Source organism: Salvelinus alpinus, chromosome 4, assembly GCF_045679555.1.
Source record: "Salvelinus alpinus chromosome 4, SLU_Salpinus.1, whole genome shotgun sequence".
Classification (NCBI taxonomy): Eukaryota; Metazoa; Chordata; class Actinopteri; order Salmoniformes; family Salmonidae; genus Salvelinus; species Salvelinus alpinus.
In genome coordinates this window covers 33,928,999-33,999,189 of record NC_092089.1, presented here as the reverse complement: position 1 = coordinate 33,999,189, position 70,191 = coordinate 33,928,999, and the positions used below count along the sequence as shown (strand labels likewise).

Here is a 70,191-nt window from a genome sequence, read left to right as displayed (position 1 = left end):
AGAAATGATGGTCATGACATACAAATTGCTCTGAAAAACTGGAAAAATAGCATGTTTCAAATGTGTTACTACTGTGTTATTCAGTCTTCAGCCAAAACTAGCCACAGTGTTCTCAAGTAGCAAAACATTATGTACCACTACCTGTCTCTTTAGGGCTGCACCACACAAGGATCATTTGTCAAAAATAACAGCCGGACTAGCTTTCATCCTTTACTTTTGAAAGACCTCTTGTTTTTATAGATTGCCTCTCCTTCCTCTGTTCCTCTTCCTCTCCTTCCTCTCCTCCCTCTCTCTCTCTCTCTCTCTCCTCTCTGTCATGTTTTAGTTTTCATATGTTGCTTTTATTCTCTTCCTCATTTTCCCCTTGTGTAAAAAATGAAAGGCTGAAAACAGGATGAGTTACAACAAACACAGCAGCTAGCCGCAGTACATCAGTGAGATCGCTCTGACAGACAGCTACAGGCTACATCTAACAGTACAGCCCTGAATCAAACTCATATACATGATATTTAAAAAGCTCAATATTGATGTGCATGATATTTAAAAAGCTCAATATTTGATGTGCATGATATTTAAAAAGCTCAATATTGATGTGCATGATATTTAAAAAGCTCAATATTGCTGTGCATGATATTTAAAAAGCTCTATATTGCTGTGCATGATATTTAAAAAGCTCAATCATATTCATATGCATGGTATTCAAAGGCCTAGCCATCTCCAGATAAACAGGGATCATTTATGAATTAGTTTCAATTTACTGCATTAAATACATCCTACATATCATATCTTCAAAGCTAAGTAGGATTCATGCATGTTTGGAAATAGATTTTCTGCAGATCTGTCAAATCATATTGATATTCATGATAAAGACAAACATAAATCATTTAAAAACATGATATCTCCAAAACGCAATAGGATCTGTGCATTTGTGTTGGGAATTTGATAATCATACAAACACATTGGACTGTGACAGCTCAGCCAAAGCACCCAACAGAACTCTGACATCCTTTTCACCAATCCCTTTTCAGACGTTTAACACACAGGGAAAATGAAAGTGAGAGGCGTATGAATTGAACTGGATTTATTTTCCAGTCAGATATCCTTCCATGGTGTTGTCTATCCAGCATAGGTCCATCATGGACAGCATGCAGCCAGGGCATAGCAAACATGATTCTGCTTTACAGCCTAATCATAACCCTTCCCTCTACGCTGCCATGGCTATGATGGGGAAGGAGACGTCAGGGAAAAGGGAAGAAGGAGAGAGAGAGAAAGGAGACAGGCAGGGGAGAGAGGGAGAGGGAGAAATGGTGGGGAGGCAGAGAAATGGAGAGAAAGAGAGAGATGGAAAAAGGGCCTACTGAGAGGAAGGGTAGAGTAGTCTAGAAGCATTGGTTCCGTATAACAGACCTATTTCAGTCTGACAGACACATGTTGCCATTATAAGGAAACGGAATCCCAATTTCTCGCTTTAGGTCCAATATCTGCACCATACAAAGTAGGAGGATATGGGGAAATGATCCAGACTCAGTATTTGGCTCTCTCATCCCTCTCAGAAATATTTTCCCCTTAAGCGTCTTTCTCCGAAGCTCTTTTGTCTCAAGTCTTTCATTGCTTGCTTTACACAATGAAATGCTGCACTATTGAAACCATTGACAGGTTTTAAAAACAACATTCCATTTGATATGATAACCTATGACTGACAGAGCCATGGATCCCAGCGAATCAATTTAAAAAGAGCTGAGGTATATGTTTAAATCCAGTGTATTGTCACTAACCATAACCCTAACCCTTTTGAAGTGGCCATTTAGAAGATTTAATCCCAATGACACATCTCTTATGTTCACATAATTGATTATATAAAGGTAAGAACACTGTAATATCAATAGTTACGTATCTTTGTACCACAACAGAATCCAAACACAATAGAAAGCAACACTGGCCAACTGGAGAGACTGACGACTGCAGACAAATCACAGAAAATTTAACACATTCTACAAAATGGCTGCAGAGTCTAAAATGGGTGTGAGCTCGATATTTCCAGGCCAAGACAAAAACACTCTCCCCTAGCAGGTACACTGAAGAGAATGAGGTTCAGACTCTGGTAACAAACTCTGTAATAATTTATAAATGTTATAATTGGTTTGATTTAATTCACTTAAATAGCAACTGAGTCAATGGTGATTGTGGCATTTTGTCACAGCCTAACAGAGTAATATGAACTACACATAGAGAAACAGAAGAATACGAGAGGTAAGCAGCGGGTGAGAAGAGACCAAAACAGTATGGATGGATGATGACAAAGAAGAAAATAATGAAAGACTGAAAGGAGTAGACGGCAGAAGAGAGAGAAAGAAAAATAAAGAAATGTGGAAAAAATAGACAAATGAGTTTAGTACAGCAACATTAACTGCTGCTACACTACTAGTATAACTACCACAAAAAAACATCATGATAACATATATGCAGTACTTGTACTATCCAATCATCAGCATCACTATATCTGAAGTGTTTAAAAGGGGTTATACTGAGAGGTGGCATGTTTGGGAGTGATAGAGGAGGAGTAGAGAGAGGCAGAAGCAGAACAATTGAGAGAGGGGTAGTGAGAGAGATATATTTGGGATTAAGGAACAAGTGTGTGGAAAAGGACGAGGATTGGGGGAGTGAGAAAGAGAAGGACAACGTAAGAGGAGGAGTGAAGGAAGAGACAGACAAAGAGCTTTGACAGAGAGGGCAGGGATAAAAATAGGTATTTTTCTGCTTCATCTGTTTTCCTTCCTCTCCTCTGTGCTGCTCCCTCCCTCTTTACTCCCTTCCTCCTCTGTCTAACTGGGAAGATCGTTAGGAAACCTAACCGATCCAGACCACCTGCTCTCTACTGCCACTCACAGGTCAGAGGCCGGTACTGCACCATGTAATGACCGAGGGACCATTGGACTGTTTATCACACAGTGTAACCATCAGTCCAGCAGAAGACAATGAGGTTAGGAGACTGGACTGTACTGGGGTTGGAGCAAGGGCATATTGAACCCAGGGCTTGAGCAAGGGACGGGACTTGGTCTAGTGCTAGGAGTGAGTCTGGGGATGGGTTTGGGCTGGGGCTAGGGTTTGAGCTGGGGCTAGGGATGGGTCTGGGGCTAGGGATGGGTCTGGGGTTTGTTTGTGGGGGTGACAGCTGCTTTACCTCTCTGGTCATTGCGTGGAGATAAGATTATTATTTTATGGCCATTATGGTCTAAGGCAGTGACACTGAGATCTCTCAGGATTGTGACTGTGGGATTGGAAGGCAGGATCAGGGGTTGTGACTGTGGGATTAGAAGGCAGGATCAGGGGTTGTGACTGTGGGATTAGAAGGCAGGATCTGGGGTTGTGACTGTGGGATTGGAAGGCAGGATCAGGGGTTGTGACTGTGGGACTGGAAGGCAGGATCAGGGGTTGTGACTGTGGGATTGGAAGGCAGGATCAGGGGTTGTGACTGTGGGACTGGAAGGCAGGATCAGGGGTTGTGACTGTGGGATTGGAAGGCAGGATCTGGGGTTGTGACTGTGGGATTGGAAGGCAGGATCAGGGGTTGTGACTGTGGGATTGGAAGGCAGGATCAGGGGTTGTGACTGTGGGATTGGAAGGCAGGATCAGGGGTTGTGACTGTGGGATTGGAAGGCAGGATCTGGGGTTGTGACTGTGGGATTGGAAGGCAGGATCAGGGGTTGTGACTGTGGGATTAGAAGGCAGGATCAGGGATTGTGACTGTGGGATTGGAAGGCAGGATCAGGGGTTGTGACTGTGGGACTGGAAGGCAGGATCAGGGGTTGTGACTGTGGGATTGGAAGGCAGGATCAGGGGTTGTGACTGTGGGACTGGAAGGCAGGATCAGGGGTTGTGACTGTGGGATTGGAAGGCAGGATCTGGGGTTGTGACTGTGGGATTGGAAGGCAGGATCAGGGGTTGTGACTGTGGGATTGGAAGGCAGGATCAGGGGTTGTGACTGTGGGATTGGAAGGCAGGATCAGGGGTTGTGACTGTGGGATTGGAAGGCAGGATCTGGGGTTGTGACTGTGGGATTGGAAGGCAGGATCAGGGGTTGTGACTGTGGGATTAGAAGGCAGGATCAGGGATTGTGACTGTGGGATTGGAAGGCAGGATCAGGGGTTGTGACTGTGGGATTGGAAGGCAGGATCAGGGGTTGTGACTGTGGGATTAGAAGGCAGGATCAGGGGTTGTGACTGTGGGATTAGAAGGCAGGATCGGGGGTTGTGACTGTGGGATTGGAAGGCAGGATCAGGGGTTGTGACTGTGGGACTGGAAGGCAGGATCAGGGGTTGTGACTGTGGGATTGGAAGGCAGGATCAGGGGTTGTGACTGTGGGACTGGAAGGCAGGATCAGGGGTTGTGACTGTGGGATTGGAAGGCAGGATCGGGGGTTGTGACTGTGGGATTGGAAGGCAGGATCAGGGGTTGTGACTGTGGGATTGGAAGGCAGGATCAGGGGTTGTGACTGTGGGATTGGAAGGCAGGATCAGGGGTTGTGACTGTGGGATTGGAAGGCAGGATCAGGGGTTGTGACTGTGGGATTGGAAGGCAGGATCAGGGGTTGTGACTGTGGGATTAGAAGGCAGGATCAGGGGTTGTGACTGTGGGATTGGAAGGCAGGATCAGGGGTTGTGACTGTGGGATTGGAAGGCAGGATCAGGGGTTGTGACTGTGGGATTGGAAGGCAGGATCTGGGGTTGTGACTGTGGGATTGGAAGGCAGGATCAGGGGTTGTGACTGTGGGATTAGAAGGCAGGATCAGGGGTTGTGACTGTGGGATTGGAAGGCAGGATCTGGGGTTGTGACTGTGGGATTGGAAGGCAGGATCAGGGGTTGTGACTGTGGGATTGGAAGGCAGGATCAGGGGTTGTGACTGTGGGATTGGAAGGCAGGATCAGGGGTTGTGACTGTGGGATTGGAAGGCAGGATCAGGGGTTGTGACTGTGGGATTGGAAGGCAGGATCAGGGGTTGTGACTGTGGGATTGGAAGGCAGGATCTGGGGTTGTGACTGTGGGATTGGAAGGCAGGATCAGGGGTTGTGACTGTGGGATTGGAAGGCAGGATCTGGGGTTGTGACTGTGGGATTGGAAGGCAGGATCTGGGGTTGTGACTGTGGGATTGGAAGGCAGGATCTGGGGTTGTGTGTAAAGAGAACCATCCTCTCAATCCACTTCCTCATATATTCACTATATAATTCACTACATTGTGTGTGTGTGTGTGTGTGTGTGTGTGTGTGTGTTGTGTGTGTGTGTGTGTGTGTGTCCAGGCTAGATAACACACATTTGCTGCTGCTGCTGGGGGTAGCTGTGTGTAGCAGTGGGAAGGGGAGTGGGGTCAGAAGCCAGGGTCAGGTGTTAATTCACTGCATCTAGCAGCAGGAGCAGGAGGGACCACATCTAGACCAGACCGCTGCTGGAACATACATGGACAAACCAAGTTATATTCAATGATCATCCCTGTGGGTGGATCTGTCTCTCTCTCTCTCTCTCTCTCTCTCTCTCTCTCTCTCTCTCTCTCTCTCTCTCTCTCTCTCTCTCTCTCTCTCTCTCTCTCTCTCTCTCTCTCTCTCTCTCTCTCTCTCTCTCTCTCTCTCTCTCTCTCTCTCTCTCTCTCTCTCTCTCTCTCTCTCTCTCTCTCTCTCTCTCTCTCTCTCTCTCACACCTCTCCCCTTCAACTCCCCATCTCACTTCTTCCTCCCTCTCTCACCACCTTTCAGTCCCTAACTCACTGCTTCTTCCCCCCTCTCTCCTCATCTCCTTCACCCTGTCCCTCGGTCTCCTACCCTTTCCTCCTTCTCCTGTTCCTCTCTCCTTCCCCTGTCCGTCTCTCCTTCCCGGTTGTCCTCTCTCTCCTCCCCCACCCCAGTTTAAACGCAGAGGTCACTCTGTCTCCCAGGGTCCTGTCTGTCTGGGATGATCCTGAACTCTGACCCCAGGCTTGATCATATTCTAACCACACACAGACCACAGACACACTCACAGAAAGGGCATGTGTGTCCTCACAAGAGCCCGTTTCATTGTGGTCATTGTTGATCAATTTATCACTTCTTTCCTGTCACTTATTTAAAACCTATTGGCAGATAAAGCTGGTTTGGCAAGAAAGTCAACGCTTTTGCCAATGCGAAAATGTCGGGTGATTACAAGGATTTATCAAGCCAATCGATAGAGCAATGATCGTGATTTAGTCATGAATTTACTAGGAATCGGATACTATTCAATAGCAACCGACGCTGGAGGGTTCATGACATTTCTATCATGTGGTGTGGAGTGGAAAAATAACGAGCGATATGTTGAACAACCGCAGCATCAAAGTATCACAAAAACAAAAGCACCACGATCAATTACATTAACATATATTACAATAGGCATATAGCTTACATTCCCCCCAAAAATGTGCTTAATATTTCCACAGTTATTCCTTCATCCACTTTACCTATTTAATATTTCCCGAAAAATATTTCCAACTAAAAGCAATGATAGCCTACTGACTAGGGTATGTAGCAGCTTTTATAAAGGCATAGCCTACAACTTCTAACAAATATATATGCCTCTCTGCAGACATTTTATATTGCTAAATTACTTTATTGTAAAATATGGGCTCTTTATGTTAAATACAATCCAACAAAACGAATTGATTTAACCCATGTTATAATGTATTTTTAAGTCGAACAAAGAGAAGAAGTATGGTGGAAAAAACCCGTATAGCAATATGGCACATATCCCGAGGTCTAACGGTCAACACTAGTCCCTTCTTGTCGCAGAAAGGCTACGACGTGCAATTGCAATTTTTCCGCTTTAATTGAGGGACTGACCAAGCGGCCTTTGACCCGCGGGTCATTACTGCATTGTGCTCCGGGCCGCGGAGAGACCCAACACCATTTGCTGGGAGAATCGTGCGCAGAAAATTGATTCATTTTAGTACGGCCTATGGTGCTGATAATGATCGGAACTATAACGAAAAATCTATAGACAATGTATCCTCGTTTTATAAGTTATCTTAGCCTATAACTTGTAAAGTTGAGACACTGAAAATAGCTGGTGCAATAAACCTATGAGGATTTGTGAAGTACACCTGCCAACTGAGCTCTAATATAAGGTCCCAAGAAACGATTTAGGACTTGGTTTCAGATATTAGGCTACATTGCATAGCCCAATCATTTTAGCCTGTTCGGTTGCATAAAAATATCCTATATAGGCTACTCACCAACCATATCCACCGTTTTAGATCAATTGAGGGTTTAGTTTTGAAACATCAAAAATAGCTTACTATACAATTAAAAGACTGTTTTAAAAACATGTGTAACCTCTAACACAACAGGCTACGTTTACCCTATATTTGGATAGGTAGCCGAAGTATTCTCTGACATACAGTAAGACTATAGAACATATTTACAAAATAACAGTCCAGGAAAATAGATTAACAACAGTTTGTTTCACGTCAGTTTGATTGAATATTGCATGTCGTATGGTATGTATAACGACGTAGACTTGTAGGCTACACAGCTTTTGCTTATTGGAATTATAATATCGTAGTTCATTTAATTCTGATCATTAGTTCAAGTTCAAAGACATTTGGTCCGATAGCATCTATTGTAAATGACGTATCAACACATTTTAGTTCATGTTTGTGGTATATGTTTGTGGTATATATCTCAGAGATTTTTTTAGATCGATTGACTAGAGAATGAAGACTCTGACATTCCTTCAGAATTTGTATATATTTTTTAATATGCAAGTTTCGTTGCAAAGTGGTTAAAATTTGTCCCGTTATGCATGGTGTATATCTTAAAATTCGAGCAACAATAAATTAGTACAACCTGTGTAATTGTCTCCATGAATATTGCACTGGGAAATATAAAATGAAAGCATTTAAAATATATATATATATGTAGATTTGAATATTATGTATAAACAATTCTCCATTCATTCTCCAAAAATGTTTTCTCTGAAATATCTCTCCTGTGTCATTATGCTAAACTAATGCAGATCCCTTCCGACATGTTATAGGCTTTTTCACACGTTATAAGCTTTTTGCAGCATCTGGGCTTCATGCAATAATTTACGTCATGCAGGCTAAACTTTATAATTATAGGGTAGCCTATGTGAACAATCTGCTTTTTTAAGAGAAGTCCAATCTCTTTGAACGCGTGCGAAAGAATGCACACCAACAAATGGTGCAAAACACCTTCTTGCAGATAGTGTCAAAGTTACAAAACGCAAATGAATAAGCAGAATGAAACGTAATGTTGCCCTGTGCACAAGAACAAATACATATAAATATACAAAATGAATATAGGCCTACATAGCTAATGCTAACGAATATATATATTCATCTAACAGCAATAACATCGTTAAAGTCTTGTTTCATGGTTTTTAAATATTCCAGATATAGACATAAAAACACTGAATCTCAGAACAGCCATACTGTGGTTGGAATCACTCAGAACAGCCATACTGTGGTTGGAATCCCTCAGAACAGCCATACTGTGGTTGGAATCAGGGAATTGAATCACATTGCCTAAGCATTTGAAGACATGCTATGTGGAACATTTAGTGTTCCAGCGAAAAGGAGGGCTTTTTAAAGCGCAAATATCGTTCCATATTCACAGATACATGGGTATTTTACATGTCTGCATTAGGAAATACAGCCTATTATAAAAGCATGATAAGGAAATCCTAACGTTCTCTGGTTAAGGGTTAGTTCGTCATTTTAGAGAGGCCTACTTTGTTCCTATGACTTTCCTAAAACCACAATAATATGAACATTCTGAAAATTATCTCTGGAAGTTCTGGGGGTTCTTGAAACTATATTACATTCAATGACTTTCCTTGTCTTATCTCTCATTTGCGTTCAAACAGGCCTATTACATTTTGCATTCAAATATTATTATTATTATTATTTTTATAATAGGGTAGTGCAATTGTAAGACTTTTCTTTCTTTTTTTGTATTATCAACTGAATTTTGAATGCAAATATGCATATGCTATTACATAACCATATTCAGAAAATCGTGTTTAATTGTATTCCAGTGCACATATTCAGGTGCTTTAACACACACACACACACACACACACACACACACACACACACACACACACACACACACACACACACACACACACACACACACACACACACACACACACACACACCATCGTTTTTCACTTAACGTTTAAACTTGACATATTGTATTCTCACTAGTTAAAGAGAGATGTATAGCATAGTCAAACAACCAACCCTCAAATTATCATCGTTAGTCAATTGACTGGATTAAGAACAGAGCAGAGTGGGTTTCCCCTTTACCGAATTTAAAAGAGATTGGGGGAAAACGCTAACCAGACTTGCTTCATATGCTTACTGAATACATAGCCTATGTATCTGCAGGCTAACTGAATACTTTTAAAACTCATCACCATCACGACTTTGAGATGTAAAAAATGAGAGAGCTATACAGTATAGGCCTACTTTATGTGGAATGTATTAAATCACATTGGAATATTCTAGGTGCACACAATTCTTTCTCCATTTTTACCAAATAACTAATACGCACGGCACCACACACGAACATTCAATATTTTTTACACCACATTATTATATAATATTGTAGGCCTATGTAGGCAGATATAGAGATGTAAACCCATAATATTAAAATAGCCTACACTGGACTGTAGACCTGTGTATTGTGTGGACTTTACCGAAATATAGCCCATAGCAGCAAGACCGTTAATATTTAAACATTATATTCCAGCTAACAAACTATCACCCAATATCTGATTAAAAGTGTGTTTGCGTGGTTGACAATTAGGCCTATCCTAAAGCTTCTCTCTGTCTCAGCTCAAACCCTGTCTGAAACATCTATATCTGACCGCTGACCAGTGTCTGTTGCGCATTAACAAGTGGACTACGGTTTGGGGGGGCTTCCTGGGGCATCTGGGGAATATTTTGTGTATCATGTCTTCCTGTCTTTTTCTCTCGAACCTGTCTGTCTGTCCCTCCAAGTCCTTGGTCCCTCTATTTACACCGCAAGTTGTCCGTGAATCAACCACTGCACGTGGAGCCACATAATGACCTCTAAATGGCAATAGGTTCTCCGAATGTTAGCGGCTCAACACCAGTAATATATGGACACTTGCACATGCACGCACACACATAGCAACTGGGCAGCAGAGGTGTGGTGTGTGTTGTAGGCACACACTGCTGCCCAGTTGCTGTTATGTGTGAGAAGACTGTGTTTCAAATAGCAACGATTCCCAGGATGATGCAATTCTTAATATTACATTACATTACATAAAAACACAAAACATTACTAGCCTACGTGACAATCATCATTTCAACACAGTGATCAACACTGTATTTCATGAATAGATTTTGGTTAAAAGAGATAAGATCACACTGCCTTTGTTCTATTACATCACATGGAACGCTCAGTTTGCTAGAGTAAGGAGCGAAATGGAAGAGCAGAGCCGGGCGGACAGAGGATGAACCTCCGCCAGCCCTGCAGGCTGAGTGTGTCCGCCCGTCCCCAGCTCTCCTCTGCGGGTGCTCTGTCTCAGTGCTCGGCCTTATAAAGGCTCAATTCCCTCCTCTTAATTGATTTTCTCATAATTAACTCACTCTGTCCATCGATTTCCCTTCTGCGGTCTATCTGCCCTACAACCGCACTACCACTCTTACTGGCCGTGTAGGGGCCGTGTTATTGTGGTAGGTAGCCTATTATATGCGGCGATCGGGAAGCTGCCGAACAAATATCGACCACATTGATTAAAAATCCCACCCAATAACACTAAAATACACATAGTCTTTATACTGTCAGAGTCAAGGGCAAATAATAGCCTATTCGTGTCCATTGAGTGGGTGAACATATAGGCTTTTCTCTCATGGCAGACATTTGAAGACTATACACAATTAAACAACAAACGGCATCAAGGGATTCCACTGAATTCGGGTTGTAGCCTATTTCTAAAACGACTTTCAATAACCACTCACGGTTATGTAACGTTCCGGCTGGACATCTGAATCAAATGACTCCTCGCAAACCCCAGTCATGAAAGCAAAGATAAAATAACTCTTGCTATGTAAATAGACATTATAATCCCAACACACAGCATATCATATCAATAAACGATAAGAGGAAACATTCTGTGCGTAATGTTCGCATTCAACGAATGCAAGCACAGACAGACACATGATGCACGTGCATACATAATGTAGAGCGAACTCATATTCCAAATCAAATATTCGCGCGATTCACAACCAGAAATACAGCATGCAGAGCAGGTGAATGACAGCGCCATTTGCCCACCGAGAGAAGGAACGCGGGGGTATGAGAGGGACAGAGGGAAAGGGTTGCCCACATTAATTAATTTATTTTCTAATCAATAAAAAGAAAATCCCTGCCCGCGCAAGAAATCATTAAGGCCGTTATTTCTCTGTCCATCTCCTTCTCTCTCTCCCTCTCTATGACACAGGCAAGTTGGCCTCGAAATTGGACTAAAGTCTTTCTGGTTGTGGATTGAAACAGAAAAGCAATATACTTGAGAAGGTGGAGGGTTTAGAGAGGATGGGGAGAGGCAGAGGGGAAACATGGGAAGCAGAATGCAAAGATAAGTTATCACTATGCAAAGTTGAGCCCTTATATGAAATCTTTATCTTTTTTTGGAGGTGAAAATTTACCAGTGCTTCCATCGGTGAACGTCTCGATCCCCGCCATGCGAGCTGCCTGTCTGAACACGAGAGGGATGGAGTGCAAAGATGGGGAGAGGTGTGTGTATGGGGGGCCAGGGAAAAAGGGAGGAAGGAAGGGCATAAGGGGAACATAATCTGGGGTGGGGGCTGTGAATTAGAAATTGGGTGAAGGTTAGAGGTGAAGGGGGTTTAGCAGTGTTTTGGGGTGCGGGGGTTGGGAGCACGCGCGCCCGCCCCGTGTGGTAGGTAACACCCTAACCTTCCATGTCTCCCTTGCTGTCCTCATTGTGTCCCCCTCTCTCTCCTCTGCTCTCCTCTCTCGCTCTTTCTCCATCTATCCCCACAACTCGCGTTCCCCTTCCCATCTCTCACTCTCGACGTCTCTCAGCGGTTTCCATGGCGACGTGGTGTTTGTGGTGCTGCTGCTGAGGAGAAAGAGGCGCGTGCATGTGAGACCTGGAGAGCAAGAGGGATAGTGTGTGTGTGTGAGAGAGAGAGATGCAGAGATTGTCGTTTAAGAGAGTGTGATGACAGATTTCCAAATTTCTAAGAAATCTAATTCAAAATGAACATTTCATAATATTGTAATAACACACAGTAAAATCATCAGTGTTGGCTGTATTCTGTATTCTGCGGAATAGTATGATTTCATACAGTATAAAGACGGCATATAGAATAACAGGTATACGAAAAAGGTTTCCTGACATGCTTATGAGAGGTGACACATTTGTTGTCACAGATCATTTTGAAGGGCCAGTGGCGCTTAAAAGCTGGTTAATTAATAGACAATAACCTATTAATAGCATATCAATCAATTAATATTAAATTGTCAATATTCATGGTCCATCAATTCCTAAAACGCAATGACCTGGAACAGAAGTTAGATCCACAGTTCCTATACCGGACATATAGGCCTAACTCTCGATATTCAGTGAGGCTTTTTCTATATGCAGCTCTCTTCAAATGAACTATTCACCTCATGCTGCCATCTGCAGGCCAGCAACAACATTATTTAACAGAACAGAAAAATAATGAATGAGCACCTTGTTTTCGGTGGATTTACTTATTTTTGTGCAACAAATTCCTTGATAATAATGGTAGACATCTGTGTGCACGAACATAGACACAGCAGAATTTACCGCCCAACTGGATGGGAGACAGCCTAGCCTGCTTCAGGTGGACATACAGTAATCCCTTCCCGCGAGAGCTTCCTGCTCTATTATCTTTAGACCGTTGAAGCCCTAGCCCCCAACAATTGTGAGCGCGGTGTGAAAAAGCACATTAGGAACACCTGCTGTTTCCATGACATTACAGACCAAGTGAATCCAGGTGAAAGCTGTGATCCTTTACTGATGTCACCTGTTAAATCCAGAAGGATTTTTAAGCTTTGAGACAATTGAGACATGGATTGTGTATGTGTGCCATTCAGAGGGTGAATGGGCAAGACAAAAGATTTAAGTGTCATTGAACGGGGTATGGTAGTAGGTGCCAGGCGCACCGGTTTGTGTCAAGAACTGCAACGCCGCTGAGTTTTTCCCGCTCAACAGTTTCCCGTATCAAGAACGGTCCACCACCCAAAGGACATCCAGCCAACTTGACACAAGTTTGGCAAGCATTTGAGTCAACATGGTCCAGCATCTCTGTAGAATGCTTTAGACACCTTGTAGAGTCCATGCCCTGGAAAATTGAGGCTGTTATGAGGGCAAAAGGGGGTGCAACTCAATATTAGGAAGGTGTTCCTAATGTTTTGTACACTCAGTGTAAATCATACAGTATAAAAACACACAACAGATAGGAATGTAATAATGAAAACAAATACTGCTTTTTATTCATTGCTCTGTTTTGCTCGACATGCAAGAGAAGAAACAGCACCCTCCACTCCAGTAGCGTCCGGGCTTCTCCTTCTTCTTCTCATCCCCCTCTTCCTCTCTCACTGCATTCTCTGGCTGTTCCATCACCAGCTGGCAGCACGACGACTGGGGCGCCATGGTCATCAGGCTCTGAAGCTCCTCCGCCTCCTCTCCTTCCACCTCGGTCACCATGACAACCACCTCATTGACCCCGGTGACATGGATGTGGATCTGGCCGGCGTCCCTGGTGCTCATTGACAGAGGGCTGCTGGGCTGGGAGAGCAGAGTGGTGGTGTCAGTGGGTTCCATGGAGTCGGAGAGATGCACGGTGGTGGGAGCCTGGGGGGTAGCATCAAACTTCACCATCTGGGGCCAGAGGTGGGATGGGCTAAACCCTGGCTCAAAGATGGAGTCACGGCAGAGCTGAGAGCACTGAGCCTGTTCCACCTGTGGCAGGGCATGCTGGGATAGTAGCGGTGTTGTCAGGGCTGAGTTCGGGTCCAGACTGAGGTTGTTCATAGAGCCCCTGTTGGGTCCATCATCGCCCTGGGTGGATCCACAGGCTGGTGAGTAACCAGGAGGGGGTGTGCTGGTAGGCAGCAGCAGGTCAGTGCTACTTATACCACAGCCTGGTCCGAACACTTCAGGGAACATCTGTGGCTGGAAGAGCTCCTGAAGGGAAGGGGCAGTCTCAGCGGCCAGGTCCACAGGGAAGACAGTTGGCAGTTGGCTTGGAGAGCCAGGCTCAGGGGTGTTGGTCTCCAGGAGCATGGTGTTGGTCACAGCAGGCTGAGGTTCCTCCATGGTTGAACATGTTGCCCCAGAGTTCTCCAGGACTAGATCCCCTAACTCTTTGAAAAAATCATTTTTTAGAGAGACAGGGTCATCTTCACTGTTCAGAGCTGGACCATCGAAGCAGCCTTTCAGTTGACCGTCCAGTTCTCTGCAGAAGTCAGAGTTGGTGCGCATGAGCCTGGGTGTCCCTGGTTCCTGGCTTTGTGTTGAGAAGGACAGGCCTCCAAACATCTCTCTGTTCATCAAGGGATTCCTCTGGCAGTCTGGCTGGCCATCAAATAATACCTCCTCTGAGAAAGGCAATGAAGGCCCAATCAGATTTTTCTCTGGGGGTTGGTCCCCCTTGCTGTTCTCCATGTCTGCTGATCAAACTATGGAGACATTTGAAAATTCCTAGGCTTTATTAAGGGTGGGCGTGGTCAGAACGCAACATTATTACCCATAACATTGTTACATCAACGTTGTGATCCACACTAAAACAAGGTAGTCATCATAACTGTGAACCGCGAAACACGTAATAATGTGTTTCACGGTTCTAAGACTTTTACCGTCATGGCGGGAATGGAGAACAGGAAAATAATGAATTATGTTTTCACCGCTGCAGAACACACACAACATAGCCTACCTGTTACCCAAATTGCCAGAATATATGTTAATATGGTAGTCTAGGCTATTTTCGTAGCTTCACATTATAATAGCGCACAACTAAATGCTACTTTGGAACAGGCCCATAGAAAGGTGGTTTTAGGCAAAATGCGGAGCTTTGGGTCTCTATTTATATGTAACCAAATTTACACCACATATTTTTTGTACAGTAAGTTTACACACAAAATGGATGGATCTTCCTACCTTTTCAAATTCACTAGTCGCTCGCACAATGACCACAGGCCCACCTGGAATGATGGGTAGTTTATATTTGAACCTAGGTTGTTAATATTTGAACTGTGCATAATATAGATTTCAGTACCTTGAGTTAAGAATGCTGCAATATTATTTGAGTCTTTCTAACTTTAGATAGTAGCCTATGTTGAACATTAGAAACGCCGTGGAACTAATTGACCAATATCAATGAGTCAGCGCGCGGATTAATTGTATGGTTGTTGGACATCGGATATTATTCCTGCTGGCACCAGTCGAAAACCTAGACCCCTACAATTGTGAGCGCGGGCTGAAAAAGCCCACCTGTCCTTTCCGGAGATGAAAAGCGAGGACCAGAGTGGACAGACCATGCTTAATGTCCAGAATAAGACCAAGAGGTGAGTTATGAAATATACATATACATGTATGTTTAGCTTATCCTTTTTTATACATTGAAAACCTGTTAGCTCCAATTTGCATGCGTCTCGGCTCGGACCAAACATGCCTAGAACTGATTAAACAAAAGAGCAACGCCTCCGTTTCAGTTAAAGGTTGGGTATGAAATTAGAATTTATAAAATGGCAAGTTTGTAGGAAATTGCAGCCAACATTCATGTTTTAAGCACATCTGCTTTTTAAGAAGACGTTTGGACACAGGCGCTCTGGATCCTCTGACGATATCTCATCAAACAGTGGATGCCTTGGCACTAAAGAGTTTCTGTTTTAACTAAATGAGTTACGATTAAAGACCTTTACCTTTAGGTACAGTTGAAGTCGGAAGTTTTCATACACTTAGGTTGGAGTCATTAAAACTCGTTTCACAAATTTCTTGTTAACAAACTATAGTTTTGACAAGTCGGTTAGGACATCTACTTTGTGCATGACACAAGTCATTTTTCCAACAATTGTTTACGGACAGATTATTTCACTTATAATTCACTGTATCTCAATTCCAGTGGGTCAGCAGTTTACAAACACTAAATTGACTGTGCCTTTAAACAGCTTGGAAAATTCCAGAAAATAATGTTATGGCTTTAGAAGCTTCTGATAGGCTAATTGACATAATTTGAGTCAATTGGAGGTGTACCTGTGGATGTATTTCAAGGCCTACCTTCAAACTCAGTGCCTCTTTGCTTGACATCATGGGAAAATCAAAAGAAATCAGTCAAGACCTCATAAAAAAAATTGTAGACCTCCACAAGTCTGGTTCATCCTTGGGAGCAATTTCCAAATGCCTGAAGGTACCACATTCATCTGTACAAACAATAGTACACAAGTATAAACACCATGGGACCATGCAGCCGTCATACCGCTCAGGAAGGAGACACGTTCTGTCTCCTAGAGATGTACGTACTTTGGTGCGAAAAGTGCAAATCAATCCGAGAACAACAGCAAAGGACCTTGTGAAGATGCTGGAGGAAACAGGTACAAAAGTATCTATATCCACAGTAAAACGAGTCCTATATCGACATAACCTGAAAGGCCGCTTAGCAAGGAAGAAGCCACTGCTCCAAAACCGCCACAAAGAAGCCAGACAATGGTTTGCAACTTCACATGGGGACAAAGATCGTACTTTTTGGAAAAATGTGCTCTGGTCTGATGAAGCAAAAATAGAACTGTTTGGCCGTAATGACCATCGTTAAGTTTGGAGGATAAATGGGGAGGCTTGCAACCCGAAGAACATCATCCCAACCGTGAAGCACGGGGGTGACAGCATCATGTTGTGGGGGTGCTTTGCTGCAGGAGGGACTGGTGCACTTCACAAAATAGATGGCAACACAAGGAAGGAAAATTATGTGGATATATTGAAGCAACATCTCAAGACATCAGTCAGGAAGATAAAGCATGGTCGCAAATGTGTCTTCCAAATGGACAATGACCCCAAGCATACTTCCAAAGTTGAGGCAAAATGGCTTAAGGACAACAAAGGTTTTAGAATGGCCATCACAAGGCCCTGACCTCAACCCTATAGGAAATTTGTGGGCAGAACTGAAAAAGCGTGTGCGAGCAAGGAGGCCTACAAACTTGACTCAGTTACACCAGCTCTGTCAGGAGGAATGGGCCAAAATTCACCCAACATATTGTGGGAAGCTTGTGGAATGCTACCCGAAACGTTTGACCTAAGTTAAACAATTTAAAGGCAATGCTACCAAATACTAATTGAGTGTATGTAAACTTCTGACCCACTGGGAATGTGATGAAAGAAACAAATGCTGAAATAAATCTTTCTCTCTACTATCATTCTGACATTTCACATTCTTAAAATAAAGTGGTGATCCTATCTGACCTAAGACAGGGAATTTTTACTAGGATTAAATGTCAGGAATTGTGAAAAACCGAGTTTAAATGTATTTGGCTAAGGTGTATGTAAACCCCAGTCCCTCTCTGAGCCAGACCCAGTCCCTCTCTCTGAGTCAGACCCAGTCCCTCTCTCTGAGCCAGACCCAGTCCCTCTCTGAGCCAGACCCAGTCCCTCTCTCTGAGTCAGACCCAGTCCCTCTCTCTGAGTCAGACCCAGTCCCTCTCTCTGAGCCAGACCCAGTCCCTCTCTGAGCCAGACCCAGTTCCTCTCTGAGCCATACCCAGTCCCTCTCTCTGAGTCAGACCCGGTCCCTCTCTCTGAGCCAGATCCAGTCCCTCTCTCTGAGCCAGACCCAGTCCCTCTCTGAGCCAGACCCAGTCCCTCTCTGAGTCAGACCCAGTCCCTCTCTCTGAGCCAGATCCAGTCCCTCTCTCTGAGCCAGATCCAGTCCCTCTCTCTGAGCCAGACCCAGTCCCTCTCTGAGCCAGACCCAGTCCCTCTCTGAGTCAGACCCAGTCCCTCTCTCTGAGCCAGATCCAGTCCCTCTCTCTGAGCCAGATCCAGTCCCTCTCTCTGAGCCAGACCCAGTCCCTCTCTGAGCCAGACCCAGTCCCTCTCTGAGTCAGACCCAGTCCCTCTCTCTGAGTCAGACCCAGTCCCTCTCTCTGAGTCAGACCCAGTCCCTCTCTCTGAGCCAGATCCAGTCCCTCTCTCTGAGCCAGATCCAGTCACTCTCTCTTAAGACTAAGACTTATTCCACATGTTGTTGTTACAGCCTGAATTCTAAATGGATTACATCGATTCTTCTCACCCATCTACACACAATACCACATAAAGACGAAGGGAAAATGTTAAGACATTTTAGTGAATTTATTGGAAATTAAAAACATATCTCATGGGCTCCCGAGTGGCGCAGTTGTCTAAGGCACTGCATCTCAGTGTTAGAGGCGTCACTACAGACCCTGGTTCAGTGGTCTAAGGCACTGCATCTCAGTGTTAGAGGCGTCACTACAGACCCTGGTTCAGTGGTCTGAGGCATTGCATCTCAGTGTTAGAGGCATCACTACAGACCCTGGTTCAGTGGTCTGAGGCACTGCATCTCAGTGTTAGAGGCGTCACTACAGACCCTGGTTCAGTGGTCTGAGGCACTGCATCTCAGTGTTAGAGGCGTCACTACAGACCCTGGTTCAGTGGTCTGAGGCACTGCATCTCAGTGTTAGAGGCGTCACTACAGACCCTGGTTCAGTGGTCTAAGGCACTGCATCTCAGTGTTAGAGGCGTCACTACAGACCCTGGTTCAGTGGTCTGAGGCACTGCATCTCAGTGTTAGAGGCGTCACTACAGACCCTGGTTCAGTGGTCTGAGGCATTGCATCTCAGTGTTAGAGGCATCACTACAGACCCTGGTTCAGTGGTCTAAGGCACTGCATCTCAGTGTTAGAGGCGTCACTACAGACCCTGGTTCAGTGGTCTGAGGAACTGCATCTCAGTGTTAGAGGCGTCACTACAGACCCTGGTTCAGTGGTCTAAGGCATTGCATCTCAGTGTTAGAGGCGTCACTACAGACCCTGGTTCAGTGGTCTAAGGCACTGCATCTCAGTGTTAGAGGCATCACTACAGACCCTGGTTCAGTGGTCTAAGGCACTGCATCTCAGTGCTAGAGGCATCACTACAGACCCTGGTTCAACTTTGCACATGTGGATTGTACATTGTTTGCACATTATTCTTTAAAAAATTATTCAAGCTCTGTCAGGTTGATTGTTGATCATTGCTAGACAACCATTTAAGTCTTGCCATACATTTTTAAGCTGATTTAAGTTAACTAACTAGGCCACTCAGGACCATTCAATATCGTCTTGGTAAGCAACTCCAGTGTATATTTGGCCTTGTGTTTAAACTTATTGTCCTGCTGAAAGGTGAATTTGTCGCCCAGTGTCTGTTGGAAAGCAGACTGAACCAGATTTTCCTCTATCATTTTGCATGTGCTTCGCTCTATTCAGTTTATTTTTATAACAAAAAACTTGCTAGTCCTTCCTAATGACAAGCATGCCCATAACATGATGCAGCCACCACCATGCTTGAAAATATGATAAGTGGTACTCTGTGATGGGTTGGATTTTCCCCAAACATAACACTTTGTATTCATGACAAAGTTAATTTCGTTGCCACTTTTACTTTAGTGCCTTATTGCAAACAGGATGCATGTTTTGGAATATTTGTATTCTGTACATGCTTCCTTCTTTGCACTCTGTAATTAATGTTAGTATTGTGGAGTAACTACAATGTCCATACTCAGTTCTCCTATCCCAGCCATTAAACTCAGTAACTGTTTTAAAGTCACCATTGGCCTCATGGTAAAATCCCTGAGTAGCTTCCTTCCTCTCTGGCACCTGAGTTAGGAAGCATATTTGTAGTGACTGGGTGTATTGATACACCGTCCAAAGTGTAATTAATAATCATGCTCAAAGGGATATTCAATGTCTGCTTTTATTTTTATACCCATCTACCAATTGGAAAACCTCCCTGGTCTTTGTGGTTGAATCTCTGCTCGACTGAGGGACCTTACAGATAAATGTGTGTGTGATGCAGAGATGAGGTAGTCATTCAAAAGTCATGTTAAACACTATTATTGAATTATCCTTTTTTATTGTTTTACTCCTTAACTTATTTAGGTCTGCCATAATAAAGGGTTTGAATAGTTATGGACAAGACATTTCAGCTTTTCATTTTTAATACATTTGTAAAAACATTATCCCACTTGGACATTATGGGGTATTGTGTGTAGGCCAGTGACACATCTCAATTTAATACATTTAAAATTCAGGCTGTAACAACAAAATACGGAAAAGGTCAAGGGGTGTGAATATGTTCTGAAGACACGGTTACATCAGACGCAATAAACCTTTCATAAATCATTTATTTTTATTTGAAATAATTCCAACTTTCCACTAATATATTAAACTAATATACAGCACTTTTGCAGTGCCTAAATAAAAATATCCAGCTACTTAAACAAAAGTTCACCCTAAGTTAATGAACTAGAACACACAGTATTTTTGTTATTTTCTCTTATGGACAATACAAAGCTACACTAACGAATCCATATACCAAAACACGGAAAAAGCAAACACTACTAAGGTTTTCCTGAGTGCCTCCTTAGTCCTCCATCCCTGGTCCTATAGGGCTGTGTGAACCAGACACAGTGCTGTAGCAGACCAGGCAGCCTGGTTGCACCAGGAGACTTATCCTCCAGAGGATGAGGCTGAAAGGCAGGATGGAGGGGGGATCCTTCTCCCTCTTTCCCCTTCTCCTACCAGTCCTCTCTTTCCCCTTCTCCTACCGGTCCTCTCTTTTCCCTTCTCCTACATGTCCCCTCTTTCCCCTTCTCCTACCTCTCCTCTCTTTACCCCTTCTCCGACCTCTCCTCTCTTTCCCCTTCTCCTACCTCCTCTCTTTCCCCTTCTCCTCCCTCCTCTCTTTCTCTTTCCCCTTCTCCTACCTCTCCTCTCTTTCCCGTTCTCCTCCCTCTCCTCTCTTTCCCCTTCTCCTACCTCTCCTCTCTTTCCCCTTCTCCTACCTCTCCTCTCTTTCCCCTTCTCCTACCTCTCCTCTCTTTCCCCTTCTCCTACCTCTCCTCTCTTTCCCCTTCTCCTACCTCTCCTCTCTTTCCCCTTCCTCTCCTCTCTTTCCCCTTCCTCTCCTCTCTTTCCCCTTCCTCTCCTCTCTTTCCCCTTCCTCTCCTCTCTTTCCCCTTCTCCTCCCTCTCCTCTCTTTCCCCTTCTCCTCCCTCTCCTCTCTTTCCCCTTCTCCTCCCTCTCCTCTCTTTCCCCTTCTCCTCCCTCTCCTCTCTTTCCCCTTCTCCTCCCTCTCCTCTTCTCCTACCTCTCCTCTCTTTCCCATTCTCCTACCTCTCCTCTTTCCCCTTCCTCTCCTCTCCCCCTTACTCTTTCTCCTCCCATGGTGGTGGTGGAGAGACAGAGGGGGTTATTGATCCCACTCAGAGGAGTTCAGGCATTAGTTCCACCAGGGTGACTAGACTAGAGACAGACAGCGCTCTGTGAGCCACTAGTGGGGCCTACAAGGCAGGGCTGATTGGAACTAGGATGTATCCTTCTGATTTTGATCTCCTCCACATCAGTTTTATTGACTGAAGCACTGTCCTGTGCTCCAGTTCCAATGGGAAAGGCAGTGGCCTTGCTGGAAGCCGGGGTGAGCACAGCCTAGTGTGTGTTATCCCAGCTGCTGTTCAACAACTTGTGGTGATGTGATGAGTTCTCCATGGTTGGCTGAGGTTGAGAGGTAATCACTCCCATCATCTCCTGGCATCTGAGATGAGATGGCCACTGACCACAGCTATCAGGCCCTGGGTTAGCATGGCACAGTGATGGGACTACCAGTGGCTTGTGATCATGGTGTGTGTGTGTGTGTGTGTGTGTGTGTGTGTGTGGGGGGGGGGGGACTGGAGTTCTCGAAGGACCAGCAATTTGTCCACTAAACTGTCCTCAGGTAGTCTTCCCTTCGCCATCTATTTCTAATTCTCTCCCAAAAGGTCAAAACATAATCTAATTTCCCCATCATCTCTCCCTCAGTGTCTGAGAGCTGCAGTCTCGCTCATCTTTTCAAAATCATACATTTCAATGGAAACGCAAACTAATATTTAGATGGGTGAATTTCGCCTTGCAGGGCATCTCACACGCTCCTCAAACATAACCAGAAATTCTCAGCATTAGCGCACAGTCTAGTTGGTATCTGGGCTGTCACTGTTAGCAAGAAATGTCTCTAGGCTTCAATGAGTCTTATAGGCAGCGCTGATGGTTCATCATGTGGATGATTTTACAGAGCGTGTATGTTTGATACAGTGGTAGTTTGTGTGTGTGTTACAGTGGAAGTTTAGTTTGTCTCTGTGTATGTATGTATGTATGTGTGTGTGTGTGTAACAAAGGCAGTCTCTTCCTCAGTGCCCCGAGGGCATCTAGGCTCAGCGCAACTTGAGTTATCAATTCCAAACAGAACAGCGTGTCAAGTCTTTTAGTCCAGTTTGCCTTCACTTCAAGTTTGGCTGTTTTCCCTGGGGACTATTCCCCTGACCTAGGAGTGGCTGTATTCTCTGTTCTCAGCATGAGAGACTTAAAAAGGAGAAAAAAAATAAAAATGTTCCTTTTCATATTTTATTCTCCTTTTCATTCCTCTATCCTTGGGCTCATGACCTGCAGAGGGAACATAGTGGAGGACGGTGGTTAGAATTACAACTATTATTCATTGTCTCTGAGGATTCTAGAACTGTTGTGTGTTATTAATTATTAACACAACCTCGCACAGCTGTCTGTCTGTCTGTCAGAGCCGAACGTCCATAACCAGCTTTCTCAGGTTGGGTCTAGGAAGTATGACAACGTGAGACCAGGTAGTGTATATGGCTCTGATGCCTGTGGGCAAGGTTTGCCATCTAGTGGTTATTGGTGGCATTACATAGCCATTCCAATTCATGACCACCAGTCAAGTCCACATCTATGACCCCCCACCCCTGTAGCGGTCAGCATGGCCCCAGTACATACCACAGAGTAGATAAGTACTTTAATCAACCAGCTTACTAACACAGTATAACAGAACCAGAATGGAGAGAGCAGTGAGGCTCACCTGTCTCGTCCCCAGCAGCCGGCCTGTTGTTCCTGTGCATCCAGCAGCAGTCTGCGACCCTCCTCGTAGTCATCCTGGTCCACACTGATCAGCAGCCGGACCCCCTCTCTCCCCGCCGCCCTCCGCAGAGAGTCTGTGATGAACACCCCCTTCAGGGCCTCTAGCAGCGCTCCACTCAGATAGTCCCCCCAGAAGGCCTCCAGGTTGTCCAGCTCTGAGAACTTGATGTCGCAGATGATGGAGCCCAGGTCGCGGGCGCGCAGCACGGAGGTGGCACGACTGAACAGCTCAAACTGCCGCTCCAGGGGCTGCTGCTTGTCCGAGGAGACGCCGCCGCGCAGAGCCGACTCATGCTCCCAGTATTCTGCTCGCACACGCAGACGAATGTCTGCAGGGAGGGGGAGGGTGAGGAGATGGAGGTAGGGGAAGAGTGAGGGGAGGAAAGGGGACAGAGAGAGAGAAGAGGGAGTGGTGGAGGGGAGGAGAGAAGAGGAGGGGTAGATGTAGAGTAGGAAACGGAGAGGTGGTTTTAGGGTGCAAAGAGGTGAAATAATCAAAAAGAGACAGAGGGAAATGGTGGAAGCAGGAGATTGAGTGGGGTGAGATATATCATGTACACATGAGAGTGAAAATCAAAGAGGAGGAGGGTGGGATCATTTAGTCAGAACAAAGGGAAGAGAGAGATGGAGGGACAAAAACACAAAAGAAAATGATAAGAAAACTTTTGAAATAAAGCCGTAATCACAGAATATTATCCGAACAGGCTATGGGAGGGTTGATAGACAAGTGCCAAAGTAAAGAATATTTAAGGGGAGCATACTACTTTCAACAGGACTGTATCTGACATTAAACTAGTAATTAGTGTAGGACACCACATAGAAATACTTACTGGTGTAGGACACTGCTGTATCATTAACTACAGTTGATAACAAAAGTCTGTCTTTAAGAGTGATACAGGTGAGGCAGAACTGAAGACAGCTGTGGAGCACAGAGGTGAATGTAATAGCAACCAGGCCGTCTACCATCACTAACCTGACAGTGGGAACAAATATGACCTGGTCCGGTCAAGAAGAGCATCACTGAGGATTTACTGTATGACTAACCAGATCTATTTTTCACAACACCCACTACCAAGAGCTGTTGTTGTAGTAGTATAGTGAAATCAGAGTATGGATAACAAGCATATTCATCAGGGAAAAACACCACCACACCACTCTGTGCAGTTCTAATAGTCCACCCCCCATCATTATTCGCCCAGGAGATTTCAGCCAGGCACTGTAATCTACACAAAACCTCTACGCACTGAAAGCTAGAGCTATAACTATGTAATCCATTTCTCTGAGTAATTACAAAGCTCGTTACACTGTACTTACAGTAATAATGAGTTATAGGTGGCACAAAACAGGCATAAATAAAATGCTACTTGTTGTGAGGGTTGTAGGATTTTGTTAGGTCACTCTAACACTGTAAACAGCCCTTGGGATGGATAGCAACCTTTCAGTGACATGTTTTTGTTCTGTTTCAGAAACAGGAGAATTAGCGGTCATGCAGCAACAGCACAGTAAGAAGGGTCAGGAGATACATACTGTACTGAGCAAAGGCAAGCAGACCTCTGTCTCATCCTCCTCTACTGCCATTATTCACCAAGCGCCCAGCAGAACCAGCGGCCTTCCGACTTTGCTGCAACAAAAAATCCAAACCTTTCCAGTCCCACACTACCCCACCCCACCAGAGATGTGCATAGATTGGCAAACTTTGTTTGAGATACATTAGTTTCACAGCAACATGTTAGCACCAAGCTTTACAAGAAAAAATATTCAAATTAGAATATTCTTGTCAAAGAATGTTTGTCGCCAACATGGAGGATAGTTTGTCAAACTGTGTATCTGGATTTACCCCACCCACCTTGCCCTCCCCAACTTCATGTAACAAAAAATGGAGGAACGATAAAGAGTAGAACTGGATTTAAAAAGAGAGAAGGAATATGGAACGGAAAGGGAAGAAAGGAAAGGATGGGGGGGGGTAGTAGTAGTAGTACCATACACCAGGAACTGGGTACCTAAACATACCTTGGTCTCTGAAGACACTGAGCCAGGTTTGGGTAAAGGAGAAACTGACAAATAGTTGCTTCCTCTAACGAGGACACAAGGAATAGAACCAGACAATTTCAACTGGAATGTTGTACCAAATGAACCAGGGACATGACTGTGCCTTAGAATATGTGATTCATTTGAGTTCTTTGTCTCCATCCACATTATTGTTCAGGGCCATGGGGGACAGCCTCTGGAGGGGGCAGCTTTGGAAAATGCCAACATTAGAAATGCAAATGTTGAATTGATTATGAATTTCTTAACATTTGTAAGAGAGAAAACCAAACACTGGATCCTTCTTTCTTTGCTTTATAAGGTTGTAATGAGGAGGCTATACAAACACATACTTGGACCATCGGGGAGGTTAGACGGCAGGTAGCCTAGTGGTTAGAGCGTTGGACTAGTTAACTGTAAGGTTGCAAGATTAAATCTCCGAGCTGACAAGGTAAAAATCTGTTGTTCTGCCCCTGAACAAGGCAGTTAACCCACTGTTCCTAGGCCGTCATTGAAAATAAGAATTTGTTCTTAACTGACTTGCCTAAAATTAAAAAGACATCCTCAGGTTAGACAGATCTCCTACATTTACTGCCAACATTGAAAGCATGCTCTGATGTACAACACAGTGTAACAAAAATGTATCTGAACTGCAAGTAGATTTGTAGATAGCTAAAATATGTCTTATATCACATTAGGCCAAATATGATAATCATGATCATATTTCATGAAGTTCAACTGTTAGTTTGCACACAAAGAAATCGGATACAGAAGGTGTTTGGAATTTTTTTCTTTTTCTTCCAGGAGGCAAAGTTATGGTACAAGGAACATTTCTGTCTCTATTGATACAGCAGCTCTTAGGACATTTGTCAATGAGGTTGATAGAGAACAATAAGACGCATACAGTCCGAAAATAAGACTAAATGCACACAGCCCCATAATCTGACATGTTGTGAAAAATAGTTGAAGGTTTGCCTTCCCTCATCACTACTCCAACATCTCCACATTGTTACTCTGGGGAGATGTTTCTGCATGTAAAATCATGGACCATTTCAGGAAATACACCTCTCGTCTAAATTGTCAATTTGGCGGCATTTCGTATCAGAAAATACATGGTTTGTTCCTAAGGCAGTGTTTCCAAACTCGATCCAGGGGACCCTGGTTTTGTTTTTTGACCAAGCACTATACAGCTGATACAAATAATCAAAACTTGATTAGTTGATTATTTGAATCAGCTGTGTAGTGCTAGGGCAGATACCTAAATGTGCACCCAGGGGGGGCCCCAGGACCCAGTTTGGGAAGCCCTGCTTTAGGGGATACATTTATCTCTCCCTGCCAGCAGGGTGTCAAATCAGCTAAAACAGGATGTGCAGCTGACAAGGAACAGTACTGCTCTGAGAGGAAACTGAAAGTCAGCTTCAAACTAATAACATCTGAAAGTTACCAGGACTGCATAATACCCCTGTCAATTGTCGATATGGTAAAACATGTCAGATAAATAATAAACTGAGTAAAACTGTAACAATTGTGCACTTTTGCAATGTACAAGTCTAGCGACATGGGTCACATACTGTGTGGGAACTGTGACATCAACACCTACTACACAATGTCCCCATACTTCTAAATGACTGCTCCTTCCTACCTACTTGTGAAAAATGGACTTGCTGAGAGCACCAGGAAAGGAAGGCCCTTAAAAACAATGGGAACATAATGATTTTGTTAAGGTTACAGAATACTTTACGCTTCATCAGAGACAGATAGATCCATTTAGACAGAACATTAGGAGGGACAACTTTCATTTTCTCCCTTTAAAACAAGGAGTTGGTTAGATTCTCCATTCACCCCACAGAAAAGTACCCATTTACGAGGAGTCACTTGGTGCGAAGAGCTTCAACTCTATCGATCCGTTTTTCTGCTGAACGACAGACCAAGAGAGGGAGGGAGGGAGAGAGGTTGGGATAGAGAGAGACAGGTAGATAGACCTCTCTCTATTCCCCTTTGACCAAAGCTCTCTTTCTTTTTTTGGTTTGTGTGGTTTGAGCGTTTAGTGTTCGTTCTCTCCCTCTCAGTGTGTGTGAGAGGATGTTTTTTCCTGACACACGAGTCGGTCTGTTTTGAACTGCGAACATAGAGAAAGGAGAGAAAGAGAGAGAAAGAGACAAGCACAGTTGGATTGGATATCTGTCAATTTGGTTGTTTCTCAAGATCAAGCAGGCAAGCTTAACACTGGTTCAAAGGCAATCACTTGGAGTTTGAATTGTTTTTGATGCCTCCAAGTCCACTGTTTAACATTACGGCTTACGTGGACAGTTTTACGTCGCTTCTAATCGTAGGTTACAGTTTGGCATAAGAAATTGTAACCACAAATAACTGAAATACTGTAACTGAAACGCTTCAACTGAGAAAAGGAACTGATTATGTGAAAACAAACTGACTGGTAAGAAAGTAGAGGTAGTAATGGGTTTGGTCTGAATGCTGTGAGGCAGCATTGGACTGGACTGCCCCATCCCCACACTGGGAGCTCATTCAGGGGTCAGAGATGAGATACAGCATGCGGTTACACAGCCCTTAACACAACACTGTTGGGTCATTTTCCTCAGAACTGCTCGAGCAAAGGTTCCAGAGAAGCTGTCGGCGGCCATTTTATGTTCATATAAAAGGATAGAATTCGAGTTCAGACTGACAAGAGGACTGAGATCAATGGATCTCTGAGACCAGTTTGACATTTTTTAATTGAGATTCCACAATGGGTTTGGTCTCTTTTTGTTTTAGTAAACCAGAAATCAATTGTTGTTTGAATTCTGAGAAACGTATTTGTGATCACTGACCAGAGGTATCTACTGAAGTTGATGCCACAAGAACCATTGGGACTCAGTTAAAAGGCTCCATTTTGATAGCTGCTTTAGAAGAGTAGTTTACCCAAAACTAAAGTTAATCAGATGTTTTCGTTATGCATGTAGTGGGATATACACCAGACTAGACAGTGTGGAATATGCACTCAGTTATCACTTTTGAGGAAAACATCTGTCAAACTTTGGCTTTGAAGTGAACTACCCCTTTAAGAAAAAATGTTCAGGTCAGTTTGAGCTTTGAGTCATTTGGAGAGTCAGAGCATGGTATTCAGAAGAGGGGTCAGGTTCAAGGTTGCATTACGGTGATTAAGAAACTTCTGGAATATTCTACGCATATTTCCGAGGACACTTTGGTCAGTTCTGTGAAACACTGAGGCCAACACCCCTCTTTAGAGTAATAGACACAAAAAAAAAATATCATGGAACATTCCAGAACACTTTGTGGAGAGCATACTGTTTTTTTCTGAATGGGGTAAGGAGGAACAGGATAGCTAGAATAATACACAGGCATTGAACACAGAGCATAGTGGCAGCCCCCCCTCGTTCTGAGGGGGAGGGCCTCTTTACCTTGGGCATCGGGCCAGACTGACGAGAGAGCGAGCGACTGAGGTGAGCACACACTGCAGATCGTACGGACAGAGTGAAAGGCCAGACCAGACTTTTATTTTTGTCCAGCCTTTCTCTCCGCTCTCTAGGTCCGCTCTCTAGGTTACTCGATCTGAGTCACAATCCTGAGTCAACCTGGTGGGGATCAAATGCGGAGTCAAGACAGCAACATGTTCAGAGGCAAAGCAACAACACTGTGTATGGTACATGGCTGGGACTGTGAGGGCAAGGCTACTGCAGAGGGCAAGGGGCAGATATCCCTCGGTAGATTGTTTTGGGTTTGATCACAGGGCACTTAGTGCAGTTGATTTAGAGAAGGCTGTTCTGATCGACGGGGACAAAATGGCACATTTGAAAGGGTTGCAGTGTTATGTTTGAGCACTACGAAGCCAGTGTAAAATCATAAACATCTTTGTCTCCCTGAAGAAGAGACTTCATGGATTGCGAAAAGTTGTTCAAATCAAATCATGTTGATAAATAAGCAGTATCATTCATCAGTACGTGTCAGGCTGTGGGAGTGGCTGTGTCTGGGATAGCCACAGTACGAGGGGTTAGTTGGCTGTCAGGTAGGGTAGGTACAGCAACAGAACTGGAAGGGCCAAGGGCCTATTGATCTGGGCCCGGTTTCATGATAGCGATTGAACTTAGGCTTACTAGTGTTTTAACGATGCATCTTTCCTATAACGGCCAAAGATGTAACATGTGTTTCCCAAAACACCATGCAGAGAGAATGGTCGCTAAGCGCGTCGTTGAGGCTTGTGTCGATACTGATAGGATCGAAAGACAGGCAACACTGCTCTCGGATCAGCTTTCTCCATTCAAATCTTACCTTAACATCCAAATTATTCCACAATACTGAAGACGGATCAGCTCCTAGAAGCTTATCACCTATGGCTTCCAATATTTAGGAGGCTGATTCTAATCCTTACCCTGTAATAATGCACTAAATCAAGATATGGCACATTATTGCACACATTAGGCTGCACAGCATGAAATAAATACAGACAAATTACAGACTGTAGCCTACAAGTACAGTAGCAAAATAGAACTCAATAAATGATTCAAATAGCCATTTAGCCTACTGTTTTTATATTGTAATGTACACATCTGTTTAAATTTCAAGCATTTTTTATACGCTGCTTGTTTGTATCAATTGCGAAGACATTGCCAACTTGTATTTGTTGTCAACTTTTTTCTGAAGTTATCAGTGGTCACAGAGCCATGCGATTCTGTTTAGCGGAGCTCTTCTGTGTATAAAGTGACGCGGGAGGGCAAAAGAAAAGCATCTAACGAACCACTTAGCTGTTCTATGAGTGGTCTGAGACAGGCGTTAGATTACAAGTGTAACGTTAATAACGATGGTTTTGGGAAACAGGTCTGAGATTTAATAATGCCCACGAAGGTTCTAACAAACCTAGCTTTAAGATGCTTTTGGGAAACAGGTCTGAGATTTAATAATGCCCACGAAGGTTCTAACAAACCTAGCTTTAAGATGCTTTTGGGAAACAGGTCTGAGATTTAATAATGCCCACGAAGGTTCTAACAAACCTAGCTTTAAGATGCTTTTGGGAAACAGGTCTGAGATTTAATAATGCCCACGAAGGTTCTAACAAACCTAGCTTTAAGATGCTTTTGGGAAACAGGTCTGAGATTTAATAATGCCCACGAAGGTTCTAACAAACCTAGCTTTAAGATGCTTTTGGGAAACAGGTCTGAGATTTAATAATGCCCACGAAGGTTCTAACAAACCTAGCTTTAAGATGCTTTTGGGAAACAGGTCTGAGATTTAATAATGCCCACGAAGGTTCTAACAAACCTAGCTTTAAGATGCTTTTGGGAAACAGGTCTGAGATTTAATAATGCCCACGAAGGTTCTAACAAACCTAGCTTTAAGATGCTTTTGGGAAACAGGTCTGAGATTTAATAATGCCCACGAAGGTTCTAACAAACCTAGCTTTAAGATGCTTTTGGGAAACAGGTCTGAGATTTAATAATGCCCACGAAGGTTCTAACAAACCTAGCTTTAAGATGCTTTTGGGAAACAGGTCTGAGATTTAATAATGCCCACGAAGGTTCTAACAAACCTAGCTTTAAGATGCTTTTGGGAAACAGGTCTGAGATTTAATAATGCCCACAAAGGTTCTAACAAACCTAGCTTTAAGATGCTTTTGGGAAACAGCTCTGAGATTTAATAATGCCCACGAAGGTTCTAACAAACCTAGCTTTAAGATGCTTTTGGGAAACAGGTCTGAGATTTAATAATGCTCCCACAAAGGTTCTAACAAACCTAGCTTTAAGATGCTTTTGGGAAACAGCTCTGAGATTTAATAATGCCCACGAAGGTTCTAACAAACCTAGCTTTAAGATGCTTTTGGGAAACAGGTCTGAGATTTAATAATGCCCACGAAGGTTCTAACAAACCTAGCTTTAAGATGCTTTTGGGAAACAGGTCTGAGATTTAATAATGCTCCTACAAAGGTTCTAACAAACCTAGCTTTAAGATGCTTTTGGGAAACCGGACCCTGGTCTGGGAAGATGTCAGCAAGTGTGAGGCTATCAATTCAACTTATATGTTCAGTACACATTCAGAAATTCAGCGGGACTTTCTCTAAACTTTGTGTTAGGGATAGAAGAAGACAGACAGTACTACCAACATAAGAGACAGGAGACCTACCAGGCAGGGTTCTTAAGAACAGGAGCTGAAAAAAACTGGGTAAGTGCGAGAGAGGGAGATATGTCGGGGGAGATGAAAAGTGAGAGAAGGGAAAGAAAAATGGAGAAAGGGATAGGAATCTCTCTTTTTGGAACACCAGCAGTAGTTATGTAGCCTGGATACCAGTCTGTTTGAGATATCATTCCACTCCTTGTCATGCAAAATGAGTGACAAGGAGTGGCATGATCGCACAAGCAAATCTGGGACCAGGCTAGTAGTTATGCTATATGAAGAAGAAAGACAAGCTCGGCAGACAAGCGTATAGCAGACGTATAAAGTGAAAGACAGGTGGTTTACTGTCTTCTACACTAACTGTCCTTCCCCTGGGCCTCAGTCTGGACCACAGGCTAGTGATTACGAGGCAGCATTCCAACCATGTGTGGCAGCTATGGTATGTAGGTCTAAAGCATACATTTTTCCCACAAGTATTGTCACAAAAGAGCAAGGCAGCTTAACATTATTTTGGTCTGCACAGAACAGACTAAATTGCTCTGTTTAATGAGCTTGTGGGTTGACGCCGAAATGTCCCATTGAAACATAACACGCTTGTGAGTTTAAGGTTGAATGCCACATTGAAATGCCATGTCCCACTACTACACTAAGCCTGCTGTGCTGTGTGGAGCTCAGACAGAAACGCTGACTCACACAGCTGTGCATTGGGTGTGTGAATTCCTCTCAGGGTGCATCTCAATAGCCTAAAGAGGCTTCCTTCTATTGTTTCCTCCCCTTTATCTGAATGGCCAGGATAGGTAAAAGGCAAGTAATAAGGCTGGATGCTTATTTAGTTTGAGACACTAGTGGGTAATGGTAAAGACAATGGCTGACATAGGCCTAGTATATTTGATAGATGGGAGTTGTAGGCGAGCCAACCCAATTCCACTCTGTGCTACGGTCATCACAAAACAACAGACCAGATTGATTTCATTTCATTCAGTTTCAGGTTGTTGTTTTTTGCTTGGGCGTGCAAGCAGACTATCCTTGTGTGGACGTCTACAGAATCCCTCCATTGTGAGGATGTTAGTGTGGCAGGGAGCACACAATCAAAGACCCCGGGAGTGTGTAAAATGCTGTCTGAAACCCTGGTGATGTTTGAGTGTGAGACAGTTTCACCACCACAGAGAGCATATGATGACCAGGTTGAGGGGTTAAGTCAGGTCAAACACAGCCAGTCAGTATGGGTTGTATTTACTGATGAGCGGTCACTCATTCACACATGCTCTGCTCTCACAGTATCGTTACAGCACAGCCCACTCAGTCCAACATGCCTGCAGGGTAGTATTGATCTCCCAGGAGGCCCATGCAAACCATTCTCAAACCAGCAAGGGTGGGACGGTCAGCTTATGGTCAGGGTATAGGCTGAGCAGAGGGAGCAAACTGAAGTCGTTATCTTATGTGAGGACATGAACACGGCACTGGCTGGATTTAAGGTTGCTTGATATGGACATTTTAAGTTTAAACTTACTGGTGAGACAAGGTGGTGCCTGGGACATTCTGATATGGCAGAGATTTTTAGTATCATCACTGTTATTAAGGGCTGTTGGGGTGATGGTGCTTACAGCTTCTCATTAGAAGTGAAATAGAAAATGGATGTAAGCCAGAGAGAGAGACTCAGACACATGTATAATGGCAAGAGAGGAACCAAGAGAGAGTGTGGTGAATGAGCAAGTGGGTTAAAGAGAGAGATGGAAAGAAAATAGAGAAAGAGAGATGGAAGGGAAACTAGAGAGAAAGAGAAAGGCATGGAGGCTGGTCTTACCGCAGGTCACTTTCTCAGGTATAGGTGGGGGAGGCGTTTCGGGGATGCCCGCTCTTCTCCTGTGGGCGGTGGGCTTGCTGGTCCAGCGGCGGCCTTTACCCCTCTTCTTCCGTAGGGGGGCGGGCGTTGGCCTGGCAGAGTCAACACCTATTGAACAGACACAAATCCAGCAATGCTTAACTGGTGCAAATCCAGACAATTTCAGAAACAGTTACTGACATTTCTAAGAGACAAGTTCAGGCATGCAGATTGTGCCAGAGTCTAGCTTACCCCCCCTCCATTGCTGTGTGGCGTGTTCGTCATGTGATTCTGTCTGTGCACAGGGGTCAGTCAATCCAGATGTGCAAACCTGTCTTCTGTCCTCTGTCCCGTAGTCCACTCTGAAACGTTCTGGTGATACTGAGAGGCAGATTAAGGTCAGACACTGACACAGCAGAGTGTAGTCAGACAGGCAGATAACACACTGGGAGAAGTAGGCCTACAGGTGATTATGACAACATTGTCTCCATTACTGCGTGTGTGCTTCCAGTTATGAACAGCACTCTGTTACAGTCCCTTACCTGTCCTCCTTTTCTTGCGGGACACCAAAGGCAGGAGGTCATGCCGCGTCAAGACTCGCAGCAGCTGCAACAGGGGCTCCAGGTTACCCTCACTGAGGTACCCACGTCTCTCCAGCTCCAGCAGCAGTTCTAGACCACTCTTGGGCTTGTGGCGGGCAGCAGTAGGGCAGGCCAAGGCAGGACCCTTGGGCTGTAACCGCCGCCAGGCCTCCAGGAGCACTGGGCTGGGGGAGACTCCTTTACTGGCCTCAGGGTCTTCCTCACCGGGCTCGCTGGTCCAGCCAGCTGGGTCCAAGGGGTGCCCTCCAGCCGGATAGGTCTCATCCAAGAGGAATGACAGCACCTCAACGTCTGTCTCTGTCAGTTGAGAACCGACAACTTCAAACATCTCGTGTAGAGAGAGCATCCCATAGTACGTCAGGCACTCAGTCTCATCCCAGTACAGAGAGTCTCGGAGAGAGTACCTTGGACGATGCATGGTTGCCATTGTTAACAAGCTATCTGGCTATCCTTTCCCAATGCACCTTGGCCAGACGTTTCTATGTGATAAGAATGAAGTGAATTAGACAATGTGGGTAGCAATGAAGTAACGACTCAAAATGTCAAACTAAACAACAGGACTGGCTAGGTTTATCAGGTTATGAAATAACAAGCCAGCCAGCAGCCACAACGCGAATGGACCATAAGATATTGGCATGCACTGTTACAGGCTTTAAAACGAAAGCAGCTGTCTAATAATAAGTGATGTGGAGATGTGAAATACAAAGCTACTTCGTTTTCCTTGTGACTACGTTGGAGAGCTCGAAATCTCGCCGAGCCACCATACCTTGCAAGTACAAACGGTGTTGACAGTGCAACAAATTACGTTACGTAACAGACGTTCCACTGCTGGAAAAAAAAAAAAAAAAGCACTTTACATTTAGATTGACAGCCCTTGAAAACGGTCCCTCATACATTGCTACATTTGTCTCGATTTGATAGAAAGCTAGATGGAAACATCAAAATAATTAGTTGCAGCTGGAGGAACCATTTGGGTAGCTAGCTAGCTAGCTACGAAATTATCGCTAGCTAGCAACAACAACAGCTGACTATACCATGAAGATGAATCAAGACGTTCAAATACATGTAAAGACTAAAAAGGCGGAAATTCATTATCAATATAATATTGTTAATCGTTGCAACAAGCTAAATAATGTGTTATTTTGTGAAACTCGCCTTCGTTGTTCGACGATGGTCAGTGTTGTCAACACAGCTGGGGTGTATTCATTAGTCAGATTCGGTTCTAAAACGTTTTGTCTGTTGCAAAACGGAAACCGTTTACTCTAGGAACCAAACGGAAGCAAACAGAAAAAATGGAACAGAAACGGAACGAAGCGGGGAGGGACCTGACTAAATGTGTCCAATAGAAACTCTCGTTTTCGTTGCAAAACGTTCATCAACAGACAAAACGTTTTGCAACTGAATCAACTAATGAATACGCCTAGTCTCGCACGCAGAGCTGGCAGTAGAACAACAACAAGCAGTAACCAATCACTGCACTTACTTTTTTAGGACGTGTTGGCGAGGAGACTAAGATGATGCTGTAGTCAGGCCTAGTCATTTTATACATGAAGAACGTGAATGAGGCAGTATTGCAGATTCAAAACATTATAGTGACCTATCAGATCATTTTTCCCAGAATATCTAATAAATATCCTCTCATGTACATGTTGTTTTCACCTTGTACTATGAACAGCACCGCTATGCTATTGCCACAAGAAATCCAGCCCTATCGTGTATTAATGCTATTTTATTGGAGGATTTTAAGGCTACATATAAATGTGCTCTATGTATGTGTGTGTCTATATGGCAATGCTGACTATATGAGCGCTGGGCTCTCACAGATCCATCCGGACATGATGCTGCAGGTCTCTTCTACAGCTCCGAGAAGGGTTGGTCTCTCTGAGGGTGAAGGCACACACTGTCTCCCCTCACATTCACAGCACTGGGCTCTTTCTACCTGGGGGAGTCCAGAGATACATTGATTTTCTATACATCCAATAGCCATAATCTATGCGTATTATATCCTGTATTAATACCAGAGTAAAGATTGTCTTGGGGCCCAACCACCTTGCACTATAGATCTAACCCACCTCTGCGCATCTCCAACACAATGTCTCTCACCTGTTCCTCTGGAATGTCAATGACCACCAGGTCTCCGCCCTGTTGAACACAGTCGACCACGACCGCTGCTCCAGCTCCTCCTCTCAGTGGAGAAGAAGTAACACCTGGAGGATAAAATCTTCCAGCTCTTAAGACAAGGTGTGTGAGGCGAATATACACAAACACACACACACATAAGAACACATTCATGCACGTTGCACACACACATGCACAAACATACAGAAACACGCATACACACACAAACAAACACGCAGTATATAGTGCATATAGATGTAGAAGGACAGATAAATCAAAACACTGCTGACCTTGGGTGATCTGGTCTCTGAGTGGACAGTGTCGGTTCACAGGCAGGAAGTTGACCAGCTCTGTAGGCATCTTCTGAAGGGAATTTCTTTCCCTCACCGTGACAACAAAGTCTCTGTTCAAAATCGCCTCAGTTTCAAAGAGACTTATGAGATCTAACTGAAGTTGGTTTTTAGTCTCTGCGACCCTCACATGCTCTCACCTCAACTGGTCATAACTTCTTGATCACACCAACAGCGTCTTTGCGCAAAATGGTACGCAGCATCATCTGGATATGTTTGCAACAAAAGTTCAACATTTACCTTCTGCTACCATTTCTGTCGAGCAGTCTAGGCATACAGTTTGATAAATCAAACGTATGCACCACACAGAACGCACTGCAACTGCCTCTGCAATGCTGGAAGGCAAACGCAGCATTCCATTGGAAATGAATGTACTTCTGGTGTACCAAAATGCAATGACGCTGTCGGTGTGATCGAGGCGTTAAGCTGCACTGACGTTCAGGTGTTGTCTCTGTGACCGTTCCCTGGTTCATGTGAGATCTTTTATCTCTCTCTGTAGTTGGTTTTTAGATGCCGTCAGGTCTATGTAGTTTTTTTGCAATTGGTTGTTGGATGTCAGTAGGCCTTCATACTCTCTTTCTAATTGGTTATGAGAAGCAGCATGATCTCTGTGTTGCCTCTCTGACTGGTCCTTGGTTGCGACAAGTTACATGTAGTCTCTCTCAAGTTGGTCCTTAACCACAGCCACATAGCTGTTCATTTTCTGTAGCTCAGCTTGAGTTGAAGTCAAAGCATAATTTTGTCTCCAGAGCTGGTTCTTGGCTGTGAGGACAGTGTCGTAGTTGTCCCTCAGAACCTGAAATTATGCCTTCAGTCAGGTGCAACTGAGAGAAGCTGTGTAATCTGGTGAGATGGACACAAAGTGTGAGTGTTAACAATTAGTGTATAGTATATTGTCTTAGTATATGCTGCGTTTAAGGTTATAGTGTGGCCCAGAGCCATGTATTTAGATATTCTAAATACATGGCTCTGGAGTGGCCAAGGCCCATAAGGATGTGATGAAGAATATGCCTATTGTGTACTCCTGTAATCATAGACCTGAGATGGTTAGGATTGATAAAAGCAGTATCCAGGGGCTTGAGGCGTCACTACAGACCCGGGTTCGATCGGGAATCCCATAGGGTGGCGCACAATTGCCCCAGTGTCGTCCGGGTCGGGAGAGAGTTTGGCCCGGGGGGGGCTTTACTTGCCTCATCCCACTCTAGCAACTCCTTGTGGCGGGCCGGGAGCCTATAGGCTGACTTCGGTCGTCAGTTGAACAGTACACATTGGTGCGGGTGGCTTCCGGGTTAAGCAGGCGGGTATTATAAAGCGCGGTTTGGCAGGTCATGTTTCGGAGGATGCATGACTCGACCTTCGCCTCTCCCGGGCCTGTTGGGGAGTTACAGCGATGAGACAAAATCGTAATTGGATCGCAATTGGATACCACGAAATTGGGGAGAAAAAGGGTGTACATTTAAATTTTCAAAAATGAATAATGCATTATCCAGGGGCAACACTGACCTATTCAAATAAGAATCATTATACAGGTGATTGATTGAAAAATCCAGGTAGCCTAGCTGTTAAGCGGGTTGTTCCAGTACCCCAAAAGGTTGTTGGTTTGAATCCTCGAGCCGGCAAGGTGGGAAAATCTGCTGTTCTGCCCTTGAGCAAGGCAATTAACCCCCAACAACTGCTCCCCCTTACAAAAAATGATTGCGGTTTTGAAAGTGTAGAAACTGCAGTTCACTATGGTATTTTGGTTGCAGAATAACTGAACTGTAGTTATACAGCATTCTAACTGCAATTACACTGCAACATTTCTGCTGTAAAAAAAAAAAAAAGCTGTTATTTTGGACGCAGTACTGCACACTGACTGCAATCTTTTTTCGTAAGTGCCGATGACTAGATGTCGATTAAGGCAGCCCCTCGCACCTCTCTGATTCAGAGGTTGGGTTAAATGGGGGAGACACATTTCGGTTCAATGCATTCAGATGTGCAACTGTATGGGGTCAATTTCACGCCACATGTATTGAGTTCAAAATAAAATAACTCGTGAACATGAAAAATTTAAGTTGAGAATGTAAACATTATATTTTCGAGGACGGGTGAAATAATGGATGTTGAAATGAAAAACAAAACAATTGAAAGCAAAATGTATAGAATTGTAAACAAAGACATCAAAAGCAAAACCCCAAAACTTGTAAGCAAATAATTTTAAAGCGAGAGCAAAACTCTATGACAAATGATAAAAAATATATATATATTTGAAAACGAATGCAAAAATCGTTTTCGGTTAAACTTTCCCAGCAACCAATTATATTGAATACATTTTGCCTACGCTCTTGCCTGCATGTACTACCTTTTGGTTACGCTACTCGTATCTTTGTTTTCGATGTCTGTTTCTTTGCTTTCACTGCCAGTCTTTTCGATTGCGAGTTTTGGCATTATTATCCGTGAAGGGCGTAAACAATGAGTCTCCATTGGTCCGCTAGTTTTGGAGTGACGGTTCGTCTTAACCCAATAAATAACATGATAGACAGGCTTACCTGTTGCACAACGTTTGGCGCAGGAGTACAGCGAACTAGTTACCAACACCTGCGCCGAACGTTGTGCAACAGGTAATTCATATGTTTACCGAAGTAGTTAGATGGTTTGTTATTAAACGTATTATATAGACATGCTTCTAATATCCGTACATTATTGACCCGTGACTGACAATTTTGAAGTACGTTAACTAAAACCCTAAAACGAGGTGACGTCAGACCGTCTACCTAAATAGGCAATAGGAAAAAAAAGCCTGTCTATCGTGTTCATCGACTGGGTTAAGACGAACCGTCACTCCAACACTAGCAGACCAATGGAGACTCATTGTTTAAGCCTTCCTCTAAAACACGCCCTTCACGGAAAAATAATGCCAAAACTCGCAATCGAAAAGACTGGCAGTGAAAGCAAAGATACGAGTAGCGTAACCAAAAGGTAGTACATGCAGGCAAGAGCGTGTAATTGTAATGTGATATTGTACCCCCTAGCTCGATTGTCCATTATATATAATCTATATATACTTGTGTTCCCTTATGTACTTTCTGTATTGATTTGTTGTTAATAAAAATAAAATAATAATAAAATAAATAAATAAAAATATTTTTAAAAGAGCGTAGGCAAAATCTATTCAATTTAATTGGTTGCTGGGAAAGTTTAAAAGAAAACGATTTTTGCATTCGTTTTCAAATATATATATATATTTTTCTCATTTGTCATAGAGTTTTGCTCTCGCTTTAAAATGATTTGCTTACACGTTTTGGGGTTTTGCTTTTAATATCTGATTTTTTTTTACAATGCTATACATTTTGCTTTCAATTGTTTGGTTTTTGATTTCAACATCCATTATTTCACCCGTCCTCGAAAATATAATGTTTACATTCTCAACTTTATTTTTCATGTTCACGATTTATTTTATTTTGAATTCAATACATATGGCGTGAAATTGACCCCATACAACTGACTGACTATGTTTCCCGTTCCAAGCTTTTTGGGCGAGAAAAAGGACAACAATTTGAAGCACCGAAGTCGCATTCCGTTCCAGCAGGTGGCGATAGTGAAATATGTGTTTGCCGCCGTGCTCAAAGGAACGCCCTTCTTTGTTAACCGCATAGTGTCTACGCTATGTTGTTGTAAATGTTCCTGTGATTATCCGCTAGCAAGCTGACACAACTTTTCTCCTCTAAAAATGTCTAAAATAGAGTTATTGAGAATGTTTCTCAGCCAGAGATTGACAATGGCAGCTGAGGAGATATTCGGCGTCGTTGAAGAAACGATAGCAGAGTACCAGGAAGAGAACAGCCGTCTGCGTAGCATGCTGGATATCGTTATTAAACCAGATATACTATTACACAGAATAGGTGTGTGACTGAGGCTGATAGCTGTTATATTTTAAACGTTCTTTGCATATGTCAAGTGATCAATGTCATGATTTATCGACCAATGACAATGTAGCTAGCTAGCTATGTTAGTATCTATCTATCTAAATACCTAGATAACGTTAGCTGTCTAACTAGAATACTATTCATGTCAACATTTTAGATGTTTTATTTAATTCTCTATCCTTCCCTCCAGACATCCAACAGCCCACTCACCCTGTATCTGAAAAGGAGGTGTTCCCTGAGCAGCAACACTGTGAGCAGGAGTGGAGCCCGAGTCTGGGGCAGGAAGACCCACATTACATACAGATAAAAGAGGAACCGGAGGAACTAGAGTCATCTTTGAAAAATGACTCCAACCACCAGGACCTGACTCAGTCCTCACTTCTTTATGAAACCCAAAGTGAAGACTACGAAGAGACGTACTGTCTTCCCAGCACCTCGACTGCACAGAGGAACTACTCTCTACACAGCACCTCCACTGAACAGAACATGATACAGATCAAACCAGAACTTGATGCAGAAGACAATGGAGTATCAGAACCATCCCGTGAGTCTCAGCCCCTCTTTGCAGAAGATACAGAGTCTTCTGCAGCTCAGAGTAAAAACATGAAATGTGTCAAAGGGGTAGAGAGTAGACCTCTGTCAGGTTCAAAGCCACTTAAATCCAAGAATCACCATCAAAGAGATCACAGACAGTAAGAAAACAAAGTGCCTATATCCACTGTAAATTTTGTGGAATGTATTTCTCCTACTTAGCTTCTTTAGTGAATCATGCAAGAAAGCATGCACAGGACAAAGAATGTCTATGTGGTGTGTGTGGAATACACTTAGAGTCCACAGAAAGCATGTTAGATCATATAGAAACCCACGTTGGAGCTAGAGTTTGTCATGTTTGTGGTACATTTTTCCCTGGGAGTGCTGAGCTGAATGATCATATGAAGGTTCATCCAGGGGAGAAATCGTTTCGCTGTCCTGATTGTGGCAAGTGTTTCAGAAAAAATCCAGATCTCACAGCGCACAAGAGGATTCATACAGGGGAGAGACCGTACCGCTGCCAGTTTTGTGGCAAAGGATTCAGTCAGAGTGGAAACCTGGCTGTGCATATGAAGAGCCACTCTGGGGAGAAACCGCATTGCTGCCCTGTTTGTGGGAAATGTTTCAGCAGTAAATCTTATATGAACACACACATGAAGATTCACACAGGGGAGAGGCCATTTTGCTGTCGTTTATGCGGAAAATGTTTCATAAGAAACCCTGATCTGACAATTCACATGAGGACTCATACAGGGGTGAAACCATATACGTGCCAATATTGTGGCCAAGGCTTCAAGCAGAATTATCACCGGAAACTACACATGAAGATCCACATGGGAAAAACCATATCATTGCCATCTTTGTGACATGTATTTCAGCACTAGCACCCAGTCAACCTGGCTTGAGATTTCACATGGAAGAGAAGGCGTCACTGCCATGACTGGCAGAGGCTTTGCATAGACTGGAAGTTTGGCACGGCATAATGACAATGCACAGAATACTTTAGTGTAGAAAATACTGACAGTGGACCTTGTTTGTGATACATGTTTCATTCAGCCGCTTTATTGAGGAAATATTTTTCTTGCAGTTCAACAATTTTGCAACGTTCCTATATGTGGTTGTTTTACCTGTTTTGAATACACTGACTGTAAGTTGCTCTGGGTAAGTGTGTCAACTAAATGACCAAAATGTAAATGCAAGAAGTCCAATTGACACAGGAGAGAAACCATACAATTGTTTTATGAAAAACATACATAATGCAATGATTGCTGCTAAATGCTTAAAATGGATGAACTCCCCTAGAAGATACGAGAAGAACATTCACACGAGGGAGAAAACATAATGACAACCTGACAAAAAACCTCATGACAACATGACAGTTGTCCCGTGTAGGGAGAGTCTTTCAGACAATATGAGAAGTGCATTAAAACATCTCATTCCCTAAATCTACTGTCATTCTTTATTTCTAGGAAATATATCCCTCTTCTTTCTTTAATTAATTGCAGACATGAGAATGTTGAATTAGTGATAGCATTATGGTGTATTCTATTTTTAGCGTACTTTTGTGATCTAGGGAGGCATTGATTGATCTAAACTTCAGATTTGCACCAGCTGTGCAGTATACTACATGTAGGTCTATTTGCTGGATTAGATTTGAAATGTACAGACACTGGAGGAACTCCAACAATAGATTGGGATATACTTATTCAATCTGATCAATGACGAGAGATTAATTAATTTTGCTCAGAAATCAGTGTCCTCTTCTCAAAGGCAGAATAGACTGGTGCAAACTGCAGGAGCTTCACGACCTGCGCCTTCCGCTCCAGCAGGGGACGACAGTGCAAAATGTATTATGTCGTGCACGCACAAAGACTATATAATGACGAGATGCTCATGTCTCCGCCCTAACAATGGGAAGGTAGGCGACGACCTTGGGTAAAAAAAATAAGCCCATGTAAACGCATTGGGCTTGTTTTGGACAGAGTTAGGGGAGAGTGAAACCTCTCGCTTCGCCTCAGCGCTCCTTATATTTTCGACTTGGTAGCTATCTAGCCAACTTTCCTTCTCTACAAATGTCTAAAATAGAGTTATTGAGAATGTTTCTAAACCAGAGATTAATAGCGGCAGCTGAGGAGATATTTGGTGTCGTTGAAGAAACGATAGCAGAGTACCAGGAAGAGGTTTCTCGCACAAGGGAGGAGAACAATCGTCTACGGCTCACGCTCGATATCCGTACTAAGCCAGATATCAAGTTACATAGACACGGTGTGTTATATTTTCAACATTCATTTCAAATGAGACACGATAAGCCATCAATGAAATAAAATGTTGACTGTAGATAGTTCCAATATCTGTAAGAAGATTACTCAATCTTAAACCCATCTAACTACCCGGCTAACAATTCTAGGGAGATTACTTTTTTTTTTATGTTACCCGTAATCGTCCCATGTTTGATTGTCCAGTTTTCCTTTAGTTATGGAAACATTCTATCTTTGTTAGCAAAAATATTCTGATAACCCGTTTAGCATGTTTTGGTGTTAAAGTTAGAACATTCCCTTTAATGTCACACAGATCTTATCAAGAACGTGGCTACAATGTTATCAGACATCATTAATGTTCTAGACGTGCTTTATGGTACGTTGCAAAAACATTTATGTCCGGTTTTCTGAGGGTTAAAGCAACGTCCCACAAATTATACACAGGACATGGTTGCCAAGTTCTCAGAATGTAAGAGATTCGTGTTCTAGACATATTTCATGGGAACATTGCAATAACATTTCTGTGTATCAGTTGTCAGTATGTCGCCTGATTTGTCGGAAAGAAACGTTCTCCACCCAAAAACCATTACACCTTGTTACTGTTGCCAAACCCATTAAGACCCTGATTGGTAATCCATTCACAGCTCTTTGTCTGTTGGCAAGGTTAGGGTTACTCACACACCCACAGTGCTTTTAACACACTGTTTTCAACTACCACATTTGACATAAATGATTACATTGTGCATGTTGATTTATACAGTAATTATTATGCAACATGTCCTCACCTGGGATTTGAACTCGCAACCTATTGGTTCACATCTTCCTGCTACGCCACCATGTCTGTGTCAGTTATCAGTTAATTGGACTATTCTCTCATCATTGATTTGATTGACTTCAACAATTGAAGGGCTTTCTATATTATCTAATGTTTGTGTGGCATATTAAACAGTTTTAATGATACTCCTCAATCACTAGGATCAATATGTTTGTCTTGAGTGTACTTTTAACAGAACTGAGAGTTACTTCAAAGTTCATTCACCCTCCTGCTTACACATATCAAGTTGTTTCAGGTCTACTCAAGTGTCTAGGGAGGAGGGTTAGGGTTTCTTCTTGACAGGGCCTAACTATTGGTGAGTGTTGGGTCAGTAACCAAAAGGTTGCTGGATCGAATCCCCGAGCTGACAAGGTAAAAATCTGTCTTTCTGCCCCTGAGCAAGGCAGATAACCCACTGTTCCCTGGGCGCCAAAGACGTGGATGTTGATTAAGGCAGCCCCCTGCACCTCTCTGATTCAGAGGGGTTGGGTTAAATGCGGAAGACACATTTCAGTTGAAGGCATTCAATTGTACAACTGACTAGGAATCCCCCTTTCCCCAATGAGTTCATGCCCTAGAGCAGGGCTATCCAACTCTGTTCCTAGAGAGCTACCATCCTGTAGGTTTTCACTCCAACCCTAATCTAGCACACCGTATTATCCTAATTAGCTGGTGGATACACTGAATCAGGTTAGTTACAACTGGGGTTGGAATGAAAACCTACAGGAGGGTAGCTCTCCAGGAACAGGGTTGGAGAGCCCTGCCCTAGAAATAACCCTCATTGGGACAGTCGTTAGGTTGTTCGTCATTGGTGCTAGTGGCCTTGGTTTGAGACCCGCAGGAGAGTCGACCTACTCTCACATTCTTAGCAATATGTTAGTCATTATTTGGCAACAGTTACAACACAACAGTGTTTGAAGTAAATCTCTGTTAAAAGTACACCCAAGAAAATATTTTATTGATCATAGTGATTCAGAAGTATCATTAAAACAGGTTAATATGACCCATCAATATTAGGCAACTATAGAGAAATCCCTTAAATTGCTGGAATAAGAAAATAAAAAATAAATAAGAGAATAATCAGATGAACTGACAGCCTACTTTACACAGACATGATGGCGTAGCAGGAAGATTGGAGTACTGTGAATTAAGGGGTTGAGAGTTCAAATCCCAGGTTTGGACATGTTGAATAATAATTACTGATTAATTGAACATGCACAATGTAATTATGTAGGTCAAATATGGAAGTTGAAAACACAGTATTTTAAAAGCACTCCGTGTAATAGTTTCCCTAACCTTGCCAACAGACAAAGAGTTGTAAATGAATCAGTGGTTTACCAATCAGGGCCTTAATTGGCTTGGCAACAGTAACAAGACGTGATGTGTAAAACATTTTATATTGTGGACACAAATGTTTTTGCAACGTTCCTATTAAACATGTCTCGAACATTAATATCTCATGTTCTGAGAACATGTATGTTTGGTGGGACATTGATGGAATATTCTCCTAACCAGCAGAAAACTGGAGACATGAATGTTCTTGCAACATTCCCATGAAACATGTCTAGAACATTAATATATTACGTTCTGAGAACATGGTAACCATGTTCTGGGTATGTTCTATTTGACATTAAGGGAATGGTCTCTTGGAAACATGCCTTGCACATCCCGGGAACATTCCTAAGAAAACGTTAGTTAATGACCGAATGAGACGCTTAAGGAAATATTCAAATAAAGTTGTGGGAACATTTTGTTGTTAGCTGGGTACATTAAGTCAGCTCTTGAATGTTCTATTTCATCCCTCTCTCCTCTCCAGATCTCCAGCAGCTAACTGTCACCGTGTCTGATGAGGTGGTGTCCCCTGAGCAGCAGGAGTGGAGCCCCAGTCTGGGGCAGAAGGACCCAGAACCCACACGGATGAAAGATGAACCAAGGACCAGTCAGGAGGATGAGAATCCTTTCAATGAGTTTATAAACTCTTACGGCTGTGTATCAAGTGACTATTATCAGGACCCAACTCAGTCCTCACTTGAAGAGAGGTACTCTCTACCCAGCACCTCAACTGAACAGATCAAAACAGAACCTTATGTAGAAGACTATGGTGTATCAGAACCAACCAGAGAGTCTCAGCCCTTCTCTGCAGTAGATAGAGAGTGTTCTGCAGCTCAGAGTGAAAACAGAGGACATATTGACAGGATGGAGAGTGGAGGACCTCTGTCAGGTCTAACGTTAAAGCCACTCAAATCAAAGAGAACAAAGACGGTAAAAGGACAAAGTTCTCATAGTGTTAAGGACAGGAAATTGAACCATCTAAAATCACACTCGAGACCCAGTGTAAGCTGGGATGCTTCTCCTAGTTGTAAGGTATGTGGAAAGCAATTTGACTCCATGGCTTCTTTATTAAATCACGTGCAAACGCACACACAGGATAAAGAACATCTTTGTGGTGTGTGTGGAAAATTCTGTCAGTCCACAGAAAGTATGATAGATCACCTACAAACTCACATCGGAGCAAAGTGTTGTCATGTTTGTGGTAAATATTTTGCTTGGGATGCTTTCCTGAAAAGGCATTTGAGGAGTCATACAGGGGAGAAGCCGTTTCGCTGTCATCATTGTGGCAAAGGATTCAGTCAGAGTGGAAACCTGGCTGTGCATATGAAGAGCCACTCTGGGGAGAAACCACATCGCTGCCCTGTTTGTGGCAAATGTTTCAGCAGAAACCCTGATCTGACAGTGCACATCAGGACTCATACAGGGGTGAAACCATATAAGGGCAGTATTGTGGCCAAGGATTCAAGCAGAATTATCACCGGAAACTACACATGAAGATCCACTTGGGAAAAACCATATCATTGCCATCTTTGTGACATGTATTTCAGCACTAGCACCCAGTCAACACGCATGAGATTTCACATGGAAGAGAAGGCGTCACTGCCATGACTGGCAGAGGCTTTGCATAGACTGGAAGTTTGGGAATACATAATGACAATGCACAGAATACTTTAGTGTAGAAAATACTGACAGTGGACCTTGTTTGTGATACATGTTTCACTCGGCCGCTTTATTGAGGAAATATTTTTCTTGCAGTGACTGTTGATATGTGGTTATTTTACCTGTTTTGAATGTACTAACTGTAAGTTGCTCTGGGTAAGACAGTGCAATTATGTTTCACTGTTAGTCTACACCTGTTCCTTACAAAGCGTGTCACAAAAAGAAAATGGATTTGATTGCTGCTAAATGCTTCAAATGGATGAAGTCCCCTAGAAGGTACGAGAACATTCACAAGAGGGAGAAAACATAATGACAACCTGATGAAAATCCTCCTGGAAACATGGCAGTTGTCCCGTGTAGGGAGAGTCTTTCAGACAATACAAGAAGTGCATTAAAACATGTCGTTCTCTGAATCGACTGGCTTTATTTCTATGAAATACAGTGCCTTCAGAAAGTATTCATACCCCTGGACTTATTCCACATTTTGTTGTGTTACAGCCTGTATTCAAAATTGATTCATATTTTCTCACCCATCTACACACAATACCCCATAATAACGAAGTGGAAACATGTTTTTAGAAATGTATTGAAAATGAATTACAGAAATATCTCATTGACGTATGCACGCCCCTTAGTTCAGGTGCATCCAATTTCCTTTGATCATCCTTGAACTGTCGCTACAACTTGATTGGAGTCCCCCTGTGGCCAATTCAATTGTTCAGACATGATTTAGAAAGAAACACCTGTCTATATAAGGTAACACAGTTGACAGTGCATGTCAGAGAGGGCAGATAGGCAATCTAGGGCACTCAGGATGTGCGATGGTGCATTTAAAACTACACCGGTTGAGGCTTTACAAGTAGATAATGGGGAAATGCCACTATCCCTTAGCGTTAAGTGTACCCTGGCATACTGGGCAAGACTGAAGGGTAGTACGGTAGTGTTAAAGGAATTTCATTCCTATATGTTCATCAACCAATTTAATTAAAACACTCTGCCCATTTCTAAGAATTTGTAAGATAGTTATTTGCATAAAATGGACAGAAACCAGTCTCAAAATCAATCAATCAATAGCGTTTATTCTCGAGAGTACTGCCCATAAAATCATGTACATTAGTTTATATACCTCATTATTTCGTCATAACTGTCTCTCCTCCTCTCGGATACAATGGCAATATAGTTCACAAGCCTTCCCACATTGTCTGCCACCTGTTAAACAATCTACTCCTAGCCCAAGGTCTCTCCCCTCCCTGGGTAGAGACAGAATGTCCTGTAAGGAACACAGCATTCCAGCCGGTCTGACGATAGCTCCATTCGTTTCTAACATGGAACAGAAAGTCCTTGTTCTAATTCTTGACTAAAACTACACACATTATATTCAGTATTATGATTATAATAAGATTCATACATCCATACAGTAACATAGTAGTATTCTGTTTAGTTATAGTTCTAAGTTAAATGTATACATAATTTAGTCATTATTCATAAAAATCCCATAACAGGTAGATCATCCTACACTGACAGTATTGGAAGACTGCTGGTAATATGAAAGATATCAAAAGAGGGGTTTTGACCCAGAGATTTGGAAAAGGGGTTTATAAAGATGGACTCAGGGAGCTTGTTATAGGGCCATCTGTGGCAATAGGAAATGTATCACTGTGGTTTTATACAAGACCACATGTCAATTTTAGCCTGATCGAAGAGAAGAAACGGTGGTGTGAAGAAGATCATGGAGCAACAATAGTGGATCACTATAATACTAATCAGTTTTATTACTGTCTTGCAGTGCATACAGATGGTTCAAAGGATCCCATGAATTGGAAGACAGGAGCAGGTGCATTTATTCCTGAGTTCGATGTTAATCTATGCAAGAGGCTAACAAATGATTTATCTGTAGATTCAACAGAAATGGTTGTGAAAATTGTTGGATTGCAATGGATAGAGGAGGTGCAACCAGGAAGAATAGCAATATGTTCGGACTCTGCATCTGTTTTGTGTAGTTTAAGATCTGGAAAGCATTTCGCTACATCCACAATAACGTGCTAAATGTGTTTGTGACAAATAATATTAGATTTTGATTTGAAAGTCAGAACATGAGGATTTATGGGTATAAATAATGATGCTGTTGTTGGTCTTACAAAGAAATGGTACTGAAATTCAGTTCTGTTGGATTCCAGCTCATAAAGGAGTTAATGGAAATTATATAGTAGATATAATAGCCAAAAAAGCAGTGAAATTATATTGTGGATATACAGGTGCAGTTGGGTAGAGAGGAAATTAAAACATTGATTTGGAAAAATGGGTTAGATTGCTGGCAGAGACAATGGGATGAAAGTAGTAAAGGCAGACATTTTTATAGTACAAGGAAATCTGTACAGGAGATAGTGTCATATAATGGGAACAGAAGGGAGGAAGTTATGTTGTGTAGGATGAGATTAGGGCATACGGAATTGAATTAATCTTGGAAATTGATAGGGAAGCATGGTACTGGAATGTGTAATGGCTGTATGGTAGAGGAAATGGAACATATTATTTTGTGAAATGTGTGATGTAGAAAGGGAGAGGTTGTTTGACAGGGTCAGAGAGGTTGGACGGGAATAGGGAGAAGGTGGTATTTTATGTGGAGATGACGGGAGTAGTGAGGTTTGTAGAGAATTATTTTATTTTATTAGAAATTCAGGGTTAGTTGAGAGAATATAGTGGTATATATAGGTTGTGACCGGCCTCACAATCCAGAACAGTAGGTGGTGGTGTATGCACCTGCCAGTTGGTTGCGATTTGCCAATAAAAACTTAAAGAAGTGCATGTCAAAGCAGAATCTATACCATGAAGTCCAAGGAACTCTGTAGTTCTCTGAGATGCAATTGTGATGAGGCATATAGCTGGGGAAGGGTATAAAACAATGTCTAGAGTGTTGAAAGTTTCCCAGAGCTCAGTGGTCTCCATCGTTGGGAAATTGAAAAAAATGTGGAACTACCCAGACTCTGCCTAGAGCTTGCCTTCCGACCAAACGGAGCAACCGGGCAAGAAGGACCTTGGTCAGGGAGGTGACCAAGAACGCAATGACCACTCAGAGTTCCTTGGCTGTGACGGGAGAACCTGCCAGAAGGACAACAGTCTTTACAGCACTTCACCAATCTGGGATTTATGGGAGAGTGGCCAGACGGAAGCCACTCCTGAGAAAAAGGCACATGACGGCATGCCTGGAGTTTGCAAAAAAAGGAATGTGAAAGACAGATCATAAGGCAAAAGATTCTGTGGTCTGGTGAGACAAATTGAATACTTTGGCCTGAATGCAAAGCTCTATGTCTGGAGGAAACCAGACACAGCTCATCACCCGTCTAATACCGTCCCTACTGTGAAGCATGGTGGAGGCAGCATCATGCTATGGGGATGCTTTTCAGCAGCAGGGACTGGAAGACTGGTAAGGATAGATGAAACAATGAATGGAGCCAAATACAGGCAATACTTAATGAGAACCTGATCAGAGTGCAAATGACCTTGGACTGGGGTGAAGATTTGCATTCCAACAGGACAGTGACCATAAGCAAACAGCCAAAGAAACATTGGAATGGCTTAAGTCGCTCAGCCGAAGCCCAAACTTGAATCCCATTGAAAATCTGTGGAAAGACTTGAAGATTGCTGTTCATCGCCGCTCCCCATCTAACTTAACAGAGTTTGAGAAAATCCCCAAATCCAGATGTGCAAAGCTGATAGACATACCCAAGACAACTAAAAGCTGTAATCGCCTCCAAAGGTGCTTCTACAACGTATTGACTCAGTGGTGTGAATACTTATTTAAATGAGATATTTATGTATTTCTAAAAACATATTTTCACTTTGTCATTATGAGGTACTGTGTGTAGATGGGTGAGATTCTTTTTTTTTTTTAAATACATTTTGAATTCAGACTAACAACAAAATGTGGAATAAGTCAAGGGTTATGAATACTTTTTGAAGGCACGGTACATCACTCCTCTTCTCTTTCTTTAATTAATTGCAGACATGAGAATGTTGGATTAGTGATAGCATTATGGTGTATTTTATTTTTTGTGTACTTTAGTGATCTAGGGAGGCATTGATTGATCTCAACTTCAGATTTGCACCAGTAGTGCTGTAGCAGCGCCACCAGCTGTGCAGTCTACTACATGTAGGTCTATGTGCTGGGCTTTAATAGAAATGCACACACTGGAGGACCTCCAAGAATAGATTGGGAAATACTTATTCAATCTGATCAATGATGAATTAATTTTGCCTATTAATCAGCCCTCTTCTCAAAAGCAGCACAGCTGGCGCCACCTGCAGGATCGCGACGACCTGTGCCTGCCGCTCCAGTAGGGGGCGACAGTGCAAAATGTATTATACCGTGCACGCACAAAGACTGGCAGCGCTCTTTGTCTTGTTGACTTTGTTTATGTTGGTAGCTAGCTGGCTAACTTGGCTAGCTAGACAGCTTTTCTTCAAAAAAAATATGTCTAAAATGGAGTACTTGAGAGTGTTTCTCAACCAGAAATTAATAGCTGCAGCTGAAGAGATATTTGGTGTCGTTGAAGAAACGATAGCAGAGTACCAGGAAGAGGTTTCTCACACAAAGGAGGAGAACAGCCGTCTACGGAGCATGCTTGATATTCGTTCTAAGCCACAGATCAAGTTACATAGACGAGCAGGTGTGTATTTCTTTTAATAACGTTAATTTCATATTAATTACGATTAGCTTTCAATTTAATAATTTTTTTACAGTATTTACAAAACCAAGGTCTGTAAAAGATAATTATTGTAAGCCTAGCTACGTCTCAAGTCAGCTTTTGAGTTTTTTCCCCCCATTATCTCCAGACCTCCAGCAGCTCACTGTCACCGTGTCTGATGAGCAGCAGGATTGGAACCCCAGTCTGGGGCAGAAGGACCCAGAACCCACACGGATGAAAGATGAACAGAATGAACCAAGGACCAGTCAGGAGGATGAGAATCCTTTCAATGAGTTTATAAACTCTTACGGCTGTGTATCAAGTGACTATTATCAGGACCCAACTCAGTCCTCACTTGAAGAGAGATACTCTCTACCCAGCACCTCAACTGAACAGATCAAAACAGAACCGTATGTAGAAGACTATGGTGTATCAGAACCAACCAGAGAGTCTCAGCCCTTCTCTGCAGTAGATAGAGAGTGTTCTGCATCTCAGAGTGAAAACAGAGGACATATTGACAGGATGGAGAGTGGAGGACCTCTGTCAGGTCTAACGTTAAAGCCACTCAAATCAAAGAGAACAAAGACGGTAAAAGGACAAAGTTCTCATAGTGTTCAGGACAGGGAATTGAACCATCTAAAATCACACTCGAGACCCAGTGTAAGCTGGGATGCTGCTCCTAGTTGTAAGGTATGTGGAAAGCAATTTGACTCCATGGCTTCTTTATTAAATCACGTGCAAATGCACACACAGGATAAAGAACATCTTTGTGGTGTGTGTGGAAAATTCTGTCAGTCCACAGAAAGTATGATAGATCACCTACAAACTCACATCGGAGCAAAGTGTTGTCATATTTGTGGTAAATATTTTGCTTGGGATACTTTCCTGAAAAGGCATTTGAGGAGTCATACAGGGGAGAAGCCGTTTCACTGTCATGATTGTGGCAAAGGATTTACTCAGCGTGGACACCTAAACTTACATATGAGGAGCCACACAGGGGAGAAACCACATCAATGCCAGGATTGTGGCAAATGTTTCAGCCAGAATACATCTCTGATAGTGCACATGAGGACTCACACAGGGGAGAAGCCATACATGTGTCCTGTGTGTAGGAAATGCTTTACCACATCAAGTATGTTAAAGAAGCATCAGACAGCTCACAAATATGTAGGTGTCGTGAATGTGGCCAATGCCACAATGGATTCAGACCATACCGAGCCACGTGAAGAGGGTTTACAAGGAGGAGAACACATGACTGATCCCTGTGTGGGGGGAGAGAATCAGACAGCAGACTGAGACACGTGAGAGGAGAATCAGGAGATAGCTCTCCTCAGGACACTGCTCTCTGATGAATATCACGTTCTTACAGAGAGCAGTTAGTGGGTTTCAGAGCAACAGGAGTCCCTGCTCATTAGTTATAGGATGACACAGAGGACATGATGTGATCCACTGTTCTCTGTCTGTATATAAACCTTGCATTGGTCTTGAGAGTAATATGTCTTGTTCTGGTAATATGTCACAATACATCTGCCCTGATGTTGCAAACAGCCTAGTATTCAGAATGTTTGTTCCCTTGTGTTTAATGTGGCAAGATCTTCCATACACCAAATGTCATACTTACCTCTGAGCCTAATGCCAAAATGCACCAAGGGGAAAAAATCGATTTCATTTCATGTGTATTTACATGTATAGAGAATTGGTATGATACAGTTACGCTATGTTCAATGGGAACTAAATATACCACCTGAAATGAGAGCTTCTTCTTTCAACCAACCCAGATATTGTACATTCCCAGACATGCATTAAGTACTACAGAATAAATGGCTGATAATGTGTTCATTGAAGTGTCTTTTTTTCAGCTTCTCTCTTCTCTGGCAGCGTTGTGGGATCATGTTGGGAACACCAACCATGCAACCATTATCTGATGAAATCAATACAAGTGTTAGGAACATCTTTAAATAAAAGCCCTCTGTAAAGGCAGTGGAAATATCTCTGAGCTGTCTATCAAATGGCTGCATCTACACACTAATCATTTAGTGAGTTATACTGGTGTGGACACAGACCCTGTTGCACGAAGAGTAGTTCCATGGGGTAGGGACGTCCCAAGAGGAGTTCGGTCAGCTAGAGGAGGAAGCGCTCGCTTGGAGGTTGTGTTGTGATGCACAAGATTTGAGGTTTGTTTGAATGACTTCGTGCCTGGAGAATTGTACTCAAGTGTGGCGCCTCCGTCTAAGACGGGAGGACCCAGAGTCTGATTCCAAAGAATATCCAGACCAAGTATCCACTTCTGAAGGTGGGTTCACTGACAAGCTCTCAACACATACAGTGGGGCAAAAAAGTATTTAGTCAGCCACCAATTGTGCAAGTTCTCCCACTTAAAAAGATGAGAGAGGCCTGTAATTTTCATCATAGGTACACTTCAACTATGACAGACAAAATGAGAAAAAAAATCCAGAAAATCACTTTGTAGGATTTTTAATGAATTTATTTGCAAATTATGGTGGAAAGTAAGTATTTGGTCACCTACAAACAAGCAAGATTTCTGGCTCTCACAGACCTGTAACTTCTTCTTTAAGAGGCTCCTCTGTCCTCCACTCGTTACCTGTATTAATGGCACCTGTTTGAACTTGTTATCAGTATAAAAGACACCTGTCCACAACCTCAAACAGTCACACTCCAAACTCCACTATGGCCAAGACCAAAGAGGTGTCAAAGGACACCAGAAACAAAAACTTGCACAATTGGTGGCTGACTAAATACTTTTTTGCCCCACTGTATCACCAAGCCATAACATTGGTCAGTGGGCATATAGCTATCCCTTTCAGCAAACAATTTATTATAACACAGTCGTGCTGTTGTTGTTAGTTGTAGTTTAGGTAATACTCTTCGAAATCAAGGGGCATTTTATTCGTGGAAATTATATGGAAATCGTACAGTCTGTGGCTTTAGGCCCTGCTGACGCTGTGTCCTTTCTTTTCCTTCAGATTTCACATTCCAAATGGAGACAGAAGGGTCTGTAAATGAAGCCATCAAACTGAAAGTCATCCTCAACGACAACAGAATAGAGAAAGTGATTCTGCCCTCTCAACCTGACTCACTGAATGAGCTGATATCAACGCTCAAGGAGAAACTGCATCTGAAGTTTGATTTCAGTCTTCTTTATGAAGACCCTGATTTCAACAATGAGCTCTTCAACTTAGAGACCATTGAAGACTTGCCTTCTCCTAGGGCTACGGTGAAAGTTTTGCAAATACGACGTGATGCAGACCTCGGTTTAGCCGGAGTCTCAGCCACCGAGTTACAGGACGCCCACCAGAGCGGTTAGGCAGGTGACCTGAAGTATTTGTCATACCCACTTTATCGATGGAGGTTGAGTTTGCTCTGAGAGAGGGCAATTGTGCATATCTGAGACATAAAACGGTGCTGAAAATAACACGGACTCAAAAACACAACATTCTTGATCGGATGGCTTGGACAATCTTCAATTCCAAAGCGTACCCAAGTGACAGAGAAACTGGCTGGAGATGGTCCACGAGATGATGAAAGAAAACAGAGACCTGCCACTCATCAATCAACACATGCAGAAGACATTTGCTCTCCGACGCTAAGAAATAGTTAAATCCAGTCCCTCTGTAGAGCATCTCAGAACATGCTGGCCAGCACTCTTCCTCGAAGCCCAGGTTAAGCAGACTAAGAAAAGTTGTCTTTGTCAATTCATGTGCTCATAACAATCTACATTTAACATTACATTTAAGTCATTTAGCAGACGCTCTTATCCAGAGCGACTTACAAATTGGTGCATTCACCTTATGACATCCAGTGGAACAGCCACTTTACAATAGTGCATCTAAATCTTTTAAGGGGGGGGGGGTCAGAAGGATTACTTTATCCTATCCTAGGTATTCCTTAAAGAGGTGCGGTTTCAGGTGTCTCCGGAAGGTGGTGATTGACTCCGCTGTCCTGGCGTCGTGAGGGAGTTTGTTCCACCATTGGGGGGCCAGAGCAGCGAACAGTTTTGACTGGGCTGAGCGGGAACTGTACTTCCTCAGTGGTAGGGAGGCGAGCAGGCCAGAGGTGGATGAACGCAGTGCCCTTGTTTGGGTGTAGGGCCTGATCAGAGCCTGAAGGTACTACATTTCCATTGCAGTTCAGACCTTTTTGATGCATGTCACATGGGCTTCTGGTTGTACTCACAAATCATGGTTATCAGTAACCAAATTTTCAGGGCAGACTCAACTTGCCTGACTGCCATAAATTGGGATTTTCTGTGTGCTTTGTCTTTTGCTTAAGGTACATGCTGAGTTTCAGAGAATCACCAACCAGAGCCTGCAGCAGACGTTCTACGCTGCCTTAGACCACCACACACCCCGCCTGCTGACCCTGTTCAGGGAGAAGGGGGGGGAAGTCCACCACCCATGGAGGGAATTCTCAAGCATCCTGAGAGTGTACAACGAGCAGGTCAGTGGGATTCACTTGATCAGGGATGGACAATCTTGGTGTGGCTGCAGACTCTTGTTTCAACCAAGCAGTGACACACCTGATTCAACTTGATCAACTAATCTTCAACCAAGACTTTGTTTACTGCTTGGTTGGAACAAAAGCCTGCAGCTACACCTGCTTTTTGTGCATAAGATTGGCCACCCATGCGCTACATGGACATGTGCTTCAACTATTATCTGTGACTGGAACCAGATTAGATCACTCCTATGTTGGGGTTGACGAGCTCAACTTACTGGATTATTTAAATGCTAAATGACATTGTGAAATGTGCTCTCTTTAGTTCACTTCACAGGGAGAAAAGAACATCACCGTGGCCCGTTCTGCAGTCCTGGCTGGTCTCCCTTTGTTGTTACGAGAGGATAGTTCTGATGTCTTCAAAATCTGCGAGGTAGCCACCTGGTTTTACAGCCTGTACCATTATCAACGCATTCTTTCGTATTGTGTTTTTTAAACTTAGTTTTTTCCTCTGTCATTAAGGTGGGAGAACTCAGCAACCCTGGTATTCTGGATGGAGTTTCCATTCTCTCAGTGGTGGGCCAGCACAATGAGGTGGTGGGTGGTATACCCATCAGACCAGCGCATGTATCCATTGTCCTTGAGGATAAGATCGTCATGACTAACTCCTGCTCCTGGCCAGACGCTCTCATGGTTGTTTTTGGGCTACTCTACTCCCTCCATCTGGACTACCCCAAGGCCCTGGGCAGCACCTTTGAGTTCATGCAGAAAGTCTTCCTGAACCTCGACGATGGAAAGCTGAAGCCCAAGCTGCTAGCACTGAAAAATGAACTGTTGGCCTAATTCTGTAGTGATGAGATGGAATTTTACTTTCAGTGACCTCCTATATGCCGAGTGAGTGGTTTGAAAACAATGGTTGTTTTTGTTTGGTGTGCTTTTTATATTTTTGTACCTTTTTTGTGAAGGTAATGGATTTGGTGTTGTATTTCAATTCACTTATAACCCTTTCATGTGCAAAGAAGACACAGGTCAGTCAACACATTAACTTATAACCCTTTTATGTGCAAAGAATACACAGGTCAGTCAACACATTAACTTATAACCCTTTTATGTGCAAAGAAGACACAGGTCAGTCAACACATTAACTTATAACCCTTTTATGTGCAAAGAATACACAGGTCAGTCAACACATGAACTTATAACCCTTTTATGTGCAAAGAAGACAGGTCAGTCAACACATGAACTTATAACCCTTTTATGTGCAAAGAAGACACAGGTCAGTCAACACATTAACTTATAACCCTTTTATGTGCAAAGAAGACACAGGTCAGTCAACACATTAACTTATAACCCTTTTATGTGCAAAGAATACACAGGTCAGTCAACACATTAACTTATAACCCTTTTATGTGCAAAGAAGACAGGTCAGTCAACACATTAACTTATAACCCTTTTATGTGCAAAGAAGACACAGGTCAGTCAACACATTAACTTATAACCCTTTTATGTGCAGAAAAGACAGGTCAGTCAACACATTAACTTATAACCCTTTTATGTGCAAAGAAGACACAGGTCAGTCAACACATTAACTTATAACCCTTTTATGTGCAAAGAATACACAGGTCAGTCAACACATGAACTTATAACCCTTTTATGTGCAAAGAATACACAGGTCAGTCAACACATTAACTTATAACCCTTTTATGTGCAAAGAAGACAGGTCAGTCAACACATTAACTTATAACCCTTTTATGTGCAAAGAAGACACAGGTCAGTCAACACATTAACTTATAACCCTTTTATGTGCAGAAAAGACAGGTCAGTCAACACATTAACTTATAACCCTTTTATGTGCAAAGAAGACACAGGTCAGTCAACACATTAACTTATAACCCTTTTATGTGCAAAGAAGACACAGGTCAGTCAACACATTAACTTATAACCCTTTTATGTGCAAAGAATACACAGGTCAGTCAACACATTAACTTATAACCCTTTTATGTGCAAAGAATACACAGGTCAGTCAACACATTAACTTATAACCCTTTTATGTGCAAAGAAGACAGGTCAGTCAACACATTAACTTATAACCCTTTTATGTGCAAAGAAGACACAGGTCAGTCAACACATTAACTTGCCACATACAGTAGATCTACGACACAGTTTCTCTACCTTTGTTATACAGCTGCAAAACCCCAAAATGTATTCTAGAAGATTTCACCTTTGCAGACATTCCGACTGGCACCAAATAAATGTTGATAAAATGTTTATTAAAGTGTCTTTACCTGCTATTGTCTATCTTCTCTGGCAGTGTTGCGTGATCCTGGCCTTCTATCTGAATTCTAAATGCTCACCAAGACACAGGACTATGTCTTAACTGTTCTAAAAAACTGAATATACACTGAGTGTACAATATTGAGTTGCACCCCCTTTTGCACTCAGTACAGCCTCAATTCATCAGGCATGGACTCTACAAGGTGTCAAAGCGTTTCACAGGGATGCTGGCCCATGTTGACTCCATTGTGTCCACCAGTTGTGTCAAGTTGGCGCGATGTCCTTTAGGTAGTGGACTGTTCAGAGATGACGTCTGTGTGTGTTCTGTCTGACTCCTGTCCAGCTGAGGTTTCTCCACACTGCCGGCACAGCTACATGTCAACTTGATGCAAACACTGGTATCTGTGAGGCGGTTTCTCTGTCAACACAGCTCACTGGTTTGTCTGTCTGTCGTTGGTCTGTCTGTCTCTGGTATGTGTGTCTGTCGCTAGTCTGGGAGGTAGTGTTGATCGCCTTCAGGGTTCTCTCAGACACAAAGGTCTCTATGTGTGTGTTTTTGTGTGTGTGCAAGTGAGTCTGTGTTCTTAATTACATGGCGCAACATGACAGCATATTTCTCAGCTTGTGAATGGATGAGTGAGTTAATGAGTGAGGGTTTATATGTGTGTTTTCCTACGACTAAGGGAGTAGCTATTGGATTTCAGTGTCATGCAGCCTGAGCCCTCCCCCTTTGACTGACACTGAGAATACTTCACCAGATTGGCAAAAACAAGAAACATTGAAACGCCTGTGACTCCAATTAGTATATAATCAAGGCAGCCTGTCAGTCAGTCCATGGCTCTGTGATCACAGAAATAGTTCACTTACCGGTAGAACACACAGCACCATTGACAGAAAGTCTTGCCTGATTGAACGCCAAGGGAAGCCTGGTACATAAAGGTCCATTTACTTAGAAATTACATGATAAAATGGTAATTACACTGTAATAATTTGTTTGGTGAAACTTCTGTGTATTACACAAGCTGCAATTATGGACAGGCCATGTAAAATTACATCTATTTATTCTATGCAACCTATTTCTACATCTTTGACATTGTCCTTCTCACTTGCCCTGGTGAAGGATGGCTCTAAGAATATCTCCCTGATGTCATCAGAATGGAATGTCAGGATCGTCCTGTAGATGCTACAATACGGAATGCTGCCGACATACTTATCTAAGGTGACTTTAAACGCCACACAACCAACTTACCATGGAATTTCTCAGCTCAACATGAGGGCAGGAGAAGGCTAATAGCACTTGCCAGTTAAACACTGTGACACTAATATACCTGTTTGCTTCTTTACTACTAATGAACTCTTGTTGAATGCATGTTATTCCTATGGTTAATACAGAGTACAGTAGCTTTTCTGAATGGTAACATGGCTGACTATACAGCACTATAAACAGAATATAAGGCAAAGACACACCCAGTCAGTTCCTATCTGTAAATAGAGGTCAAAGTAAAATAGTTTTATGTGAATAGTCAAACCGTAGCATGCTAACATAGTACGGTCCAGCTGCATATGCAATTACCATGTAAATATTGCATGGTTTTAACTTCACTTGGTATAAAGAGGGAATTGTAAGTCACACCATCACATGTACTGTATGAAGAGGATGAAGTTGCCTCTTTGTGGTTGAAACATTATTAATACAAACTATAAGAGCATTTATTCTAAACAGCACAGAGGCATTTGTCACATTTAGCCTAGAACACATTCAGCCCTGAGCTTCTAACAGCATCGGTAAATCATACGCTTCCAGCTCCTATCAGTTTCCTTCTTTCTTTTACAGTGTGGTCTGGAATGTTGGCTGTACAGGGCTGGTGCTACACAACTTTCATGTCTCACACTCATCCCATACATATGTCTCCTATTAGCTACACTCACCCAGAGAGAGAGAGGGAGGAAAGGGAAGGAGAGAGGGGGGGAAAGAGGAAGGAGGGGAGGGAGAGAGGGAAGAAGAGAGGGAGGGGGAGAGAGGAGAGGGAAGGAGAGAGGGAGAGGAGAGGGGGCGAGGGAAGGTAAGATGAGAGGGAGGGAGGGAGAGAGGAGCGATGATAGGGGAAGGAGAGAGGGCGAGAAGGAGGGAGGGAGGGGGCGAGGGAAGGTAAGATGAGAGGGGGAGAGGGAGGGAGGGAGAGATGAGAGGGGAAGGAGAGAGGGCAAGGAGAGGGCGAGAAGGAGGGAAGGAGAGAGGGAGGGAGAGAGAAGGGAAAGAAAGATAGTGAGACAGTTGGGTGAGGGAGAAGAAAGGAATTCGATATACAGTACCAGTCAAAAGTTTGGACACCTACTCATTCAAGGGTTTTTCTTTATTTTTTAAATTTTCTACATTGTAGAATAATAGTGAAGACATAAACTATGAAATAACACATGGAATCACGTAGTAACAAAAAAACTGTTAAACAAATCAAAACATATTTTAAATTTCTACAAAGCAGCCACTCTTTGCCTTGATGACAGCTTTGCACACTCTTGGCATTCTCTCATCCAGCTTCATCTGGAATGCTTTGCCAACAGTCTTGAAGGAGTTAACCACATATGCTGAGCAATTGTTGGCTGCTTTTCCTTCACTCTGCGGTCCAACTCATCCCTAACCATCTCAATGGGTTGAGTTTGGGTGATTGTGGAGGCCAGGTCATCTGATGCAGCACTCCGTCACTCTCCTTCTTGGTCAAATAGCTCTTACACAGCCTGGAGGTGTGTTTTGGGTCATTGTCCTGTTGAAAAACAAATGATAGTCCCACTAAGCGCAAACCAGATGGGATGATGTATTGCTGCAGAATGCTGTGGTAACCATGCTGGTTAAGTGTGCCTTGAATTCTAAATAAATCACCGACAGTGTCACCAGAAAAGCACCATCACACCTCCTCCTCCATGCTTCACGGTGGAAACCACACATGAGATCATCCGTTCACCTACTCTGCACCTCACAAGACACATCGGTTGGAACCAAAAATCTCAAATATGGACTCATGAGACCAAAGGACAGATTTCCTTTGGTCTAATGTCAATTGCTTGTGTTTCTTGGCCCAAGCACGTCTTTTCTTCTTATTGGTGTCCTTTAGCAGTGGTTTATTTGCAGCATTTCAACCACGAAGGCCTGATTCACGCAGTCTTCTCTGAACAGTTGATGTTGAGATGTGTCTTTTACTTGAACTCTGTGAAGCATTTATTTGGGCTGCAATCTGAGATGCAGTTAAGGACAATAACAATAACTGAACGTATCCTCTGCAGCAGAGATATCTCTGGATCTTCCTTCCCTGTGACGGTCCTCAGGAGAGCCAGTTTCATCATAGCACTTGATGGTTTTTACGACTGAACTTGAAGAAAATTTCAAAGGTCTTGACATTTTTCGGATTGACTGACATTCATGTCTTAGAGTAATGATAGACTGTTGTTTCTCTTTGCGTATTTGAGCTGTTTTGGCCATAATATGGACTTGGTCTTTTACCAAATAGGGCTATCTGCTGTATACCACCCGTACCTTGTCACAACACAACTGATTGGCTCAAACGCATTAAGGAAAGAAATTCCACAAATTAACACCTGTTAATTGAAATGCATTCCAGTTGACTCACTCATGAAGCTGGTTGAGAGAATGCCATGAGTGTGCAAAGCTGTCATCAAGGCAAAGAGTGGCTACTTTGAAGAATCTCAAATATATATTTGATTTGTTTAACACTTTTTTGGTTACTACATGATTTCATGTGTTATTTCATAGTTTTGATGTCTTCATTATTATTCTACAATGTAGAAACTATTACAAATAAAGAAAAACCCTTGAATGAGTAGGTGTGTCCAAACTTTTGACTGTTACTGTATGCTTTATGTGTGTTTTATATAAAAACCAAGACAGAAATGCACGTGTCTGTGTGTAGAGAGAGAGAGAGCGAGAGAGGAGAGAACATACTGTACACAACCACAGAGACCCATATATTTCCCCCCAAAAATGATGTAGTTTATCTTTTTCCTTCATTTGCATCTCGTTTCACAATAAAAAACTAAAGAAACCGCCATACCATGAAAATGTAATAAAATAACAATACAAATAATATGTATATAGAATTATCAACAAACAGACAATAATAATAACAATACTATTAATTGTTAACATAATATGACACTTCTTAATCGCTGATCTCATGCATACTCATACACCACCCGTCCGTTAGGAAAGAGAGGGCGATTACTAAAAATAGAACCAGGAGTTCAACCAGTTCAGAATAAGGGCCTAGCTACATGCAATGACATAAAAGAGAGCCTCATGTACACATTCTTCCTGGCATAAGGTCATTTACACCAGACTGTACTGCATTATATTGCTGCTCCAACCTAGTATACTGTACAGGGCACAATACAAAACTGGAGTTGAACAACATACGCTGTGATGCGCCCAGAGTCTGGGGCTATGGTATAGTACAGACAACACAGACTGTGAGCAATGTTTTCACTCCTCTCATCCCTCTCTCCCTTTTTTCATCTGGTTTCTCAATCAGTTCATTTCTCCTCAGGTTCCTATGGTATGATGCTTCCTTCATTGTTTTAGTGCTTCCGTTTTGTTGTTTTCTTCTTCCTTTGCAGATATTTCCTCCTTTGGGTTTGTCATCCGTGGGCTTGTTCCCCCTCTTTTTCCTCCCTTACAGGGTCTTGTCGCTTTCCTTCTTTAAGTGGCTGAGGAAGAGAGAAGAGACTGTATGAGACAGGGTCAAGGATGACACACACACACACACACACACACACACACACACACACACACACACACACACACACACACACACACACACACACACATACACACACACACACACACACACACACACACACATCTCCACCAGACACAGTCTCCCCACACCCCACCCAGCTCCCCTGGTCCCATTAGTAGCTACCTGTAGTACTCGTCCTGGGTGAGGGAGTGGTGGTGGTGGTGGTGGATCCACTGCTGTTCCAGGGCCAGTCTCTGGATCTGCAGCTCTGCGCTCTGGGCCTGCTGCATGGCCTGGAGCTGGTGGGCCGCTGACATGGAACCTGTCAGAGAGGAGGGCTGGGGCAGCTCACGGAACGGAGCGCCTGGAGGGGGAAGGAAAAGGGAAGAGGAAAGGGAGAAGAGGAGAGAGGAGGAGTGGAGAAGGGGAGAGACAGATGAGAGGAGGAGTGGAGAAGAGGAGAGACAGGTGAGAGGAGGAGTGGAGAAGGGGAGAGACAGGTGAGAGGAGGAGTGGAGAAGAGGAGAGACAGGTGAGAGGAGGAGTGGAGAAGGGGAGAGACAGGTGAGAGGAGGAGTGGAGAAGAGGAGAGACAGGTGAGAGGAGGAGTGGAGAAGGGGAGAGACAGGTGAGAGGAGGAGTGGAGAAGAGGAGAGACAGGTGAGAGGAGGAGTGGAGAAGGGGAGAGACAGGTGAGAGGAGGAGTGGAGAAGAGGAGAGACAGGTGAGGAGTGGAGAAGAGGGGAGACAGATGAGAGGAGGAGTGGAGAAGAGGAGAGACAGGTGAGAGGAGGAGCGGAGAAGAGGAGAGACAGGCGAGAGGAGGAGTGGAGAAGGGAGAGACAGGTGAGGAGTGGAGAAGAGGGGAGACAGATGAGAGGAGGAGTGGAGAAGGAGATAGACAGATGAGAGGAGGAGTGGAGAAAGGAGAGACAGATGAGAGGAGGAGTGGAGAAGGGGAGAGACAGGTGAGAGGAGGAGTGGAGAAGGGAGAGACAGGTGAGAGGAGGAGTGGAGAAGAGGAGAGACAGGTGAGAGGAGGAGTGGAGAAGGGGAGAGACAGGTGAGAGGAGGAGTGGAGAAGAGGAGAGACAGGTGAGAGGAGGAGCGGAGAAGAGGAGAGACAGGCGAGAGGAGGAGTGGAGAAGGGAGAGACAGGTGAGGAGGAGTGGAGAAGAGGGGAGACAGGTGAGAGGAGGAGTGGAGAAGAGGAGAGACAGGTGAGAGGAGGAGTGGAGAAGGGAGAGACAGGTGAGGAGGAGTGGAGAAGAGGAGAGACAGGTGAGAGGAGGAGTGGAGAAGAGGAGAGACAGGTGAGAGGAGGAGTGGAGAAGAGGAAAGACAGGTGAGAGGAGGAGTGGAGAAGAGGAGAGAGGTGAGTGGAGAAGAGGAGAGACAGGTGAGAGGAGGAGTGGAGAGACAGGTGAGAGGAGGAGTGGAGAAGGGGAGAGACAGATGAGAGGAGGAGAAGAGGAGAGACAGGTGAGAGGAGGAGTGGAGAAGGGAGAAAGAGGTGAGAGGAGGAGTGGAGAAGAGGAGAGACAGGTGAGAGGAGGAGTGGAGAAGGGAGAGAGGTGAGGAGGAGTGGAGAAGAGGAGAGACACGTGAGAGGAGGAGTGGAGAAGGGAGAGAGAGGTGAGAGGAGGAGTGGAGAAGAGGAGAGACAGGTGAGAGGAGGAGTGGAGAAGAGGAGAGACAGGTGAGAGGAGGAGTGGAGAAGAGGAAAGACAGGTGAGAGGAGGAGTGGAGAAGAGGAGAGAGGTGAGTGGAGAAGAGGAGAGACAGGTGAGAGGAGGAGTGGAGAGACAGGTGAGAGGAGGAGTGGAGAAGGGGAGAGACAGATGAGAGGAGGAGAAGAGGAGAGACAGGTGAGAGGAGGAGTGGAGAAGGGAGAAAGAGGTGAGAGGAGGAGTGGAGAAGAGGAGAGACAGGTGAGAGGAGGAGTGGAGAAGAGGAGAGACAGGTGAGAGGAGGAGTGGAGAAGAGACAGGGGAGAGGAGGAGTGGAGAAGGGAGAGACAGGTGAGAGGAGGAGTGGAGAAGGGAGAGACAGGTGAGAGGAGGAGTGGAGAAGAGGAGACAGGTGAGAGGAGGAGTGGAGAAGAGGAGAGACAGGTGAGAGGAGGAGTGGGGAAGAGGAGAGAGGTGAGTGGAGAAGAGGAGAGACAGGTGAGAGGAGGAGTGGAGAGACAGGTGAGAGGAGGAGTGGAGAAGGGAGAGACAGGTGAGAGGAGGAGTGGAGAAGGGAGAGACAGGTGAGGTAGATAGTGACAGAAAGATAGTTAGGTATCATATTCATCATATTCACAGACAGGCAGACAGAAAAATAAACAAACAGACTGAAAAAACAAGCCTTTCCTCACCGAAGAGCTGTTGTCGTAGCACCTCGCTTTCAGTGAGGGGGTGTGCCAGGATGGGGGTGCCCAGCGTTGCCCCTGGGTAGGGCAGGCGGGCCAGGGGAGACCCCGACGCCAACGGGTCCATCAGGGGGTGCACCCCGCCCGCCGCTAGGGGCCAATGATGTAACAGGAAACACAAGGAGATATTTAATAAGAGTCACAGAATCAACAACCACGTTAACATCAACATCTGTAACAGACAGGATGAGCTTTCTCAGGCCCAGCTCAAAAGAGCACTAAATAGTAGTGTGTAGATCACAGTACAAGATCACAACTGTGGTAGTGTTAGCAGCAGTGGGTACCTGTGTCTTGCTGGTGCAGGTGCAGGTGGGAGTGGATGTGTGAGTGCTGGTGATGATGAGGCGTGACGTTCAACATCTGAAGACGCCCCGGAATCTCTCCTCCTCCACTTCCACCACTTCCACCACTTCCATTGCTTCCCCCTCTTTCTCTTTCTCTTTCTCTCTCTCGCTCCCTCTCTCGTCCCCTCTCTCCACCGGCTGGCAGCCCCGCTCTGTCTCGCTCTCTTTCTCTCTCCCTCTCTCCACTCCTCTCTCTCTCAGAGGTGGTGGGGGAGCGAGTAGGAGGGGGGTAGGTCTCAGGAGGGGCGGTCACCGGGGCAGGGGCAGGTGGGGGGTGAGATGGGGGGAGGGAGCTGGGAAAGGAGTGCGGTGCGGGGTGATGGAGGGATGAAACAGGGTTGGAGGAGGGTGGAGGAGGAGCGGGCAGAGGTGCAGCTGCGGGGGCCGGGGGTGGAGGGGCTGGTGCAGGGTGAGAGGGTAGCGAGGGAGGAAGCAGGGAGAAAGGGGGAGGGTTGGAGAGGGACTGAGGGGCGGGAGGAGGGTTAGGGAGGCGACTCACTGGGGCTAACGCTGGGTTCTGGAGGGGCGGTGGAGGAGCCTGGGGAGGAGGGGTGCCGTAAATGGACACCTCACCTCCACCCCCTCCCCCCAGCAGTAGGGAGTGAGCATGTGCATGAGCGTGTGCGTGGGCATGCGAGTGGGAGTGGGCGAGGGCGAGAGCCGTAGGATCTCCCAAGGAGCCCGGCTGGTACACCCTGTCCTCACTCTTAAACTCAAACCCCGGCTTCATGCGCTCACGGTGGGCTGCCACTGCATGGGGAAACCCCATCCCCCCTAACCCTGCACCACCCATCCCCCCATGTCCTCCTCCATGCCCCCCTGGCCCTCCCTCCATACTGCCCCCATAGAGGAAACCCAAGATGGCTGCCGCTGTGGCTGCATCAGCAGGCATGTGATGTGGGTGGGCCAGAGCATGGTTCTGGAACTGGGGGAGGAAGAAGGAGGGGTGGACATGGGGGTGGCCATGAGGGTGGCCATGATGGTGAACATGCGGGTGTTGGTGTTGGCGACTAGCCCCGAGGGGGGACATGGCGTGGGGCCGGGCGTACTCGCTCAGGGTCCGCAGTGCCGGGGTGTCAGGGCCCAGGTACGGCCCTCCTAACCCTATCCCCAGAGCCCCCTGTGGGCCAACCACCGTCGAACCCCCCATTGACTGCATGAGGAGGGAGTGTGGGATGTGTTGAGAGAGGGAGGGGTGGAGATGGGAGGGGTGGAGGTGAGCGTGGGGGTGAGGGTGGGAGTGGTGCTGCTGGGGGTGAGGTTGAGGGTGAGACCCAGGGTTAGAAGAAGAGGAGTTAGGGTCTAGGAGGATGGAGGAGGAGGGGAAGAAGAGAGAGGCTCCCTGGCGTTGTATATTTGCATTGTTATTGTCCTTCTGTTGCTGCAGGGAGAGAGGGAACGGGAGAGAGGTAGCATTTAAAGAGACAAAAAGGAGAAGGAAATTGAGCATTGTGTCCGTCTGCTCATCGCCTCCCCCTCCCTGCCTCATTATACTCACTTGTAGATGCCTCTCCAGGTCCCGCTCCCTCTCTCTCTCCCTCTCTCGTTCCCGCTCTTTCTCCCTCAGGTCTCTGGCCCTCTGCTCCACCTCTCTCCGGGCTCTCTCGATCACCTCGTTCCTCTTCTTCCACAGTTTGGAGCCGTCCAGGGGGACGAAGAGAACGTCGCTGCGGGCGCAGGAGTTTCCACTGCCCCGATCTAGAACCCTGTGGAACCTAGAACCACATCAGCAAAATATAACCAATTTATGCATCAGATTTTGTTCCCATATGATGATACTATCTTTATTATCTGGCAATGTCTTCTGTGATAGGTGCTGTTGTCTTTGATATACTGTAGGCCTATCTACAAAACATCTTCTGTGATGGGTGCTGTTGTCTTTGATATACTGTAGGCCTATCTACAAAACATCTTCTGTGATGGGTGCTGTTGTCTTTGATATACTGTAGGCCTATCTACAAAACATCTTCTGTGACAGGTGCTGTTGTCTTTGATATACTGTAGGCCTATCTACAAAACATCTTCTGTGATGGGTGCTGTTGTCTTTGATATACTGTAGGCCTATCTACAAAACATCTTCTGTGACAGGTGCTGTTGTCTTTGATATACTGTAGGCCTATCTACAAAACATCTTCTGTGACAGGTGTTGTTGTCTTTGATATACTGTAGGCCTATCTACAAAACATCTTCTGTGACAGGTGTTGTTGTCTTTGATATACTGTAGGTCTATCTACAAAACATCTTCTGTGACAGGTGCTGTTGTCTTTGATATACTGTAGGCCTATCTACAAAACATCTTCTGTGACAGGTGCTGTTGTCTTTGATATACTGTAGGCCTATCTACAAAACATCTTCTGTGACAGGAATACATTTCTCAGCCCCTTTATCTAGAAATAATAGCGGACATATTATGATAAGTTCCAGTGACAAAAACTGTTGTTAGAGTGACATATGATGGAGCCCTTCTGTTGCTATGACACCTATCCCATCTCACCGTGCTGATTGGCTGGCGTGGATCGGAATGTCCACCGGCTTGGGCTCAGGGGAGGGACTTCTCAAAACAGGAGGTGGGCTTTCACTCTCCTCCCTCTCCTCTATTGGTTCCTCCTTGATGACAGGTGGGGGAGGTGGACCTGTGGACGAATCAGAATGCCCATCTCTAGGAAGTGAGGAGCTACAGCCAGGGGCCGAAGTGCCAGTGTTGTTGCCGGGGTTACTAAGAGGTGGGGGTCCTTTTGAGGCGTTTTGAGGTGAGAGGGACTGAGAGAGAGAGTTGGTATGGCTGCTGCCACTGCTACTGTTACTATTGCTGTTAGTCGGGACCAGGTTGTTCCCACTATTCCCATTGGAGTGGTAAGGGCCGCTGAAGGGGGCGTGGCTGTTCAAAGTGCTGTGGAAGGGTGAGGGCCGACAGCCAGGTGACACACCAGAACCAGGAAGTGACATGTTGGCCCCGGAGGAGGAGCCTGGCGGGTAGGAAGGAAACCCTCCCATCTGATTGGTCAAGGGGTTTAGTAAAGGAGAGAGGGGTGTTGCAGGAGTCTGATTGGAGGAAGGGTAATTTGCCGGACGAACGTGATTGGGTCCCAGGCCAGAGGGAGGTTGGGGCTGAGCGAGGGAGGTTTGGGGAGTGGGGAGAGGGGGAGGAGGCGGTGGAGGAGGGTAAGGAGCATTCGGAGGGTGTCCATGAGGAGTGGAGGAGGAAGAGGAGGGAGAAAGGGACGGGGGTTGGGGGGGACCGCCACGGTTTTGGTAGAGAGACGACTCTCGCTGGTTGGTGTCCCTCTCTCGGTCCCTGTCTCTGGGCTGCTGGGCTGGAAAGTGGGGGTGGGGCAGGTGGGGGATCTGAGGTCCACCTGGGTAGTCTCGGCCCAGGTTTGGAGTCATACCGGGAGGGCTGGGGTACTCACGGGCTGGGCCGGTGGAGGGTGGACCACCAGGGGGATAGTCCTTGGCCCCAGGAGGGTACTCTCTGTGGAAGTGTTCTGGTCCAGAGGGGGGACTGTGCCTTGTCTGTGCCTGGTCCATCGATGGGGGGTAGTCTCGTTTGGAGGTGCTTTGAGGATGTGGGTGGGAGGGTAGGGCAGGGTGGCTGGGGTTGTTTTGGGGTGAGGAAGGGGGGTCGCGGTTTAGCATGGGGGCTGCAGGTAACCCACTGGTCGAGCTTGGGGGGTTTCCTAGGGGGAGGGGGTTATTATTGGGGTTACCATTGCCCCCCGCCTCTCTCATCTGGCCTCCAAACTCGCCCCACCGCCCCCCGTCTTTGTCTCTGGGGTGCCCCCTTCCTCCCCCAGCACCGGTGGGTCCAAACTCTCTGTTCTGATTCTCATTACGATTCTGTAAAGGAAACTCCCTTCCTCCTACATCCCTCTCTCCCTCCCTCTCTCTATCTCTATCCCTCTCTCTTTCTCTGAACCCCCCTGGTCCAAATTCTCTTCCCCCAGGACCCATGGGGGGGTCTCTCCCAGAGCCCTGAGGTCCCAGGCCTGGGTACTCCCGGTTCTGACCCCCAAACTCCCTCCCTTGGACCCCATTAGGACCCCCCATCCCACCAGAAGTGCTGCTGTTACTACCACTACCAGCCGAGAAATCCCTACCTATCTCCCTTCCCCCATACTCCACCCTCACTCCCCCCCTCTCCCTCTCGCCGGCCGCCCCCCTCTCCCTTTCCCCTCCCCCGGAAGCGTACCTGGGGAGGTACTCCTTGTGGGGGTGGGGGAGGTAAGGGGGGTGGGAGGAGGACGAATGACGGGAGGAAGGGGGGTTGTAGACGGATGGCAGTTGCTGCTGCTGCACTGGGGGTTGGTGCTGCGGCTGGTGAGTTTGGTGGTTACCAGAGTAACGGTTGTAGCCCCAGCTCCCCTGGCAACCGGTTGCGGTGCCTCCCTGCCATCCGGTGGGGCTGTAGTGGTGGGGGTGGGGCGGGGGCTGGGAGGGTGGTAAGGGGCTGGTTTGGGGTAACAGAGAGGGAGGAGCCGTCTTGTTGTCCATCAGTTTCTCACCTTTCTCCATTTTCTCTCT

General features: G+C 44.5%; 5 protein-coding genes, 2 long non-coding RNA genes and 1 pseudogene across 18 annotated transcripts in view; 4 read left to right on the top strand and 4 right to left on the bottom strand.

Annotated features, from left to right (window-relative positions):
* Positions 1–11,773, bottom strand: part of pou2f2b (POU class 2 homeobox 2b) — a 108,968-nt gene extending 97,195 nt beyond the window's left edge. For 2 of the 6 annotated variants that reach the window (XM_071396736.1, XM_071396737.1), the window contains exon 1: positions 11,702–11,753. In XM_071396736.1, coding sequence (XP_071252837.1) covers positions 11,702–11,738 — 37 coding nt within the window. In that variant the 5' untranslated portion in view covers positions 11,739–11,753. Of the gene's footprint in view, positions 1–11,701 lie in introns of all 6 variants that reach the window. The other 4 variants (XM_071396731.1, XM_071396730.1, XM_071396729.1 and 1 more) reach the window with 4 other exon arrangements.
* An 8,369-nt stretch (positions 11,774–20,142) lies between these two features.
* Positions 20,143–37,079, bottom strand: dedd1 (death effector domain-containing 1). Of its 5 annotated transcripts, none has more exons than XM_071396726.1 (8): positions 34,937–35,534; positions 34,548–34,609; positions 33,722–34,260; positions 33,432–33,560; positions 33,162–33,308; positions 23,151–23,538; positions 22,827–22,890; positions 20,143–22,723 (listed from the first exon to the last, which is right to left on the bottom strand). In XM_071396726.1, exons 3-7 carry the CDS (start codon positions 34,206–34,208, stop codon positions 22,851–22,853), a joined length of 1,191 nt encoding a protein of 396 aa, XP_071252827.1. In that variant the 5' UTR covers positions 34,209–34,260; positions 34,548–34,609; positions 34,937–35,534; the 3' UTR covers positions 20,143–22,723; positions 22,827–22,850. The 5 variants fall into 5 exon arrangements, with proteins under 5 accessions (XP_071252827.1, XP_071252828.1, XP_071252826.1 ...); XM_071396725.1 differs by lacking the exons at positions 20,143–22,723; positions 34,548–34,609; positions 34,937–35,534 and adding exons at positions 35,603–35,720; positions 35,885–35,988; positions 36,190–37,079 and having other exon boundaries at positions 22,827–22,939; XM_071396727.1 differs by lacking the exon at positions 22,827–22,890 and having other exon boundaries at positions 34,937–35,526.
* On the bottom strand, positions 26,009–33,155 carry LOC139573369 (uncharacterized). Its single transcript, XR_011674580.1, has 2 exons — positions 28,654–33,155; positions 26,009–27,353 (listed from the first exon to the last, which is right to left on the bottom strand). It is a non-coding gene; the product is annotated as an uncharacterized lncRNA (long non-coding RNA).
* Positions 37,080–39,852: 2,773 nt separating the features above from the next.
* Positions 39,853–42,130, top strand: LOC139573366 (zinc finger protein 501-like; annotated as a pseudogene).
* A 511-nt stretch (positions 42,131–42,641) lies between these two features.
* Positions 42,642–47,158, top strand: LOC139573363 (gastrula zinc finger protein XlCGF48.2-like). Its single transcript, XM_071396721.1, has 2 exons — positions 42,642–42,950; positions 45,574–47,158. Exons 1-2 carry the CDS (start codon positions 42,758–42,760, stop codon positions 46,581–46,583), a joined length of 1,203 nt encoding a protein of 400 aa, XP_071252822.1. The 5' UTR covers positions 42,642–42,757; the 3' UTR covers positions 46,584–47,158.
* A 3,955-nt stretch (positions 47,159–51,113) lies between these two features.
* LOC139573364 (gastrula zinc finger protein XlCGF48.2-like) lies at positions 51,114–53,268 on the top strand. Its single transcript, XM_071396722.1, has 2 exons — positions 51,114–51,415; positions 51,582–53,268. The coding sequence occupies exons 1-2, from the start codon at positions 51,163–51,165 to the stop codon at positions 52,727–52,729; spliced, it is 1,401 nt and encodes a 466-aa protein (XP_071252823.1). The 5' UTR covers positions 51,114–51,162; the 3' UTR covers positions 52,730–53,268.
* Positions 53,269–55,348: 2,080 nt separating this feature from the next.
* Positions 55,349–58,171, top strand: LOC139573365 (uncharacterized). The gene is made up of 3 exons (XR_011674579.1): positions 55,349–55,891; positions 56,214–56,321; positions 56,411–58,171. It is a non-coding gene; the product is annotated as an uncharacterized lncRNA (long non-coding RNA).
* A 1,683-nt stretch (positions 58,172–59,854) lies between these two features.
* atn1 (atrophin 1) overlaps positions 59,855–70,191 on the bottom strand; it is a 21,579-nt gene continuing 11,242 nt past the window's right edge. For 2 of the 3 annotated variants that reach the window (XM_071396720.1, XM_071396719.1), the window contains exons 5-10: positions 68,165–70,191; positions 67,169–67,385; positions 65,611–67,051; positions 65,273–65,416; positions 63,094–63,274; positions 59,855–62,878 (exon numbers count right to left, since the gene is read on the bottom strand). The exon at positions 68,165–70,191 is cut by the window's right edge and continues 780 nt beyond it. In XM_071396720.1, coding sequence (XP_071252821.1) covers positions 62,845–62,878; positions 63,094–63,274; positions 65,273–65,416; positions 65,611–67,051; positions 67,169–67,385; positions 68,165–70,191 — 4,044 coding nt within the window. In that variant the 3' untranslated portion in view covers positions 59,855–62,844. Of the gene's footprint in view, positions 62,879–63,093; positions 63,275–65,272; positions 65,430–65,610; positions 67,052–67,168; positions 67,386–68,164 lie in introns of all 3 variants that reach the window. The other variant, XR_011674578.1, reaches the window with a different exon arrangement.

What these genes read in the sequence shown, in the direction of transcription:
- LOC139573364 (XM_071396722.1), top strand. Translation starts at nt 51,163, where the DNA reads ATGTTGGTAGCTAGCTGGCTAACTTGGCTAGCTAGACAGCTTTTCTTC. An exon ending in CAAGTTACATAGACGAGCAG is followed by an intron (nt 51,416 to 51,581) that starts GTGTGTATTTCT and finishes CATTATCTCCAG; the next exon opens with ACCTCCAGCAGCTCACTGTC.
- dedd1 (XM_071396725.1), bottom strand. Translation starts at nt 34,208, where the DNA reads ATGGCAACCATGCATCGTCCAAGGTACTCTCTCCGAGACTCTCTGTAC. An exon ending in CACACAGCAATGGAGGGGGG is followed by an intron (nt 33,309 to 33,431) that starts GTAAGCTAGACT and finishes TCTGTTCAATAG; the next exon opens with GTGTTGACTCTGCCAGGCCA. An exon ending in ACCTGAGAAAGTGACCTGCG is followed by an intron (nt 23,539 to 33,161) that starts GTAAGACCAGCC and finishes CCCTCCCTGCAG; the next exon opens with ACATTCGTCTGCGTGTGCGA.
- LOC139573363 (XM_071396721.1), top strand. Translation starts at nt 42,758, where the DNA reads ATGTCTAAAATAGAGTTATTGAGAATGTTTCTAAACCAGAGATTAATA. An exon ending in TATCAAGTTACATAGACACG is followed by an intron (nt 42,951 to 45,573) that starts GTGTGTTATATT and finishes TCTCCTCTCCAG; the next exon opens with ATCTCCAGCAGCTAACTGTC.